The 72089-nt window shown below is 39.0% G+C and overlaps 1 long non-coding RNA gene across 1 annotated transcript; it reads left to right on the top strand.

Annotated features, from left to right (window-relative positions):
• The first annotated feature begins 14953 nt into the window (after positions 1–14953).
• LOC116596789 lies at positions 14954–55589 on the top strand. The gene is made up of 3 exons (XR_004288315.1): positions 14954–15201; positions 45566–45670; positions 55513–55589. It is a non-coding gene; the product is annotated as an uncharacterized LOC116596789 (long non-coding RNA).
• Positions 55590–72089: the final 16500 nt, after the last annotated feature.

The raw sequence follows: 72089 nt of genomic DNA, 5'->3' as shown, positions 1-72089 counted from the left end.
ACTGGCCCGGAAAGTGAGAGCATGGTAGAAATAGAGGAGTTTCTGGAAATGCACCTTTTGGGGAGGGTAAAATAACTTGAAAGTTCAAAGGACCTGATAACATGTGGAACAGGATCCAGCAGCCCTGTTATGGCTTCATTCAAGAGATGCCTAAACAGAAAGAGAGATTTTAAGGCATTGGCTTACATGATTGTGCGGGCTAGCAAGTCTAGAAGTCTTCAAGGCAGGATAGAAGAGTGGGGAATGAGGAAGAATTCATGTTGAAGTTTGAGTCTGAACCACTCAAGGAAAAATTGCTTCTTTTTAGGGCACCCTTTGTCTTTTCTCTTAAGTCCTTCAACTGACTGGATGAGGCCCACCCATATTACAGATGGTAATCCACTCTACTCAAAATCTACTGGTTTAAATGTTAATCATATCTGAAAAATACCTTCACAGCAACATCTAGACTGATTTCTGTCCAAACAAGTGGGCATCATAACCTGGTCATGTACATACATAATTAATCACAGCCTGATTCACCAAATAGAGCAGAAAAAAGGAGGGCCAAGACCATCCTTCAGGCAGACTCAAGGGTATCTGGGGCCATACATTCCACAGGTCTTGGCACTCCATGTGAACTGGGAGTCTGAAATTCCTGTGACTGGACCTCCCTCACATATACAATGATAAGCATTGGTGTAATGGACACTTCATTGCATGCCCCCCATTTTCCTACAGTAATTAGGGCCAGCAGTTCATTCTAGAGTTTGACTGAAGGTTTTGAAGAATCAACTTTAGCCAGTATAAGAGCAAGCAGACTTCTGACACTGGTTAATTTAATAAATACTTTTAACTTCTTTAGACACCTGTAGAGAATTTTATATTCCAGTAGAAATGAAATTTTTGATTATCCGGATAAACGTCTCCTCTCTTCACTTCGCTGAGCCTTTGTAGATACAGTCTGAGTAAGCTGTGGTTGTATTTTGGAACCATGAATGTGTCATCTAGCCGTCAGCACCTGAGCATAAGAACTACTGAGAGGTGTTCTATGGTTCTTAACATAAACGTTCGGTGACATTCAGTGTTTATTTAGATTAACACCTTCCTAACCAGGGCAACTTAGCTGAAAATCCAAAGAAAGAGGAAAAATAGAACTATGATTTAAAATATAAAATCTGTAGTTGAAGTTGGGCATTGGGTAGAAACTGGGAATGGTATGAGGTGGCATAAGAACTTTATGGGGCATTAGCAGTAATTTATCACCAGTATGAGAGTAGCAAGCATTGTAATTAACTCAGACTTAGAGGCGGTTCAAATGGACTATAGCAGTGGAATAAATATTATTGAAAATTGTTTTGTAATATTTAGGGCAACAAATAAGTTCAAAGTTCTTTTTGTATTCAAGTGTTCTGTCGGATAAATCCAACTTTCTGTTGCCCATGGATTTGCATTGGCCCGAAGAAAAAGAGCTATTTATTTTATTTATTTTGACTTATCCCGGAAGGTGAAAGGACTCTCAGTTGTTCTAATAGAAGAACCTAGAAAAAAGTTAGAGCTGCTGCCTATTTGTTCACAAATAAATATATTTTCTTAACAGTACCTCTGTTCATTATGTTCTTCTGACCTGGTCACGAGGCAAAAATATTCTCTCATTTTCTCATCCTTCTGAGGATGTGAATTTCAAAGCAGCATTTAAACTTTCTAAGGCTTCTTTATAAATACAATTATAAATTACACTTTTTATTAGCAAGACTAGTCCACAGAATTATTCCACTATATGAGGTATCATTTATTTATCAGTTCTGTCCCAGTTTGTTATCACATGGCATTAACTGGAATGTCATCTTTGATACTATATAACATTTAAACACTAAAAGGCAGGGCTTTGAAATTGGCTGGAATATATAGTGTTTAATATTTCTCTCTTTTGCTGGGTGATTATCTGGCACTAATTCAATTTAATCAGTTTGCAGCATTTCTAGAGAATCATAGTGGTTTATGTGATTTGAAATGAAGTTAAAGTTTTTTAACTTCTCCTTACGTTAATTTTAAATGCCAGCAGAGAACCAACTGCTGTGAAAATTAATGAATGAGCTACACCAGCCTGTCTTCACTTTGCACTTGAGTAATACTATACTCAGAGAACATGTGCGATAAACAAAATAAACCCAAATAATACAAATGATACAGAGAGATAGTAATCTATCTGCTTTTGGCTAAGAAGGCAGACTGACAATTCCATTCTCTCTCTCTTTTTTTCCATAGACAATTTTTGGTATGAAAATAAAGAAACGATTTTGTTGTTCTTATTGGGAATCTTAGTAATGTTTGGATATGTTGCCGTAAGATTCTATTGTATTACTTTTACTTAAAAAAGTGTTGTATTTATTATTCCTACTTCATTGTGTCACTCGTCACAGTGAGATTCATAGAAAGGAGTGAAATCCTCAGTTCTGAAACCCCACAGCCACACTACTTCACATGAGCAAAAGGGCGAATTCAGAGAAGGAGAGTTCCCTGTGCCTGGTGCAAGTCTGGGCCCTACCCTGCCATTTCTCAGCTTGAGAAGCTTCTCTAATGGCTCTGGTTTTCACTCTCCTCATTTGAAAATGGAAAATAAGGGCTCGAATCATATCAGATTCTGGTGAGGAATAGAAGTCAGTTGTGTTAAGGAACTCACTCATAGTAGACATTCAATCAATCATAGTTATAATAATAACACTCATCATCATCATCATTACAATTCCAGAGAAATTCTAATCCAAAGACAATCCTAGAGAAAACAATACACATTCTTCCTACCCTGTGCTAACACTCAGTACAATACATGTGCACATTTATAGATAGTGAACAGACTACCTCTAGATATCTCATTCAAATACTTCTGCAGCAAATGATCTCTGGTCCTAATGAAAACTAAACAAACAGGATATCTGACATGAGCACTGGGAAAACATCTTTTTATTCTAATATTTTGATCCCAGAATTGAATTGGGGGACTTAATAATACTGTGTTTCTTTTTCTTTACTGACCCAGAAAAAAAGGATTTTTCTTTTAAGAACAGGATGTGTGTTGGGGCGCCTGGGTGGCTCAGTGGGTTAAAGCCTCTGCCTTCAGCTTGGGTCATGATCCCAGGGTCCTGGGATCGAGCCCCACATCGGGCTCTCCTCTCACTGGGGAGCCTGCTTCTTCCTCTCTCTCTTTGCCTGCCTCTCTGCCTACTTATAATCTCTGTCTGTCAAATAAATAAATAAAATCTTAAAAAAAAAAAAAAAAAGAACAGGATGTGTGCAGGGGCACCCGAGTGGCTCAGTAAGTTAAGCATCTGCCTTCAGCTCAGGTCATGATCCCAGAGTCCTGGGATTAAGCCCTGCATTGGGCTCCCTGCTCAGCAGGAATGTGCTTCTCCCTCTACCCTTCTCCCTGCTCATACACACACTCTCTCTCAAATAAATAAATAAAAACCTTAAAAGAAAAAGAACAGAATTTGTGCAGAGTTAAAAAACATTTCAGAGGGGGCGCCTGGGTGGCTCAGTGGGTTAAAGCTTCTGCCTTGGGCTCAGGTCATGTTCTCAGGGTCCTGGGATCGAGCCCCACATCGGGTTCTCTGCTCAGCAGGGAGCCTGCTTCCTCTTCTCTCTCTCTCTGCCTGCCTCTCTGCTTACTTGTGATCTCTCTCTGTCAAATAAATTAAAAAAAAAAAAACATTTCGGAGGAATAAAATGTAAATTATAATTCACCAAGTGCCTTTTGGTACATTTTCTTTTTCTCTTCTTGCTAGCAGAAGTCACCCATGTTAGAGTGGATGACTCTGGAATGTATTACTAGATCAGTTACAAAACTGATTAAATAAAGGGCATCATTCACAATAAATCTGAATGGCACTTATGCGTGTGTGTGGCATGTAAGTGGCTATATTCACACTCTCTCCAGCCATGTAGTAGCCCTGCTATGTAACAAATCCACGTGCTTAATTAAAACACTGGCTTATCTTCACTTGAGGGAAATAATGAAAGGCTAATAATGGGATTTTTGAAGAAATAAGCAGATGTTTACTATGTTTAATCTTGAGTCTGTAGAATCTGAGTTCCCCAGAAGCCCTCCCCAAGCTCTTCACCGTGTGTGTGTGTGCATGTGTGTGTGTGTGTGTGTGTGCATCAGAGGACTACCGGTCAGCTCATGTTTGCCTTCACCTCCTGACAATTGGTGGGAGCTGGAAATGCTTGTTGCCATTTGCTTCATTTAACTTTCCCTTCCCGGTCTCACTGCATGTGCCAGAAGACATCAAACAAACCCTAGGACTGCATGGACATAGACTTCTACCTGTCCTCTGTCAGATGCTTATGGTTTCTAACTTCTGCTGTCTTGTGGTTTCTGGGAATAATTGGCATTATCTCATCTCATTTGCTGTTCTCTGGGGCTTCAGAGCTGGGGCTCAGTCTGGCCCTGCTTTCTAGCTATCCCGATCTCAGATTTCTAGGTATGGATTTATTTATTTCTCATGGAGATCATCACTCATCCAGCAGACCCTGAGATTTTTTTCTTCTTTTGCATTCTCATTGTGCATAATTCTGCTATTCTACTGCATCTGCCTCTGACTCATGAGGAGTTAAAGAACCGAAGAGTGGAAAACATGCTCCTATGTCCATAATTTTACAGAAATTTCTATCTTCTGTTTTAGTTTGTGATCACCCAAAGATCAACTAGAGATATCACTTCAGAGTATGAACAGAGCCATAATATAATATTATTCAGATCATGAAGCTACAGTGAATTAGAGTAAAATTCTACCTCAGTTGTTTATTAATTATTTGGCCTGAGACAACTCTCCAGGCTTGAGGAAAAATATCCTAATCTGTACAAGGGGGTAATAAGAATGTTAACCTTGTGGAGAAGTGAACATGAGTAGAAGAGATAATGCATATGAAGTTCTGGTTTCTTGGTCCCTGAGAAAGAGCTCAGCATATAATAACCATTATTTTAATCATCATTTTAGGGTTTTTAAAAAATTTGTTTTAATTTTAGCCCTACAGGGAATTCATAACACTTTGACAGAAATTTTAGCTTTAAGCATTTTTATCTATTGCTCTTTCTAATAGCCATTAAAGTAATGACCTCCCCTCACTGTCTCCAGTTCAGTCTTCCACTTACTTGTTTAAAAGGAAGAAAACCTAGACTTTATCCCTATACATTCTCCACAGGTCTCTCTATGGCAGAATCATCCCTTCTTAAGAAGAAGTCTTGTAGGGGCGCCTGGGTGGCTTAGTCAGTAGAGCACGAACATGTGTCTCTTGATCTCAGGGTCAAGATTTCAAGCCCCACGTTGGGCATAAAGATTACTTTAAAATAAAGTGTTCTTATATACCTACCGTACTACTATGTATTAAAGGAAAAGACTGTTTTCTTCTTCTTCTTTTTTCCCCCTTAAAAAATACTTTACATATCCACTCTCTAGTATTCTGTCTTCAACTAAATAAACTGGTACAATGTCTGTGGTGTCACCAAACATGCTCCATATCCAAAAGCCTTTGGTTTCAGTTTCTTTCACCTGCCCAGCGGCTATGGTTCTCATCATTGTCCTTATAGGTGTATGTTTCTAAGAGCAAAGTTATAATTCTTTGTCAGTGTCTGTCCCATAATACTGTAAAGTATAATGAAATTTATAAAGAATTATAAATATATAGTTTGAAGGATAAGGAATATCCTTTTCCAACTTTGAGTGCATTTCTATTAGTATAATAGTGTATTGAGTAGGTTTATGCAATTATTTATTTGGACCATGAAAAATGCCTCTGACTAAAGGGGTTAGAGAGAATTTCCTTTTCTGGGCATGGAAACTGAGACAACTGATTTTCTCCAAAGCAAAGTAAGGGCTGTAAGCAAACTAGAATCTAGGCTTTTGACGACAAATTCTAGGATGATTCTGCAGCTGTCATCTCTTACACGTGTTTTGATAACAGACCTTCTGTTGATCTTGGAATTGTTAGTGGATTCGTATCAAGGGTAAATTCTCGCAAGTGGCCTATTCCTTTCATAAGAAAAAGGGTTCAGTTGCCCCATCTTACACTTGTGAAAATCGCCACTCTATTATGCATGGATTTTGAACACTTTAGCTGACAATTGCTGTTTCTAGTAATACCTGGTTAACCTGTGTGATATAGTCATGTGTCTAAAGGGTATTGCAGCATAGAACCCATATAACTGAAATTTCTGAAGTAAATAATTAGAAGACAATAAGTAAAACAACATACAGATATACAATTGCATCCCTTCTGATTTGGTTTAGCTCAAAGTGTATTTTTTGAACTACAAATATGTATTCTAGCAAATCCAATATCTTAGTTTAATGCTAATGATTCCTTGAGCAGCTTCTGTTTTGAAAACTACACTATTGTGTTGTACTTCATATTCTAAACAAAAAGGTATTAGGAGGAGAATCGTTCTCCATGCTCTTGGTCAAGACTTGGATGGAAAATGAAAAAAAAAAAAAGTGTAATGCTTTGAGTTGTATTATAGCTCTACCCTGTTGTGGTAACAACTGGCATCCCTTTTATGAACCTCTTTGGCATCGCTTTGCAAAAAGTGCAATTTTAAATACTCAGTAATTCTTGCAATATGCTATTTTAATTGTGCAATTTACTAAAATCTTCGTTTACAAAGTGCAAACTGGGTGTGACATAGTTTCACTTCCAAGCCCATTGCACATAGGGATATTTAACAACTTGTGTGCGTCCTTCCTCTCCAGTTTTCCTTGTTATCGAGGACATGAAGAAAAGGGAACACTTGAGCACTGTTGGCAGAAATGTAAATTGGTGCAGTCATTACCAAAAATAGTATGCAGTTTCCTCAAAAAATTAGAAAGAGAATTACCACACAATCCAGTAATTTCATATCTGGGTATTTATCTGAGGGAATTGTTAGCACTAATCCAAAAGACATATGCACCCCTGTCATCTCTGTAGTGTTATTTACAATAACCATGACATGGAAGAAAGCTAAGTGTCCATTGATAGATAAATGGGTGAAGAAGATGTGTTATGTTTGCGCATGCACACATGCACACGCACACACACACACATATGTACAATGGAATATTAATCAGCCATAAAAAAGCCCCCAAACCTTGCTATTTATGACAAAGATGGCCCTGAAAGGCATTTTGCTAAGTGAAATAAGTCAGACAGAGAAAGACAATAATGTATGATTTTACTTTATAGACTCATATGCTTATAAACAAAACAAATGAATAAACAAGCAAGAAAGAAAACAAAAAGCAGAAATGGATTCTTAAATACAGAAAAAAAACTAGTGGTTGTCAGAAGGGGTAGGGAGGTGGGCATTAAGAGTGTCAAACTTCCAGTTATAAAATAAGTGAGTCAGAGTGACATAAAGTACAGCATAGGGAATGTGGTCAATAATATTGCAATAACTCATTATGGTGACAGATGATAACTACAGCTTATCATGCTGATCATACATAAATGTCTAGGTGCTATGTTGAACACCTGAAGCTAATGCAATATTATATGTAAACTCTTTGTCAATATAAATTAATCAATTAACTAAATTAACTTTGGCATGCTGAAAATTAATGAATAAATATGTGGACTACTTGATAACATGGCAGATGAAAGTTGCCGCTTTTTTTTGTACTATCCAAAACAAAAGAATGAAAAGAAAGGGAAAATAAAACCCTGTCTTCAAAGAAGCTGGAATATAACCTAATTTCAAAAATCCATCCCATAAAAAGAAGTCCCAAATACTATACAAATTTTACCATGTGTTCCTGCAGAGTGGCCATGATTGATTAAAAGGGCTAGTACACATGAATTAAAATCCCTGTTTCATCACTGAATAGGCATCTGAGTTTGGAAAAGTTACTTTGTCACTATCTGTACCTCAGTTTCCTTCTATGCAAACTGGGCATTTTTAAGGGATACCTCATGTGAGTGTCAAGAAGAGTAATTGAATCCTTACGTATACACTGTATCTGTCACATAGTAAGCCCTTGAAAGTTAATGATCTTTATTATTCTTTCCTGTAGAGCAGATGAAACGTGAAGTTTCCCCAGGAAGTCGTATAATTTAACAGGCAAAGCCAATGACTCTAGTTTAGAATAGCGAGCTTGGAGAGAGGAAGAAAGACACTAAAAAGAGTCTGATCACTGTTTAATGCCATAGGGTCAAGAAAGAACAGAATGAGGAAGTCTGCAGGTACATCATCTTTGTAAGAAGCGAGTTGCTGGAATAACAAAATAGAGGAGACATTTCGTGATTTATAATATAAGCCTTTGCTGTTCTTGATCAGCAGAGGGGGAAAAAAAAAGGCTTATGCACCACACAAAGTATTTGATGAAAAGAGGGTGAAATGTGGGAAAAAGCTTCATTTTGCGAATTGGGAGACTTCCCACCGGTGCAGAGTGGGCTCATAACTGCAAGGTTAAGTGTCGATGAGCAAATCAGCCATCCAGAGACCAAAATTTAAGTGCCTGGGACTAATGCTTTATTTAGCACTATTTTCTTAACTGTCAGGCATGGAAGATATCTTCAATTAATAACTTTAGTCACTAAAGTTATTTTAATGAAAGAATTTAAAATAAGCAGATCATAGTTTCTTCAAATATTCAGAATCTGTAAACAGCAGTTGGTTCCAATGGACAACAAAATGAATAAACACATTGTTGTATAATGACAAGCCAAATCAACTCAATAAAAACAATGAATTTTTAATGCATGAAATAAGGATGAACCAAAAAAAGAAAACAACAAACAAAAGGTTATTTTTTTATTAGTAATAACTAGCCCAAAGAGCTTTGGAATCACCCTTGTCTGGAGATGGATGAGAAGGGGAAGGGGGAGAGGGTTGGAGAAAGGAGCAAAGGAAGAGGAGAAGGAAAAGAAAAAGAAATGATGTTGAGTTGGGGAGAGTTGAAATAATGTGGTCTCTAAAATGAAAGGGAGAAAATATCAATGAGAAACATTAAAAAAAAAAGTCAATGAAATCGTGATGATATTTTCCCCTACTTTACAAATATGCTGTGTAAAGCCATGATCTCCACAGTGTGCTAAAAAAAAAAAAAAAAAAAAAAAAAAAAGGTCCTTCTTACCACGAATGATAGAGTACAACTCAAGGGAGGTAGAGCAGTCCCAAAGCAAGTAGAGCCAGCAAGGACTGGGGGAATAGCATGGCGGGGGACACCATTCTACCAACGAGGACCTCAGCCTCCCATCTTTCAGTGTCCTCCCATCTCAGTGTTCTGTGGGTTTGCACTTCAATGGCCCCTGGGGAAAAGTAGCTCAACAACACACTCTGTATTAGCGTTCCCCTCTTCTCCTTCTAACTCCCTCCTCTTCGTTACTTCTGCTTCCGGAGATCATCTATCTAGCAAGCTTCCAAGGCAAATCTTTGCTTCAGAGGAATTGAAACTAAAATAATGATTGTTGGGATCTATAGGGTTGGTGGTCCTGGGAGCAGTGAGTTAAAACCAGGAATGTAAAACTGGGTCTGAAAGTTTGGACCTATCAATGGGTCCTCAGTGACATGGATGATCCTAGTGAGACAACCACGCCCCTTGTATAGGTGAAGGCAATTTTCCAGCTTAAATAAAATATGAAATCACTCCTGAGTAGTTTTGCAAATGGAAGAAAATAAATGCCTTCGGTTTTCCAGGAAATGTAACAGCATGGTTAGAATGACAAGGCAAGGTATGACATCAGCCCGGGCTCCTTCCCATAAAAAGAGGGCAAAATAAATTGAATTGCACAAAACTTCTCTGCTATCTGAAGCAATGGAGGGATTGCTAATGGCCACTGCTTTCTGGAAAAAAAAAATTAATGAGATTCTCTTTAAAATCCTCCTCAAAATGCCTTCAGTTTATTTTCTCATTAAACAGAGGTCCCAGAGTGACAGCTGTGACTTTGTTGGGTTAATGATAGTTGAACACACACACACACACAAATATCCAGACTTTGAGGGGATGAAAGGATGGGCTCCTGGAAGATAAAATTGTAGACGAACAATAGTTTCTGATAATCCTTCCACCCCGGAAAGTTCAAAAATGATTTATTTCTGGCAAAATGGCTTTTAAACTTTCACTTTCTGTTCTTTCCAGCCCCCCCCCCCCCTTCATCTTTTCCTGATCTATACAGAGCTCACGCCCCCAGGGAAAGTTTAGTGGAAGCTTTCATATCTCTCTCTTTCATGGAGGAAGTGTGAAGGGTTTTCATTTAACTTTGAGGGCAGCCAAGTTCCCTCATTACCATGTTAGCAGGTCTCTGGAGAAGGGTAGGCAGCAGTGTGTCCTGGTTCTGGGGACTTTTCACATAAGCCTTTCTTAAAAACACCATGGAGCTTGCTGACTTCTCCTATCCATACCGCCAGGGTCACCAAGGGCACAGGAAAAGCAAATCAGCCCCAAGTGGAGAACAGCTATGAAAAATCTGAATTTTCATGAGATAGAGAGATCAGACATTTTCATGTTTACTGTGCAGAGACCTAACTTTGTATAACACCATAGTTAACAAAACACTTTCTCATCCATATAGGGTAGAAATAAAAATTAACTCTACCAAGGAAGACATGGAAGAGCAGAAGTTAAACATCAAGGATAAAATGTCAGCGTTAAAAGGGGAAAAGGCAGCCACATGATGTCATGTTTATAGGTCCTCAATATTGTATATTCCCAATCTCTTCTATGACTCAAAATTCTCTCAAGAAATTTATGAAAGGAGAAAGACTAGTTGGAAAAATGTCTTTGTACCAGAAGTAGCCTCTAGGTTTAAGAATCATAAAAATATAGTCAGTATTTCTAATGAAAATTTATTCAAATTGAACACTGTTGCAATTATTGATTGACGATATTAAGAGCAGGCAGGCCACCTATATCATGTTTCTTGTAAAGGGCTAAAATGTTTCAATGCCAACTACAACAGAACTTATATTAATATATTGAATAAACTACTACTTTTAACAAAGATATTTGGAGATTCCGGAAAACTTTGGTAAATGGGAAGGATGTCCCACTCTCCCACATACATCAGTAAGCTTGTTTTTACCTACGATAGACCTGGATATGAGATAATTATTTAATATATACTTGTTAATTGAGTTTAAATCATTGCAGAGTAAGAACAACGTTATGTGTAGTATGTGAACAGTTATATGTCAGGGAACTATACTCCTTGCTTTGGGCATAAATAACTGAATCTTAATTAAGTTTTTCACATATTAATGGTGTTTAGGAAGAAGGGACTGGCTGCTTTCCTTCTTTAATAATTAAAATACTTAAATGGCAACCACATGGATTAAGAAAATATTTAAAACCTTTCGTTGGAATACAGTGAAAAGTCATCAAACCCTTTTAATAGAAAATCAGAAGTGTATCTTTTTGAAATCATCTGTGGGGGGAAAAGTCCTGAACTTGATTTTACAATTCAGTAGAGTTTAGTGAGATATGGCCACTTAGTACCAATGTTAGTTCTTCCCATGATATAACTATTCAGGGATAATTCTGTCTGGCTTTCAGATGTACTCTATGCTGACCTTTCAACCTGGAGGAGGAAAAGCATGCCCAATCCAGGAAGGAAGGGTGTGGATCCGCAGAATCCTTGCCCTGGATCTTTCTGCCACACTGTGTCCTGTGACAATCTGTATCCTTGAACCTGGCTACAGTTACTGGTTTACATGAACCTGATTGGACCATCCCGTCCTTTGTGTCAACCCAGCTCTTCTGATTCCTGGTAAGTCTCCTTAACTAAACTCTTACCAAATACCCAGTTTGAATGTGCTACGGCTTTCCACCTGGGATCCAGACTGAAATTGTATCATTGTTTTTCTGTGTCGTTTTTATTGCTGTGGATTATTCCCTTTGTTTGTTTCTTTGCTTAAAGCGATGTAACATAGCTGCACAAGCACCTAACTTGTTCCAGGAGCAAGACAGCCAACCCACAGATAATTCATGTGTGATTTCAATGTGTTGGACTCTTTCCTGAATTCTGCGATAGCTAATAAAATGAATGGTGCATTGTTTCTGCCCTATTCAGGAAACAAGACAGACAGATTATATAAAAAGATAAGTAACAATGCAGAACCACACGCTGCAGTATAAAAGATCATGGGCTTTGGAGTCAAACATCAGAATGATCAAATCCCTGTAATGTGACCTTCTTGTGTAGCCCGAGGCTAGCTTCTTCCTTTTCTATGCCCTCAGTAGAAGTAATAATGTCGGTCTCACAGGACTGTAGTGGGAAATACATTCAATAATGTTCACGTGGGTGGCCAAAAGTGCTTGGCACTCACGGGGGAGTCTGAATGTTTGCTTTCCTCCTTGCTTCTTCCCTTTCTAGTGGAATTTACCCAAGGCAAAATATGTAACCCAGGCTTTGGCTTGGGTTGTTCAAGAACTCTCTTAGTTTTTCAGTATCTGTAAAATCAGGACATTTTACTGAAATGATGGTGGATGGCAGCTGTTATTCCCTTGGGAAGGAGTGACACATGTTTAAAAGAAGCCAGAATGCAAGTGAAAGGTAAGAAGGCGGGGTGGGGGGGGGGGTGTTCAGAGCTGTGGGAGCAGCTCTGTCAGGCAGATCCATGACAGCAGCTAGGGGGAGATGACAAGTACATTGAGAAGGCATAAGTCACAGTGACTGTGATGGTGAATGGAAACGATGGGAGCAATAGAAAATGGAGCTCATGGGGGGGGGTAGTTACCTACTCCCAGCTGTCACCAGGGACATCAACCAGGTCAAAGGACAGCTGAAAATGGAAAGGGGGCATGAGGCAGAGGAAAAAAAGAGAAAGCTAGAGGCCAAAGGGAAACCAAGAAAATGCTCCTGGCTTGCTATCTCCATAGGTTCCATGGCAGCTGATGTAGAAGAAAGAAATACAAATAAAAGCAAAGGAAAAATTAGAGAATTTCAGTAAATGGAACAGGGGAATTGACCTGACAGGGAACCGAGCCTGATGTCGAGCACAGGACCATGATGAGTAGCCAGGGAACATAATCTTCAGTAACCCAAATCCCACATGTTAAGGATTTGGTGTGACTCTCCAGATCAGCAGAGAGATTAGATAGATACTGGTGATTCTTTTGGGAGAAGTGGTATTATACCCGCATAGGACACATTATGGATGATGTTAGTGAGGGCATCATGATAATGCTTGAATGGTATACACGGTCAAAATATTGGAATGCGTGAATTATTGACACTAGCCATTTTCTACAGGATGGAAAATCAAGTGAATGGCAAGAAGACAGAGTGATAGAGTCTTGGCACTATTGGGGCTCAGAAAACTTTGTCAAAAGCCAGATAGTAAATATGTTTGGCTTTGTGAGTGTGATAGCTAATTTCATGTGTCAGCTTGACCAGACTAAGGGATGCCCAGATAGCTGGTGTGTTGTTGAGGGCTTTTCTGGAAGAGATTAGACTAAATAGAACAAACAAGCAGAGGAAGGGTGAATTCCCACTCTCTCTTCTTGAGCTGGGACATCTTCTTCTCCTGCCCTTGGACATCAAAGCTCCTGGGTCTCCAGACATGGGATTCCAGAACTGACACCAAGAGCCTCCTCACCCCTCTCCCCAGATTCCCAGGCCTTCCACCGCAGACATGGAGTTAGACCACTGGCTTTCCCACTTCTCAGGCCTTCAAGCTCAGACTGGATAACACAACCAGCTTTCTTGTTTCTCTAGTTCACAGGTGACAAATTATGGCACTTCTTGGCCTCAATTTCTGTCATGTCCTTTACAGGACGTTACCAGGCTGAGTCCCCAAACTGGTGCTTAGTGCACGATCTCCTTGCAGTGTCAGCCTCCTCCGGAAAGGTAGTCCCAACGTCTCAGGAATTTTTCCATCAGCACTAGTAAGTGTGCCGCATGGGCCCTCTCCCTCCCTCTCAAAAGGTGAGATAATCTGCGCTATAAAAGCACTTGCTTTTCTCCCCAAGGGAAAGATTGCGTAGAACAATCCCTTTCTTTTACTGTTAACTTTCTTGCCCCACTGTCCTTTTATAAAAACATTCCACTTTGTATAACTCATCAATGTTGCCCTCTACATGTTAGATGGGTTGCTGCTCTACTCATGAATTATTTAATAAAGCCAATTAGATCTTTACATTTACTCCACTGAATTTTTCCTTTTAATAATACTAAATCAATCTATCAATCTATCTGGCCTACTGGTCCTGTTTCTCTGGAGAACCCTGACTAATATCTTGAGCCATATGGTCTTTGTCACAACTGATTTTTGTTTTGTTTTGTTTTTAAGATTTTTACTTATTTATTTGAGAGAGAGCACGAGCAGGGGAGGGGCAGAGGGAGAAGCAGACCACCCCCCACCGAACAAGGAGCCTGATGTGGGACTCGATCCCAGGACCCCGGGATCATGACCTGAGCCAAAGGCAGATAGATGCTTAACTGACTGAGCCACCCAGGCACCCCACCACTGTTGTATTCTGCCATAGCTCAAAAGCAGCTATAAACAGCATGTAAATAAATAACCATGACTGTGTTCTGATAAATCTTTATTTACATAATATAAGAAGTGGGCCAGACTTGGCCTGTGGGGTCCCAGGTGCAGACTCCTGCATGGTATTCCTCGCTCTGATGGGGAAGTAGGAGTAGAGCCTCTAGAGAAAAGGACTAAAGAACATCATCAGACAGAAAAGCAGCACACACAGAGGTAAGGTGTATAGCTCGGGCAGATTTCAGAAACACCTCCAATCCATGTGATATCCCACCTCATTTATAGTAGAGGATTAAGGAAAGTTTCCTCGAACATCTCCTCCACCTTCATCCGCATCTAAGTTATGAAAGTTCCAGTGGATTTCTGGAACCAAGTCAAAGCTCCCTCTCAGTTAATTCTTAGGGAAACAGCCTGCCCGTGAGGACTCCAGGGCACAACACAAATTTGAAATGGGGAGGATACGGTTAACTATCTGCCACGTGTGAGTTTCTCATTTCAGGATTACTCATGCTGTCATTTTTACCAAGGAAGATAGGTGAGCTCCAGGGAGCATCTTAATAGAACATGCAGTCAGGAATGGTGTTCCCAGGGTGAAGAAACAAGAGCCTCGCCAGGACCTTTGCAGAAAGTGAATGGTGTGTCACTTTTGTAATGAGAAAGGCCATATATCTACGCACAACGCATGAAAGCCTGTCAGCTGGGGAAGAAGGCATCCCCACCAGCCAGCGGCACAGCCCGGAATGAAAGGGCACATGGAGGTGAGCTGGTCACACTTGCCCCAGTGAACATGATGTGGGGGGAGAGCGAGGCTTTGAAAGCCATTGCCAAGAAGACATGGGAAGAAAATAGAGAAGGTAGATTTGGGGTTGTAGGTGAAGAGATTGTTGAGTGAGAACATGAGTGGCCAGGGGAACAGTGCACAGAGCAAAGGAAGTCAGGGCAGCGGAAGAAGCGAGCGCCTGCTGAGGAAGGAGACAAGCAGGGCCCGTTTTAGTAAAAAGGGGCTTGTGTGAGAGCCACAGGAGAGGGGCACGCAGACGGGGGACACAGAGGGAAAACAAGGGAAGGCAAGGACAGAGGGAAGGGACTCCTTTTCTCTCCATGCCCAGAAGAGAGTGTGCCCGAGGAGAGCCACACCAGGAGCAAATAACAGAAAATCTGATCTCAGAGGAAATGCAACAAAGATATCAAAGGCAGAAACATAAAGGGGAGTTCAAAGCAAGACTCCAAAGAATATTTCAGTTGACAGGAAAATGTAGCAAAGCATCACTGAGAGTAGGAACGCATCCAACGGCTGCAGGAACAAAGAACTGTGAAGGAGGAAGGGAAGGCTGGGAGACCGGAAGGGAAGGAGCATGTGCTACCCGGGTTCGTGAAGAACCAGAATCAGAGGTAAGTTTTGAAAGGTTCGAGGGAGACTTCTTTGTAATGCTGGGGAGGAATGATGAAAAGCTTAGCATCAACTTCAACTCCAGCACGGTTCTCTTGAAAAAAAAAAACAAACAACAACAACAACAACAACAACAAAAACAGATTCTCTTGAAACTGGTTCCAGTTCTCCAGCTGGGAGATGTGGCTGTATGTTTGAATTCAGCACTCGTGGTTCTGAACAGTAGTTTGGTCAGTGGGGTAGAGAGGAGTAAGTACGTATAGAACTGCAGAGCAAATGTGTGTCTATGACATACTGATAACATATACACGTGGATAGGTGTACGAAGGTGCTTGTGTAACATCACACAAATTTAGAGAATGAATTAGCAATCATGAGTACCTATTACTGAGTTCATTTACTGAAAGAATTAAACAGGACAGTGAGGTAAGGAACAACGCAGCAACGCATCAGAATCATTTTTTCTGTGGCTTAGATGCTCATTTGTGGACATTTACAGGTGGGTAATAAAGTCATAGCGGTGAGATGGATGATTTGCCATTGATGGGAGTAAGAAACTGGGCTGTAGGCGTTATGACTACATATTGCTGTTTCCCAAGGTAACGGAGTGTCCTTCTCTTTGGGGAACCATCACCACTGAACCTTCTCTTTGAACACATTTCTATTGTTTTTTTTCCACTGGCTACCAGCCTTCTTCATAGTCAGAATCTGAATTTATCCTACTGTTCCCAGTACCATCAGTTTTCTGTTTTGTTTTGTTTTGTTTCCATCTGTCACTGATCCATCCACATCACCTTACAGAGGAGAAAGCTTGAACCAATCCTGGGGAACAGAGAGCTGCTAGGATATAAGAGGATAGGGCAAGAGCAGCAACTGCTCTCCTAATTGGCATCTCATGTAAATATCACAGAAATTGACTCTCTCTTGATTCTATCCCCATAGCAACCTGGTGAGACACTGTTGCTATTTTGTCTTTCTTTGCTTTTGCTGTGGGATTACTGGACATTATCATTTAGTTTAAGAGATTACCTTCAGTTTAATACTTAGGAACAATGTAACATACGGGGGAGGCATTCTTTCTTCTCAATAATTTGGGTACTGGGTGATCAATATTCCAATCTTTTTTGATTGATAAAGTAATTTACATTTTAATGCAGACTTCTTCATACTGTACTTCTACAGCTTCCTACTTTTTCTATTTCTGTTCAGCACCATGCAGACCAAAAATGGCAAAGCCAGAGCATCATCATGGCTCTCTTTAACTTAAAGAAGAGCGGTCATCGAGACTGATTGATCTTGAAACTCATCTCATCAATGAAGTAGTAACTAAACCCCCAGAAGATGACCTTCCCTTAGAAATAAGATTGGAAAAATATTGTAAAGAATTTCTAATGTATGGCAAATGTATGACATAATGTAAGAATTGCAAATAATGCCTAATTTCTGTAACTAGAGACCTGCTAACATAAATCTTTCTAAGAAAATTATGGGGTATTGAACAGATGGCTTGTGGACAAATGGAAAACATTCATTCATTCATTCAATATTTGTTGAACACCTACATTGTACCAGAAACTTTGGATTAACAAAACCTTACAGGGCAGTGTTTTTTCCATGATCTTTCTTTTAGAAATAAAAGTAATTCATAACTACAATATATAATTCATAACTATATATTCTATATAGTATATAGAATATATTCTATATAATATATTCTATATAATTATATAATTCATAACTATAATTAAATGTAGGCTTCGGGCACAGAAATAAGATTGGAAAAATATTGTAAAGAATTTCTAATGTATGGCAAATGTATGACATAATGTAAGAATTGCAAATAATGCCTAATTTCTGTAACTAGAGACCTGCTAACATAAATCTTTCTAAGAAAATTATGGGGTATTGAACAGATGGCTTGTGGACAAATGGAAAACATTCATTCATTCATTCAATATTTGTTGAACACCTACATTGTACCAGAAACTTTGGATTAACAAAACCTTACAGGGCAGTGTTTTTTCCATGATCTTTCTTTTAGAAATAAAAGTAATTCATAACTACAATATATAATTCATAACTATATATTCTATATAGTATATAGAATATATTCTATATAATATATTCTATATAATTATATAATTCATAACTATAATTAAATGTAGGCTTTTTAAAGAGTATTATTATGTGAACACAGAGAGGAAGCAGCAGAAGGAAAAAAAAATCCCTCAGTATAGTTTAGAAGAATCTGCCCAAAGTTAAGTTCATGTTAAAACATTATGGTAACTATAATGTTTGCTCTTAGCCTTTGATAGAAAGTAGGTTTATCTAAGTAGCTCCTTAGATCACCTGTTTTGCAGTTTAAAAACGTCTATGTAATTGAAAACATCATCTAGAAAGTTTAAAAGTGTATTTCTTTTACAATTTTTATATGAATTTCACATCCCTAAGAGGAAACATTTTCATAATGTAATTTTTCAAGACTTTTTCCTCAGAGTCTAAACTGCTCCAAGTTCAAGACAATTTTCTCCCTAATCATATGAATATTTTATGTAAGTTTAATATTCCATTGTATTAAGATAAATCAAGCTTGCCTCAAAAATTTAACTTTGGGCAGATTCTTCTTTGGACAATTTATCTGATATATTCTCCTAATTCTGAGGGAATATACTTTTCTTAGGGTTCAGAATTTCATTGAATTCCTGCAAATAAAAATGCAAGCAACTCATTATTCTTGCCTATAGGGAAAGGAGTGAGCAGGGATAAATGAAATCCAAGGGTAATCCCTAAAACTCATTTTAATGATTACTTTCAACTCCTTTCTTAAAGCCTCCGTGGCAAGGCTCATGATGGGCAGGAAGAGTGGTTGCCTGTGTCTGTCTTCACCCCTCTTCCTGTTTCTGGTCACACTGTGTCTGGTGAAAGGGAAGCAAGGCAGGCATCACAAGAGTTAGAAAGGAAAACCTTGGGATGGAGCACAAATATAAATTAAATCAGTCCTTCCCACACCTTGTTCTACTTTTATCATATCCCTTCCCACACTGCATTAGAGTTGGTTATGTGGGTGTTCGCTTAGATCCATTGTCATTGATTCGTTAAGAAAATGTTTATTAAGTGTTTTCTGTGTGCAAAGTACCGGGAACCCTGAGAGAATAATGGAGATTGTGCCTTACATGAGCATCTTATTTTGGTACCTTTAAGATACCCTAATAAGGGGCGAGAGCTTTTCTGGGTTTCCTGGGTTGTGTCCAGTGAGCCTGCCCACTAGAGCAGAAACCATGCAGAATTCTCTTCAAGGCCCCGGGCATGCACTTTTTTTCATTCCAATGGGACTATGTTTGTCTGTGAGCAAAATTTGGTTTCCTAGTTATTATTTCTGTTGCCTTCCACTTTTGTGATAAAAGAGTACTGATGTGACGTTTTATTTTAAAAGTACGTGGGATTTGTTTTAATCAGATATGATAGGACACAGACATGGACATGATTGTCTTGAAGGTAGAAGAATTTTATACTCACAAATCCCTAGAAACAGGAGTTGTGCCATAGCACACTGGGCTACACAGGGAAGCACGAGGGTCAGTCAAGACGCAGAAGGAATGAGGGAAAAATGTGGGCATAGCTTTTATGTGGTTTCTATAGGAAGAATGGGCCAGGTAGGGAAAGTAGATTTAAGATTGGCTAGTTTGCATAATTTCAGTGTGCTGTGGGGGTTAGGAGTTGTCCCTATTTTTCTCATACCCGGCCCTGAGTGATTAGGACAGGGTAATAATGGCCTTGAGAGTGAGTCCCATGCAAAACGGTGACTAGTATGGGCTCTATATTGTTGGTTAACCCATAAAAGACACACTCCCAGGGAAATTGTCTCTATCTTTAGGAACAAGCTCACCTTGGAAGGGGCAGCAAGTCCCCAAGATTTGGAAGCATCAGAAAATTAAAAAAAAAATTCACGATTAATATACCCTTTTAGATATATGATGTCTATTTCTAAATTTTCTCATTACCATGAACTTTCACCTCTAGCCAGGTCCTAGCTTTGGATCTATGAGTAGATCATAGATTTCTGTGTCCCAACTCAGTTGATTTCTTCCTACAATGATACCTCTTCATGCCAAGATTTGTTTAATGGCTCATGCTAACTTAATCATGCCCACTGACTCAGTCACACCCACACCCACACACATACACATGCAAGTATCCCCAGCACAGTACTATTAGTAAAGCCAAAATCTGGGATTAGCTTAAATATCATTCAAGACTAATTGGTTAAATAACGTATGATACATCCATATGATGGAATTCAGCACAAAAACTTTTGGGGGCACCTGGGTGGCTCAGTGGGTTAAAGCCTCTGCCTTCAGCTCAGGTCATGATCCCAGGGTGCTGGGATTGAGCCCCACATCGGGCTCTCTGCTCAGCATGGAGCCTGCTTCCCTTCCTCTCTCTCTGCCTGCCTCTCTGCCTACTTGTGATCTCTGTCTGTCAAATAAATAAATAAAGTATTTAAAAAAAAAATTTGGACATGTGTTTATTAATATTTGAATTATCTAAAAATATCCACAATAATGATAAAAATAAAACCATATCTTCACTGTTCAAGCAATCTAGTGGGCCATTCCAAAAGGACCTTGAGTTTCGTCAGGACAAGACAGACTGAAAAACCAAGCCATGATGAGATAAATGAAAGGCAGAAAGCATACAGTGTTGCACACTCATTTACTTATTTGTGGTACTGTTACATGTTTATGTCCTACAAAAGGAGAAAAGTTAGTATATTCTATTTCATGTCATTCCTATCAAATAAGAATAGTATAAGGTGTGTGAATAATTGTTCATGAAACACTGCCAAGTATTTTCTGGATAGGAGAAAGCTATTTTTTTCTAGGTATGAATGATCATTGAACTCTCTGAATGAAAGCTTATATAGCTCATGATTAAATATGTTTCCATGGTTCTAGTTCAATATATTTCAAATCCTCTATTTCTTCTGCTACTCAAAAACTCCTGGTGCCTGATACCACAAGGTATTTTTTTAAAGATTTTTATTTAATATTTATTTGACAGACAGAGATCCCAAGTAGGCAGAGAGGCAGGCAGAGAGAGAGAAAGGAGGAAGCCAGCTCCCCACTAAGCGGAGAGCCCAATGCAGGACTCGATCCCAGGACCCTGAGATCATGACCTGAGCCAAAGGCAGAGGCTTAACCCACTGAGCTACCCAGGAACCCACCACAAGATATTTTTATATAGTGATAGGACCTCTCCCTGTGCCCCTTAGGTCATGACACAGTGAGCAGTTTGAATATTCTCCAAAGAGGTTCCTATGCTGTGGTGGCTAGCAACAGCCTAACTACACGTGGAAGCGGGTGTAGCCACATTAAAAATATCCCACTGAACTAAAAACTGAGTATTTTTTGAGTTCAGTGTCATGTTGAACACAAGTTAACATTTCCCACTGTCACTCAATTATCAAGTGTAAGTAGAGTCAGAGAAGAGGGGGAAAAAGCCAGAAGTTTTCATCAGTTACAATTATTTTACAAGCTATTTTGTAAAATTTCTAAAAACATAAGGCTAAGGAGTGCATTGCTTGAACCTCTCTCCTGGAAAAGGCTCATACAAAGGAAGGCCTTGAAGTTTCCATTTGTTCCTCCATGCCATTGACTGGGTGACATAGGAGGCACTAAGACAGCGATGAAATACAGAGACAAAATATGGTTTATACTAAGTAGAAGGAGTATGGATTTTCTGTTTTGTTATTCCATAGAACTCGGCAACTTCTCAAGTTCTACTCATTTTCTACTGCTGCATAACGACTTACCACAAGCTCGACAGGTTAAAACAACATAGATTTATCATTTCACAGTTAATGTTGGTCAGAAGTCCTCCACAGTTCATTTGGGTTCCCTGCTTAGGGTGTCACAAGCCAAATCAAGGCGTTGGTCAACTGGGCTCTTAGCTGGGGAGTCTGGGTATGAACTTGCTTCCAGGCTCATTCAGGTTGTTGGCAGAATCCAATAATCAGCAGCTATAGGTCTGAGGCCCCCTTTCCCTGCTCGCTCTCAGCCCTGGGTTCACTTTTCTCGTAAGGGCCTCCTGCATACCGTCTCACGTGACCTTCTCCAGCTTCAGACCAACAGCACGCAACGTTCTTGTTCTTCAAGTATCTCTGACTTCTTTCTCAGCTCCTTCTGTCCCCAGCCATAGGAAACTCCCAGATGTGAAGGGCTCTATGATTAAATCAGCAATTCCAAGATAATTTCCCTACCTCAGAGTCAAATAAGTCTCACAACTCATAATTATGTGATAGATATTTAATTATGTTCACTGGTTCTGGTGACTTGGGGAGGGTCATCTGTGGAAGATCACTGTGGAAATTCTGTCTGCTCTGTGTACTCAATAGAAAACAAATTTACTCTCCTTCCTGAACATGGAGTTTTCACCCTGTGCCGGGTATTTGCATTTATTATTTCATTTACTCTTTCAAGCAAGGCTATGAAGTTATGTTAACCAATAAGGAGTCAAAAATGTATATACTAGCTTCAGAAATGTAGAAGAAATGTACACTTTTTCTCCTTGAGCTGATCTAATCTTCTGGTACAACTAGATTATTTTAGTATAGGTGAGTAACCTTCGTGTGAACCAATAACTTGAAAATTCTCATGAGGTAACATTTTTCAGTATCTTTTTAAATTATTATTATGGTTGACACACCATGTGACATTCGTGTCAGGCATGTGACTTTTTAATAAAATGCACTTTGGGGTTCCCCTCTTCCCCCTTCTCCTTTCCACGATGTCAACCAATGTTCCAGGGGAGAGTGTAGCTTGAACTCATGGAGTTCAGTGCCTGGTTGTTCTGCTAACCAGGATTGCTGAAACCCCGAGCTCTGGTGATGCCTCTCCTTCACCTTTCCCGCCCTCACCCTCCCTCTCTTCTGTCTTCCCTCTGCTGTCCCTCCTTTCCTCAGCCTTCTCCACTCCGGACTTAGCCTGCTTAAGCCCTTGCCGGTATGGTAGAACACCCAGATTTGTGTAGTAGCTTCTGGGACATTGAGGCTCCCCTGACCTGACCAAATGCACCATCCACCATGGGAATATATAGCTTGAGGGAGCGAGACTGAGACAACACTGGACTGCCCACTGCCTTGAGCCCTGGGTCCCCTGTTGTTGCACAACCTGAGCCTGAAGAGGAAACAGAATCTTTCACTTCCATTTGCTCTCTGTTTGAAATACCTCAAGGTACCTTCAGGCTGGAAGGAAGGGGCTCTGCTTTCTGTCCATCATATCCACTTTCCGTATGGTCAGGCTTTAGTGGGGATTGGGAGTCTGAGAAATCAGGGCAGAGATTCTCGGCAGCAGTACTGTTGATATTTGGGCTAGATAATGCTCTGTTGTGGGGCTGTCCTGTGCCCTGTAGGATAATCAGCAGCATCCCGGGCCTCTTCACAGCAGATGCCAGCAGCCCAACATTTCGATCCTAGTTGTAAGAACTACATCTATCTCTAAGGCATGGCCAGATGTCCCCTGTGGGACTAAATCATCCCCATTTCAAAACCACTGTTTTAAAGGTAAAGGTAACTAAAATGAGTGGACAACACTTGTTAGCTCCTCCGCAGCAACGACATGTCCAACAGATGCTCTCATTCTTTCAAAAAGCATTTTCTGAATTGATATTAGTCCCAGGAACCTGAAATGTGGCCTCACAGCAAGGGTATGACATTATCTCTCCTTCATTCCCAAAGCCCAGTACAGGACCTGGCAGACAGTAGGGAGGAATGACAAACTTTTATGGAATGAATTCCTCCTGGCCTGCTGTCAGCTCCTCTGACATTGTTAGTAGCCCCCCAGGACAGCCTGCAATAAGATGTTTTCCCTCCTTTTTTCACCTTTCTCCTTTTCAAAAAATGAAAGTGTCAGGTTTGGCCTATGGTGGCCATTGACCCAGAGGTGGATTGTCCCATCTGTGGGGAAGGAAACGTGTTCTCCCATGATTGACAAGATGGCAATGCTGTTTGAAGACCAAATGTGTGGGAAAGCCTGGGAGTTCACTGGCCAGCTGGATCTGTGGAGGAGAACCTGTGAATGAGAAACTTTTCCCTGAAATTATACAGACTTGGGCTTAAGGGACAGTTTCATGGTTCCCTGGCTGAGTCATTCACTTTCCTTCAGCATAGTTTCTTCTTTGCAAAATGGGTAGAGTCATCTTTAACTTCAAGTACTGTGGCAAAACACTTAAATTAGTGAACCCAAGGCCATTGGCACACTTTTAAGGTCTACACATTCTTCAGTCATTGACTTTCTTTTCAGAGTCCCCCACCCCCATCAATAAAGCATTTAAATCACCTAATTAAAGGTTTTGCTTGTGTCGTGATGAAAAGAAGACATTAAAGTTTCCTTGAGATAAATTTGGTATTTTATTATCCTTGGCGTGTCACATTCACTAATTAATTACTCTCTCACGCTGGCCTCGAAGCAAGCCGAATCAGAATTATGCCCCTGCGAAATAGCTGCTGGGCTTTGAAGTACATCAGGGAGAGTGGAAATGGACAGTGGCACTCCAGAGGCCAGAAAGAGTGTTTCCGTTGATGTCAGGCTCTACCACTAGCCCTGTGATCTTGGGCTACTTGCTCCCAATCTCTGGTTCAGGTTATCATCTCCAGGGGGATGATCGTCATGGTACTGACATCACTGAGAGTTGGCAAAGGCAAAACATGTTAATACAAGGGAAGCCTTTTAATAGTGACAGGGTTGTAAGAATACTCCTGAAATATCTGTTCTTCTCATTTGTGAATACTAAGGGATTACTCATTTTTCCTACTGTCATAGGAGTGAAAACCAGCTTTCTTTTCCATTTTCCCTGTTGCAGCTTGTACATGCAGCACATTCCCTCCAGGAGCATGGTGGCTTGAGTACCTAACAGGCACCAAGCCTTCCCCCATAGATCCTCGAAATAGACTTTCCTTGAGTGCCACATCACAGATTTAATTCAGGAATTCAAATAGTTTTCAACCCTCATGCCAATGCTGAATAATTGTCCTGAGTTCCCAGACTGCTGTTTTATGAGGTTTCTAAGACATGTTCCTGTTGACTGGACCAAGGTCCTCTGATGGACCAAGAATGTCCTCCATGAGCAAAATAAGAAGCAGTAAAGGCTATATAATTTTCCATCTATGAACTTGTCTATGACTGGGGCATGAGAGACAATGCTTCTTAAAATTTTACAGTTGGAAAGAGATCCTAAATGACGTCCCACATGAAACTATCTTTGCTAGACTTTGGAGTCTTTGCTAGACTTTGGAGCCTTCTGTGAGTCTCCCAGGGCAGGTGTGCAGACGCAGGGAACAAGGAGCAGTCCACCCAGATGCAGGTGATAATGGTGCATTTCATGATGAACAAGACATGGAATGATCTAAAAATTGGTCTATTTATTATTTTCACTATGCTCTGACAATTTTAAGCGATGTCAGTAAAAACCAACCAGCCAACCAACCAACCTTTCTTCCTGAAAAATATTTTGTTCTTCTAAATGCCAACAAGTACTATGGTCACTGTGAAGTTTTTCATAATATATACTTTTTAAAAAATATATTATTTATTTATTTATTTGGAGATAGAGATCACAAGTAGGCAGAGAAGCAGGCAGAGAGAGAGAGAGAGGAAAACAGGGTCCCTGCTGAGCAGAGAGCCTGATGTAGGGCTCGATCCCAGGACCCTGAGATCAGGACCTGAGCTGAAGACAGAGGCTTAACCCCCTGAGCCACCCAGGCACCCCTATACTTAAGCCCCAAATGAACATGCTGTTAATATCCACCCTTCAATAATCATTGTATTCCACCAGAATTTGGAATTTGGAAAATTCTGGAAAATTTGGAAAATCCCCAGTTATAAATTGGCCCCTGACACACAGGAACTCAGCGACACACGTTCATACTAAGCAGTAAGAGCCAGAAAGTAAGAAAACAGTTCAGAATTGGGCAGGCTTGTCTCCAGTGTGGGCAGGGCCTCCCACTGCTGCTGTACTTCTGTATTCAGAAAGCAAATTGGAAAAAAATCAATGATAACACACTGATTGTAAAGAAGAAATGGGTCTTGAGCCACTTCAATTCTGTCATTCTAGGTGCACATCATTCTGTGAACTGGGAGGAATTAACAGTTTGAGGAGCATTTTTCACAACCCTTTCCCCTCCATTTATGAAGAAATGTAATTAAAGTGATAAATCTAGTATTTTTCACAATATTATTATATTCTGCCCCGACTATGCAAGCAAATTCAATAAAAGTTTATTTTCTGATTATTATTTTTATTTACTAATTTTCATGACCACTACTGAAAATCACCTGGTCATGGAGAGGAGGAGAATGCCAGAAAATTCTACTTCAAATGTCAAGTACACTTGATGAGGTACAGCTTCTGGAATGTCCTTCTGCCCTTACTACCACACCAGACTGCCAGTTTATTGGGGAAAGACTATTTGGTAACTGCTGACTGTAACATTTTCCCCATCTATATTATTATGCCTTTAAGCAAGCCACTTTTCAGTTGTAAAAATGACCCTGAATTTTATAGAAATGAGCCCTATTTGCTTTTGACAGCCTTACCATCACTCTTTCATATTAAACTATAAAAGTAACTCCCATGTTAATTTGCACAGAAGTGAAGATACATTTTTGGCCAATATGTAATTTGTGTTATTAACCATAATAATCATCCATCAAAGACCACAATGTGCCAAGACTTAACATAATAAATTTTCCTTACATTCAAGAGTTTACATTTAAAATAGATATAATAGAGGGACACAGATGGTGAGGGGAATGGTACCAAATGTTGCTCTTTCATAGGGAAAATGACTTTCAAAAGATGGATGCAGAAAGAAACGCAAATATATAACATAACTATGAAGTCATGCTACTGATTATTTAATGTCATGGGACATAATTACCTAAATGGTGGTCTCATCAAAGCAGGATCTTTGGGGGACTGTGTACATATCACCATGACACTGCCTTTTCTCATATTATTTTTGGAACTCATCTTTGGAATGTGAAAAGTCTGCGCTTGATTAATTCTTGTATGTTTTGTTGTATATCCTTGTGATTTATCAGATGTGGTTCCATTCAGATGGATTTGTTCTCCCAACGAGGGTATAAGTTTTAAAGGCAGAATCTAAGTTCAATAAATTCATGGCACATTTTTGAACTAGTAAATGTTCAAAACTCATGATCGCGATGGGATATAGAACAAAATAGGTGACTTAGGTCAATAGTTTCTCAATTTCTGATGTCGTGATGGAATGACCATGTTGACAGTAAATGAATTTTCATGGCAACTAGTGCTAATACTTTATACCTAACTATAAGGCCATCCACTCTTTTGAACTCACCAGCAGTGAAAGCAGGATGCTCTGATTCCCCAGCAGAGAGACTCCCCTCTGCATTCCTGGAACCAGTGAGGACAAATTAGCTGGGATCTGAATAGTGAAGCTGGGGACACGAAGAAGCAGGGGCTCCACTGGTGACTGCCCCATGTTTTCTCAGTTTCACCAAAACCTTAATTTCTGATTTAAGGAGTTTCTACTTTACACCAGGGGTTGTACAGGGGGCTGCAGGCAATTGGTTCCACAAATGTTTATGAAGTGTGTAATCTGCAAGAGCGATCATCACTTTGCAGTAGGATTAGTGCATACGGCAAAGTACAATTTTACAAGGTATCCTTTTCCTAGACTTGACAGCCATGGTAAAGTAGGAGGGAGAGTGGAATTGAGGACCTGGGCAGGGGAAACACGCACATCCATGAGGCTGACGTTTGTGATCTGGCTCAGGAAGTAAATGTGGGGTCAGGCTCTTCCACCAGCTTGGTAACCAGACCTTGGAGAGGCTCTTAAGAAAAGTCAGACTTTGAGAAGACTGCATTCTGCCTGAGGTCGTGAAAAATACAGCTGTGTACACTGCTTCCTCATCACTGCTTTTCCACAGCACTGTGTGCCTGTATTGGTTTTTTGTTTGTTTGTTGGTTGGTTGGTTTTGTTTTTTTTTTAAGATTTTATTTATTTATTTGAGAGAGAGAGGACAACTGAGGTGAGGGGCAGAGGGAGAAGCAGACCCTGCTGAGAAGGGATCCCGATGTGGGGCTCAATCCCAGAACCCGGGGTTCATGAGCTGAGTGGAAGGCAGATGTTTAAACCCACTGAGCCACGCAGGCGCTCCTGTGTGCTTGTATGTTGTGTGTGGACGGGCTGCATGTGATCAGGTTTCCCTATAAACACAGCTCCTGGGTACCTTATTCCAAGCATGGCTGGGATTGAAAACCAGGAAGAGGTACTTTACAAAGCTCCCTGATGAGACTTATGAAAATTACGTTTTGCTTTGAAATATATTTTTAATGTATATACACACATCACTTGACACTAATGCATGACTGAAATCATCACAAGTGCTGTCCGCAGTCTTTACTATCTTTGTGTGTGTGTGTGTGTGTGTGTGCTTGCCTTTCTGCCCCCTCCTTATTTGGATAAGTTATATTAATCACCTTGGAGGTATTCTTCTATATTTTTCATCACTCTTGTTTATATACATCCTCACATAAACACAAATATACAAAGCACTAGCTTTAATACACTATGTGGTTATATATGCATTTAGGATGGTTGTAAGTCTTCTAAAAGGGAATCATATTATACGTAATTTTCTGTATCTTTCTACCCTTAGCCAACCATACTTCCTTGAAAACTCCAAGTTAACTGATAACTGTATAATAGCTACAGAATTTCATTGTGTAGATATAAAATAATTCCTTCAACTATTTCTTTAAAATGGGCATTTATTTGTTTTAGACTGCTTTGTATAATACCACAATAAATACTGCTATCTTATATATCATTTTTATGGACTCTTGATAAATTCCTTGAAGCAGAAGAGCTGAGTCAAATTATTTGTGCAATTTAATGTTAATAGCATCACCAATTTTTTTTTTAAAAATAAGTGTGGCCACTCACCTTTTAATCAGAAATGTTTAAATGTGAATTTTGGTAATTTCCCTAACAGAAATAGATCTTTAGTCTTTTAAACATTTTCTATTTCTGATACTAAAAATATGCAATATTATTTTACTTCTCTGATTTCTGACTACCATTGAGCTTAAGCAAATTTTTTCCTGTTTGGTAACCATTTGGATTTACTTTTCTGGGAAGTGTCCTCTTATATTCTTTGAAAAATTATTGGACACTTATGATCATTTTAGTTTGTTATTAGAAAAGTTTTATAATGAATAACTTACAAATTTTATTATAGGTTGTTATTGGTGGTGGTGATGTGTATTTTTTAACACAGATTTCTATTTTATTTTATTTATTTGTTTGACAGGGGAGGTGAGGAGAAAGCTCAAGCAGGGGGAGCAGCAGAGGGAGAGGGAGAAGCAGGCTCCCCACTGAGTAAAGAGCCTCATGTGGGACTTGATCCCAGGATCCTGGGATCAGGACCTGAGCTGAAGTAAGACACTTAGCCAACTGAGCCACCAGGCATCCTTCTAACAAAAATTTCTAAAAGCGCAATTGGTTGGTGAAAATAGATATATTTTTTAGGTCTTTTGACACATACAAAATTGTCCTATGGAATGGTGTCTTTAGTTTACACACATATTTACCATGCACAAGAAGGCTCATGTCTGTTCCCGTAATCTGTGCCAGTTTGATAGTTTAAAAATGGGACTTCATTTTTCTAGCTTATATTTCTTACTTTTAATTTACTAGTGATGTTCACAATTTTGTTTTATTTATTAGCTATCGATATTCTGTCTTAAGTCTACTTCATACATCAAAAATACTCACCAGTCCCCATATTAAATATAGTATCTATCTACATGGTAGAGAGACATAATAAATTGCAACTCTGAAATGTGATTGCCTACATATTATAAGTGTAACCACTTTAATTGTTCTGACAGTGAGAACACTAGTGAGTTCTTTTCTTTGTTCATTTGTTTGTTTGAAACTGAGCTAGAAGAGTGAAGCTCCAGACTTCTAGTGTGTTTCTAAAACATCACGGTGGCTCATTAGATTGTTTTTGCTCTTTAGCTTGTTAGCTTTTCCCTTTTGCCTCAATTGAGCTACATGTGAGGGGGTGGGGTGGGGTAGTCTAACTGTCCTCATTATGGAAGAACTTTAAAGATCCAAAAAATGAAATTACTTAGAGGGGTAACTTTCAAGCTGCAAGAGCTAAAAGGAAGGTTGAAGCTTTATGCATCAATTTCAAACTAAGTCCTGTTCGCTAATTCATCATCAGCTTAAATTTGGAGGCTGCAGAGGTAGTTGCCTTAGAATCTCGATTTTAGAAACAGGATGATTTACGCTAATCCCACCAGGTGAGCCCTTTAGGCAAACAATAATACACATAGTTATGTGTTGTTCTTGCCCCCAGGATTTGGCGGTGTTTTCACTATTTAACCACACATGTTCAGTGACCTTGCTGCGGAGAAGCCAACATTGTTCCTTATTAGATACAGACAAGAGGATCCCTCTGCAAAATCCGGGGAGCAGGGGGTGGGGAGGGGAGTGTCAATTCCACTCTGTGATGCTCTAATTTTAACCCAGACAGAACCAGGAAGTGAGACTCCAGGTGAGTCACAGATGGACAGCCCGAGGGGGCGGGCAGAACCTTCCCGGAATGTTGGTGCAGGGCCTTCCGTCTGACTGCATATGTAAGCATCAGCTCGGTTGTCGTAACCGCTGTTAGGAGTCTGTCCTCCTTCCCGACTGATTACCTCCCTCAGAGTGTGTCCAGCCAGAAGAGCATATGGCCTAAACTCCACTTGATACAACTGCTATCATTTCCAGATATGAATTTGACTCTCTCCCCAGAGAGGGGTGTCTCTCCTCAGTGTTCCCACGGCGCCCTGTGCCTAATTATATCACAATTTTTACCACCCTAAACAGTAGTATATGTCTGTCTTCCTGTCTGGGCTGTCAGCTACTTCAGTCCAGAACTTTCTTTCACCTCTACACTCTGTTGACCAAGAAGACATCAAGGTTGTCAAACAACCGAAAGCATTCATTTGGGGTCTTAGGGATTGCAACCTGGAAAGGACACAGGGTGGACAGACACCGAAACTGCATTCTGAATTTCAAGCAGAGAGTGCAGGCTTTTAAAGGCAAAATCCCCCAAGTTACATAACTTGTTTTGAAAGAGTTATGATTGGTTCTGACAGAGTTAGACTCTCAAATACACCACTGGCAATTTAGCTAACAGATGTTACGGGATCTCTAGTTCAGTCCAAAGTAGATAGAAAGATATATTCTAGGAAGTGGTGGAATTGCCATCGACAAGTTGCAATTGACAAATGCCAAAAAGTTCCTGGTGTTCCAGGAACAGAAAGAGGAGACCTGCATAGGTCCTGCTTGTTCAATATCCTCCTGACCCTATTTTCAATGACTCTCAGCAAAGCTTATGCGCTTTGGAATCTTCTTTCACAACCCTTCATGCCTAGCATGGTGTTTGCCCGCACAGTAAGCAATGTAATGAAATGTGTTTGAATTAATAAATGATTAAGATATACAAGAGCAAATGAATACACATTTTTATTTTACCAAATCTTATATAAGGCTCTGGGCTCCCACCCAGGAAACTGAGTTTTTTTTTTAGAAATAATATGCTGAGCTTTCAAGATCAGACTCCCTGGGAAGATGACTCTGAGGTGGAGATTAATGTGCAGAAAGTTTAAAGGAGAAAAGCCGTCACATTAACAGTTGGGGAAGAAGTGAACAAAGGAGCAAGGAGTGGGGGGAGAAAATCTATGTTACAGTCACAGAGACTGGGCCACTTCTTCAGCGATTTCTGCATCTTATGGCCCCACAGAGCTGTTCCCAGTTGGGCCATCCACCCAGGTCTGCGCACACACACAGAGACTAGCCCTTGGATGTCGGGCATATAATAAACTCTCAATAAGTGCTTATTGAACCATAAAATCCTAAAGAGAAAATAGAGTGACTAGCTTATCGATTTGGGAAATCCTCTTATATAAGGACTGTTCAAAGAATTGTTAACCAAGCTGAGACTCTTCCTTGGCTCAATTCAAGCCTGTCACATGCCGATCTGGGGTAGCATGTCATTGTCGCGGCCCTGGTAGCTGTGTCTCACCTGAGACCAGGATCAGGATGTCACAGCTGACATCCCTTGACATCCCCTCTAGCACACCGCAGCTCTGCTTCCTCATCTCACTTTTAAAAGGGAGCAGCTGCTTTGTCAAGCATCTGGCTTCTCCTACGTGCCTTTTGTCATCCTGTCGTGAGGCCCTGATCAGAAGAAGAGCCACTCAGCAAGAAAATTCACCGCATCGTAAATTCATAATCCATTTTTCTCCATATGCTCTGACCAACTCACGATGTTCGTAATTAAAACTTTATGCAGACTTACAGCTACCGAGACAGGTTGATTCAGTGCTGGTTGTAGAACGCCATAAATCACTGCAGCTTATTGTATAATTGGGCCCTAATAATTATTCCATCAACGTTAAGCAGGGCTGGCACTGGGCAAAAACACAAGGCAGACACACTCTTCTCTCCAGGCTCCTGCAACACTACACCATGCCCTTGTAACACCAGCCTTGGCCTGACTGCCATTACCTTGTTTTGTTCCTGGTTCCCCTGTCTTCTTTCATATGAAATTCTGCCCCATTTTTCCAGGCACCATTAAACGTCACTTCCGCTAAGAAAGCGGCTCAGCAGAGTCCGCCTTCCAGGAAACTGAGTCCCGCTCCCTCTGGGAACCGCAACATGCCCGTCTGTGAAGGCTTGTTTCTTACTGACTCCTCAGGGGTGCACTCTGTAGATGGTCTCTAGATGCCTGTATTTGTAAACAGCATCCCATGTCTTCAATCCCTGCTCTTCCTTGACCGTGCCTGAAATGGTCTGTTTACCATTTCTTCTGAAATAGGGAGCTCCATGTCTTGAAGAACACACGTGGACTGGGGCTTGACACTAGGTAATTCTTTGACTCATTAGCTGAGAAACTCTGGGTGTTCCTTAAAACCCCAATCACAGTGTTCTTTAGCTACACAACAGAGATTATGGAAATATGATAGATTTCCCTCTTGGCTTTTAGCTCTGTGAATTTGCACAAGTGATTTCAATTCTTTGAATCTCTCTTCTCTTAGCTATAAAAAGGAGACAAGAAAACATAACTTAAAGTCTTTCTGTCTTCCTAGTGGGAATTAGAACGAAGTAAGGCATGTAAAGTCCTTGTCATCAAGTATGGGTACAAAAAATGTCATAATTCCCTTTTTCCTCTTACCTGTTTAAATTTGAGTGAGTAATCATGGTTATTTATGTGAATTTAAGAGTGACCGATCCTGGAGGTTTCATGGCCCTGGAAAGGTCAAGAGGTGGCAAATATGTAAATGCTTTGGGGATCTCTTGTCTCTCTTCAGTTTGCTCAATATAGAATATTGTTACAGTGGAACACCAAAGCAAAATATTCTAAAGACAGTTTTAATATCCATCAAACCACTGGAGCACTGATACCTTCCAACTTTGTTGTTAAAGGATTTATAATCCACCATGACTAGATGGGATTTACCCATGGGATGCAAGGGTGGTTCAACATTCACAAATCAATCAATGTGATAGAACAAATCAATGAAAGAGAGAAGAACCACATGGTCCTCTCAATTGATTCAGAAAAAGCATTTGACAAGATACATCATCTGTTCCTGATTAAAACGATTTAAAATATAGGGTAGAGGGAACATTCCTCAACTTCATAAAATCTATCTATGAAAAACCCACGGCAAATATCATCCTCAATGGAGAAAAGCTGACAGCCTTTCGTCTGAGATCAGGAACACAAGGTTGTCCCCTCTCGCCGCTGTTATTCAACATAGTACTAGAAGTTCTAGCAACAGCAATCAGACAACTAAAAGAAATAAAAGGTATCGAAATTGACAAAGAAGAAGTCAAACTCTCTCTCCTCACAGATGATATGATACTTTATATGGAAAACCCAAAAGACTCCACCCCCAAACTACTAGAACTCATACAGCAATTCAGTAATGTGGCAGGATACAAAGTCAATGTACAGAAATCAGTTGCTTTCTTATACACTAACAATGAAAATACAGAAAGGGAAATTAGAGAATCGATTCCATTTACTATAGCACCAAGAGCCATAAGATGCCTGGGAATAAACCTAACCAAAGAGGTGAAGGATCTGTACTCAAGGAACTCAGAAAACTCATGAAAGAAATTGAAGAAGACACAAAAAGATGGAAGAGCATTCCATGCTCATGGATCAGAAGAATAAACATTGTTAAAATGTCTATACTTTCAATGCCATTCCAATCAAAATTCCGCAGGCATTTTTCAAAGAGCTAGAACAAACAATCCTAAAATTTGTGTGGAACCAGAAGAGACCCCGAATTGCTAAGGAAATGTTGAAAAAGAAAAACAAAACTGGGGACATCACATTGCCTGATTTCAAGCTTTACTACAAAGCTGTGATCACCAAGACAGCATGGTACTGGCATAAAAACAGACACATAGACCAGTGGAACAGAGTAGACAGCCCACATATGGACCCTCAACTCTATGATCAAATAATCTTCAACAAAGCAGGAAAAAATATATGGTGGAAAAAAGACAGTCACTTCAAATAATGGTGCTTGGAAAATTGGACAGCTGTGTGTAGAAGAATGAAACTCAAACATTCTCTTACACCATACACAAAGATAAACTAAAAATGGATAAAAGACCTCAACGTGAGGCAGGAATCTATCAAAATCCTAGAGGAGAACATAGGCAGTAACCTCTTCAACGTCAGCCACAGCAAATTCTTTCAAGATATATCTCCAAAGGCAAAGGAAACAAAAGTGAAAATGAACTTTTGGGACTTCATCAAGATCAAAAGCTTCTGCACAGCAATGGAAACAGTCAACAAAACAAAGAGGCAAGCCACAGAATGGGAGAAGATATTTGCAAATGACACTACAGACAAAGGGCTGACATCCAAGATCCAACTCAACACACACACAAAACAGATAATCATGTCAAAAAATGGGCAGAAGACATGAGCAAACACTTTTCCAAAGAAGACATGCAAATGGCTAACAGACAAACGAAGAAAGGGTCATCATCATTAGCCATTAGGGAGATTCAAATCAAAACCACGTTGACATACCTTACACCAGTTAGAATGGCCAAAATCAACAAGACAGTAAAGAATATGTGTTGGAGAGGATGTGGAGAAAGGGGAACCCTCTTACATTGCTGGTGGGAATGCAAGGTGGTGGTTGAGACACAGTGCCTCCTCAGTGTGGAGATTCCTCAAAAAATTAAAAATAGAACTTCCCTATGACCCTGCAATTGCACTCCTGGGTATTTACCCCAAAGATACAGATCTAGAGAAAAGAAGGGCCATTTGTACCCCAATGTTCATAGCAACAATGGCCACAATTGCCAAACTATAGAAAGAACCAAGATGCCCTTCAACAGAGGAATGGATAAAGAAGATGTGGTCCATATGTACAATGGAATATTATGCCTCCAACAGAAAGGATGAATACCCAACTTTTGTATCAACATGGATGGGACTGGAAGAGATTATGCTGAGTGAAATAAGTCAAACAGAAAGAGTCAATTATCATATGGTTTCACTTACTTGTGTATAAGGAATAACATGGAGGACATTGGGAGATGGAGAGGAGATGTGAGGGAAATCAGAGGGGGAGACATACCATGAGAGACTGTGGACTCTGAGAAACAAACTGAAGGGTTTGGAGGGGAGAGGGTAGGGGGTTGGGTGAGCCTGGTGGTGGATATTAAGAAGGGCATGTATTGCATGGAGCACTGGGTGTGGTGCATAAACAATGGATTTTGGAACACTGAAAGGAAATAAAACAAAATGGAAAAAAAAAGGATTTATATATAATTTGAATGGATTGGTTTTATAACTGAAGATAGGACTACATGTGGAGAGCATTTGAATCTTCAAGGGGACAGCCCCTTGTTATCCTTTTTGTAGCATTCAGACCCTGACTTCCACCTGCTGCTCTGTTAGCTGATGTGCACACTCACCTGTCTTGTTAGAAAGCAGAGTAGCAGCTTTGTTTATGGTTTTAAGTACTGGGACTGAATGTTCCTTAAGAAATCAGTCTTTGGGGCGCCTGCGTGGCTCAGTGGGTTAAGCCGCTGCCTTCGGCTCAGGTCATGATCTCAGGGTCCTGGGATTGAGTCCCATATCGGGCTCTCTGCTCAGCAGGGAGCCTGCTTCCCTCTCTCTCTCTCTGCCTGCCTCTCCATCTGCTTGTGATATCTCTCTGTCAAATAAATAAATAAAATCTTTAAAAAAAAAAAAAAAAGAAATCAGTCTTTAAATACCAATCATTAATGAGTATGCAGAACGACATTTAATGCCAAAATGAGTTCAGCAATTAAAAAACATTACTGAGTTTGTTAAATTTCAGATAATTATTAATTATCAACCAGAAAATGATGTACACTATTGTTAATAAAATAGTGGATCAGAGAACAAGCTTTAGATTAACGCAGACCTCAGTTCTATTTAAAAAATCCATTATTACTGTTATTAAATCTTTCATTATTATTTATAGAGGCTTGTACTTTCTTCATTCTGACATTTCACTTGTGTTCAGATTTTTATTATTTTAGCTAGGTTTTTGCTCAAATATCACTTTTTCAGTAAGGTCTGCCCTAAAGAAGCATATTTAGGGTTGGAAACCTCTGCCCTGATTCTGGTATTTCTCATCTTTTTCTTCTGCTTGATTTTTTAAAAAAAAGATATTATTTATTTATTTGATAGAGACACAGAGAGAAAGGGAATACAAGCAGAGGGAGTGGGAGAGGGAGAAGCAGGCTTTCCCAGAAGCAGAGAGCCTGACATGGGGCTTGATCCCAGGATGCTGGATCAGTGACTTGAGCCAAAGGCAGATGATTAATGACTGAGCCACCCAGGCGCCCCCTTCTGCTTGATTTTAATCTATAGCCTTTATTACCATCTAGAAAAATAAACCGCTATGTATTCTACTTATGTATTTGTGGTTTATCTCACCTAATTAGAATATAAACTTCTATCCTAGGGATTTTGGGTCTGCCTCATTCACTGCAATGCCTCAATAAGAGAACAGTACTAGGCAAAAATATAGTCAGTCAATTCATAATTAGATGATTTTTAAAACAATTTAATCTTTACTATGGAGCTAAATAAAGATGCCTTCTTCAGATACTTGGCCACATTGAGGCAGGCAGAATAGAGGAGTGCAGGATATTTGTAGGAGAAACGAAAAAGGGAGGAGCAGAGTCTAACACCAGGTGGAGTCCGTGGCCATTAACGAAACTTGCGATAGTTAGAGATACACGTGGCCACAGGCACCTTGTCACTGTTGCTCAAGCCCATGAAACGCATGCGCATAAAGCCCCAGTCTGCCTGAAATCAGACTGCCGACAGAGCATGTGTAATGACATGCAGCGTTCTTAGAACACCCCGGCTATTCCCCAGAACCTCACGTGACTATTTCAGAGCCAAGTTACGACTACCCTTAAAAAGCAGAATCCCAAGGAGGAGTCAAGATGGCGGAGAAGTAGCAGGCTGAGACTACTTCAGCTAGCCGGAGATCAGCTAGATAGCTTATCTAAAGATTGCAAACACCTGAAAATCCATCGGCAGATCGAAGAGAAGAAGAACAGCAATTCTGGAAACAGAAAAACAACCACTTTCTGAAAGGTAGGACCGGCTGAGAAGTGAATCCAAAGCGACGGGAAGATAGACCCCGGGGGGAGGGGCTGGCTCCCGGCAAGCGGCGGAGCAACAGCGCACAAAATCAGGACTTTTAAAAGTCTGTTCCACTGAGGGACATCGCTCCAGAGGCTAAACCGGGGCGAAGCCCACGCGGGGTCAGCGTGGCCTCAGGTCCCGCAGGGTCACAGAAGGATCGGGGGTGTCTGAGTGTCGCAGAGCTTGCGGGTATTGGAACGGGAAAGCCGGCTACAGAGACAGAGCCGACAGTAAGCTCACAGCTCGGTGTTACCTTGAACCGGTCGCAGGCTCGGTGAGCTCGGAGCGCTGCCGGAGGTCAGGCAGAGGGGAGTAACTGGGCGCTGTTCTCTGAGGGCGCACTGAGGAGTGCGGCCCTGGGCTCTCGGCTCCTCCGGGCCGGAGACCAGGAGGCCACCATTTGTATTCCCCGTCCTCCGGAACTCTACGGAAAGCGCTCAGGGAACAAAAGCTCCTGAAAGCAAACCCGAGCGGATTACTCACCCCGGCCCCTGATAAGGGCGGTGCAATTCCGCCTGGGGCAAAGACACTTGAGAATCACTACAACAGGCCCCTCCCCCAGAAGATCATCAAGAAATCCAGCCGAGACCAAGTTCACCTACCAAGGAGTGCAGTTTCAATACCAAGGAGAGCAGCAGAATTCCAGAGGAGGAGAAAGCCAAGCACGGAACTCATGGATTTTTCCCTGTGATTTTTTTTAGTCTTGCAGTTAATTTAATTTTTTTTCTTTTTCATTTTTGGTTTTTTTTCTCGCCTTCTGGTAAAATTTTTTTTTAACTTTTAGCTTTTTCTTTTTTAACGTTTTTTAACCAGTTTATCTAATATATATATTTTTTCTTTTTTTATATTTTTCTTATTTTTTTTTAAATTCTTTTCTTTTTTTTTTCTTTTTTCTTTTTTTTTCTTTCTTCCTTTTTGAACCTCTTTTTATCCCCTTTCTCCCCCCTCACGATTTGGGATCTCTTCTAATTTGGTTAAAGCATATTTTTCTGGGGTTGTTGCCACCCTTTTAGTATTTTACTTGCTCCTTCATATACTCTTATCTGGACAAAATGACAAGAAGGAAAAATTCAACACAAAAAAAAGAACAAGAGGCAGTACCGAAGGCTAGGGACCTAATCAATACAGACATTGGTAATATGTCAGATCTAGAGTTCAGAATGACAATTCTCAAGGTTCTAGCTGGGCTTGAAAAAGGCATGGAAGATATTAAACCCTCTCGAGCGATATAAAAGCCCTTTCTGGAGAAATAAAAGAACTAAAATCTAACCAAGTTGAAATAAAAAAAAGCTATTAATGAGGTGCAATCAAAAATGGAGGCTCTCACTGCTAGGATAAATGAGGCAGAAGAAAGAATTAGTGATATAGAAGACCAAATGACAGAGAATAAAGAAGCTGAGCAAAAGAGGGACAAACAGCTACTGGACCACGAGGGGAGAATTCGAGAGATAAGTGACACCATAAGACGAAACAACATTAGAATAATTGGGATTCCAGAAGAAGAAGAAAGAGAGAGGGGAGCAGAAGGTATACTGGAGTGAATTATTGGGGAGAATTTCCCCAATATGGCAAAGGGAACGAGCATCAAAATTCAGGAGGTTCAGAGAACGCCCCTCAAAATCAATAAGAATGGGCCCACACCCCATCACCTAATAGTAAAATTTACAAGTCTCAGTGACAAAGAGAAAATCCTGAAAGCAGCCCGGGAAAAGAAGTCTGTAACATACAATGGTAAAAATATTAGATTGGCAGCTGACTTATCCACAGAGACCTGGCAGGCTGGCATGATATTTTCAGAGCACTAAATGAGAAAAACATGCAGCCAAGAATACTATATCCAGCCAGGCTATCATTGAAAATAGAAGGAGAGATTAAAAGCTTCCAGGACAAACAAAAACTGAAAGAATTTGCAAACATCAAACCAGCTCTACAGGAAATATTGAAAGGGGTCCTCTAAGCAAAGAGAGAGCCTACAAGTGGTAGATCAGAAAGGAACAGAGACCATATTCAGTAACAGTCACCTTACAGGCAATACAATGGCACTAAATTCATATCTCTCAATAGTTACCCTGAATGTTAATGGGCTAAATGCCCCTGTCAAAAGACACAGGCTATCAGAATGGATAAAAAAACAAAACCCATCTATATGTTGCCTCCAAGAAACTCATTTTAAGCCCGAAGACACCTCCAGATTTAAAGTGAGGGGGTGGAAAAGAATTTACCATGCTAATGGACATCAGAAGAAAACAGGAGTGGCAATCCTTATATCAGATCAATTAGATTTTAAGCCAAAGACTATAATAAGAGATGAGGAAGGACACTATATCATACTCAAAGGGTCTGTCCAACAAGAAGATCTAACAATTTTAAATATCTATGCCCGCAACGTGGGAGCAGCCAACTATATAAACCAATTAATAACAAAATCAAAGAAACACATAAACAATAATACAATAATAGTAGGGGAATTTAACACTCCCCTCACTGAAATGGACAGGTCATCCAAGCAAAAGATCAGCAAGGAAATAAAGGCCTTAAACGACACACTGGACCAGATGGACATCACAGATATATTCAGAACATTTCATCCCAAAGCAACAGAATACACATTCTTCTCTAGTGCACATGGAACATTCTCCAGAATAGATCACATCCTCAGTCCTAAATCAGGACTCAACCGGTATCAAAAGATTGGGATCATTCCCTGCATATTTTCAGACCACAATGCTCTAAAGCTAGAACTCAACCACAAAAGGAAGTTTGAAAAGAACCCAAATACATGGAGACTAAACAGCATCCTTCTAAAGAATGAATGGGTCAACCGGGAAATTAAAGAAGAATTGAAAAAAATCATGGAAACAAATGATAATGAAAATACAATGGTTCAAAATCTGTGGGACACAACAAAGGCAGTCCTGAGAGGAAAATATATAGCGGTTCAAGCCTTTCTCAAGAAACAAGAAAGGTCTCAGGTACACAACCTAACTCTACACCTAAAGGAGCTGGAGAAAGAACAAGAAAGAAACCCTAAGCCCAGCAGGAGAAGAGAAATCATAAAGATCAGAGCAGAAATCAATGAAATAGAAACCAAAAAACAATAGAACAAATCAATGAAACTAGGAGCTGGTTCTTTGAAAGAATTAATAAAATTGATAAACCCCTGGCCAGACTTATCAAAAAGAAAAGAGAAAGGACCCAAATAAATAAAATCATGAATGAAAGAGGAGAGATCACAACTAACACCAAAGAAATACAAACTATTATAAGAACATACTATGAGCAACTCTACGCCAATAAATTTGACAATCTGGAAGAAATGGATGCATTCCTAGAAACATAAACTACCACAACTGAACCAGGAAGAAATAGAAAGCCTGAACAGACCCATAACCAGTAAGGAGATTGAAACAGTCATTAAAAATCTCCAAGCAAACAAAAGCCCTGGGCCAGACGGCTTCCCGGGGGAATTCTACCAAACATTTAAAGAAGAACTAATTCCTATTCTCCTGAAACTGTTCCAAAAAATAGAAATGGAAGGAAAACTTCCAAACTCATTTTATGAGGCCAGCATCACCTTGATCCCCAAACCAGACAAGGATCCCATCAAAAAAGAGAGCTATAGACCAATATCCTTGATGAACACAGATGCGAAAATACTCAACAAAATACTAGCCAATAGGATTCAACAGTACATTAAAAGGATTATTCACCACGACCAAGTGGGATTTATTCCAGGGATGCAAAGTTGGTTCAACATCCGCAAATCAGTCAATGTGATACAACACATCAATAAAAGAAAGAACAAGAACCATATGGTACTCTCAATAGATGCTGAAAAAGCATTTGACAAAGTACAGCATCCCTTCCTGATCAAAACTCTTCAAAGTGTAGGGATAGAGGGCACATACCTCAATATCATCAAAGCCACCTATGAAAAACCCACCGCAAATATCATTCTCAATGGAGAAAAACTGAAAGCTTTTCCGCTAAGGTCAGGAACACGGCAGGGATGTCCATTATCACCACTGCTATTCAACATAGTACTAGAGGTCCTAGCCTCAGCAATCAGACAACAAAAGGAAATTAAAGGCATCCAAATCGGCAAAGAAGAAGTCAAATTATCACTCTTTGCAGATGATATGATACTATATGTGGAAAACCCAAAAGACTCCACTCCAAAACTGCTAGAACTTGTACAGGAATTCAGTAAAGTGTCAGGATATAAAATCAATGCACAGAAATCAGTTGCATTTCTCTACACCAACAGCAAGACAGAAGAAAGAGAAATTAAGGAGTCCATCCCATTTACAATTGCACCCAAAACCATAAGAACCTAGGAATAAACCTAACCAAAGAGGCACAGAATCTATACTCAGAAAACTATAAAGTACTCATGAAAGAAATTGAGGAAGACACAAAGAAATGGAAAAATGTTCCATGCTCCTGGATTGGAAGAATAAATATTGTGAAAATGTCTATGCTACCTAAAGCAATCTACACATTTAATGCAATTCCTATCAAAGTACCATCCATCTTTTTCAAAGAAATGGAACAAATAATGCTAAAATTTATATGGAACCAGAAAAGACCTCGAATAGCCAAAGGGATATTGAAAAAGAAAGCCAACGTTAGTGGCATCACAATTCCGGACTTCAAGCTCTATTACAAAGCTGTCATCATCAAGACAGCATGGTACTGGCACAAAAACAGACACATAGATCAATGGAACAGAATAGAGAGCCCAGAAATAGACCCTCAACTCTACAGTCAACTAATCTTCGACAAAGCAGGAAAGAATGTCCAATGGAAAAAAGACAGCCTCTTCAATAAATGGTGCTGGGAAAATTGGACAGCCACATGCAGAAAAATGAAATTGGACCATTTCCTTACACCACACACAAAAATAGACTCAAAATGGATGAAGGACCTCAATGTGCGAAAGGAATCCATCAAAATCCTTGAGGAGAACACAGGCAGCAACCTCTTCAACCTCAGCCGCAGCAATATCTTCCTAGGAACAACGCCAAAGGCAATGGAATCAAGGGCAAAAATGAACTATTGGGATTTCATCAAGATCAAAAGCTTTAGAACAGCAAAGAAAACAGTTAACAAAATCAAAAGACAACCGACAGAATGGGAGAAGATATTTGCAAATGACATATCAGATAAAGGACTAGTGTCCAGAATCTATAAAGAATTTAGCAAACTCAACACCCAAAGAACAAATAATCCAATCAAGAAATGGGCAGAGGACATGAACAGACATTTCTGCAAAGAAGACATCCAGATGGCCAACAGACACATGATAAAGTGCTCCATATCACTCGGCATCAGGGAAATACAAATCAAAACCACAATGAGATATCACCTCACACCAGTCAGAATGGCTAAAATGAACAAGTCAGGAAATGACAGATGCTGGCGAGGATGCGGAGAAAGGGGAACCCTCCTACACTGTTGGTGGGAATGCAAGCTGGTGCAACCACTCTGGAAAACAGCATGGAGGTTCCTCAAAATGTTGAAAATAGAACTGCTCTATGACCCAGCAATTGCACTACTGGGTATTTACCCTAAAGATACAAACGTAGTGATCCAAAGGGGCACGTGCACCTGAATGTTTATAGCAGCAATGTCCACAATAGCCAAACTACGGAAAGAACCTAGATGTCCATCAACAGATGAATGGATCAAGAGGATGTGGTATATATACACAATGGAATACTATGCAGCCATCAGAAGAAATGAAATCTTGCCATTTGCGACAACATGGATGGAACTAGAGTGTATCATGCTTAGCGAAATAAGTCAAGCAGAGAAAGACAACTGTCATATGATCTCCCTGATATGAGGAAGTGGTGATGCAACATGGGGGCTTAAGTGGGTAGGAGAAGAATAAATGAAACAAGATGGGATTGGGAGGGAGACAAACCATAAGTGACTCTTAATCTCACAAAACAAACTGAGGGTTGCTGGGGGGAGGGGGTTTGGGAGAAGGGGGTGGGATTATGGACATTGGGGAGGGTATGTGCTTTGGTGAGTGCTGTGAAGTGTGTAAACCTGGTGATTCACAGACCTGTACCCCTGGGGATAAAAACATATGTTTATAAAAAATAAAAAATTAAAAAAAATGGGCAAAAGATATGAACAGACACTTCTCTAATCAAGACATACAAACGGCTATCAGACATATGAAAAAATGTTCATCATCACTAGCCCTCAGGGAGATTCAAATTAAAACCACACTGAGATATCACCTTACACCAGTTAGAATGGCCAAAATTAACAACACAGGAAACAACATGTGTTGGAGAGGATGTGGAGAAATGGGAACCCTCTTCCACTGTTGGTGGGAATGGCAAGTTGGTGCAGCCTCTTTGGAGAGCAGTGTGGAGATTCCTCAAGAAATTATGAATATAATTTCCCTATGACCCTGCCATTGCACTCCTGGGTATTTACCCCAAAGATACAGATGTCGTGAAAAGAAGGGCCACCTGTACCCCAATGTTTATAGCAGCAATGGCCACAGTCGCCAAACTGTGGAAGAAACCAAGATGCCCTTCAACGGACGAATGGATAAGGAAGATGTGGTCCATATACACTATGGAGTATTATGCCTCCATCAGAAAGGACAAATACCCAACTTTTGTAGCAACATGGACGGGACTGGAAGAGATTATGCTGAGTGAAATAAGTCAAGCAGAGAGAGTCAGTTATCATATGGTTTCACTTATTTGTGGAGCATAACAAATATCATGGAGGACAAGGGGTGTTAGAGAGGAGAAGGGAGTTGAGGTAAATTGGAAGGGGAGGTGAATCATGAGAGACTATGGACTCTGAGAAACAATCTGAGAGATTTGAAGTGGCAGGGGGTGGGAGGTTGGGGAACCAGGTGGTGGGTATTATAGAGGGCACGGATTGCATGGAGCACTGGGTGTGGTGAAAAAAATAATGAATACTGTTTTTCTGAAAATAAATCAATTTAAAAAAAAAAAAGCAGAATCCCACGTCTATCCTGCACGACTGGACTCGTCGTCGGAGCACTAGCTTGATTCAGATCCTCTGAGGGCACACACACTTCTTCTGAGGTGTGTAGTTTCCCTTTGCAATGAAGTTTCTTCTGCTACACTTGCCTCTGATTCCTTGAGTTCTTTCTCCAGCAGGGTCAAGAAACTTGCATTGCCTGGTGGTTGAGACCTCAGTGCCTGAGAACTCCCCCAGTCTCTGGTATCAAAAGGCGATGGTTTAGGCACTTAATAAAATGGATCTATAATAAATACCATTATTATTCACTCATGCATATCTATATTTGAAAGAAAATTTTTTTATTTGAAATATTTATTATTTATTTCTTCTCATCCTCTTACTAAAGAAGACATATTAAGTTCTTGCCCAGCTTGGGCAGGGAAGAGTGTGGATGAGTCAAGAATGATTCAAATGATGAACTTTAAAGAATTTCTGGATTGAGTCCTTCAGAGGTATTATGAGGTTTGAAAGATTTAGCTGAATTCTACTGGATATAGATAGTAACTTTTAGAGTCTAGAAGGAGAACCTCTCCCCCAGCCCAGGGGAAGAGAAGGTAATGACACCAGGTAGAGATTTTCCCTGATGTGAGCAAAACCTAAGGCTGTCTTTCATATGTAGGTGTTTTAACTTTTCTTTCTCTTGACTGCCTAATTTGTTCTTGGGTTTTTTTCTTTTTAAGATGTTTTAAATTATTATTTATTTTACAGAAAGAAAGAGAGAGAGAGAGAAGCAGGCAGAGTAGCAGGCAGAAGGAGAGAGGGAAGCAAGCCGACTCACCTCTGAGCAGAGAGCCCAACATGAGGCTGGACATGGTACTCAATTCCAGGAACCTGGGTTCGTGACTTGAGCCAAAAGCAGACACTTAATAAACTGAGCCACCAAGTTGCCCCTTGACGGCCTAATTTGAAGACCTCTTCTTTCCTTTCCTCCTCAAACAGCTGACACTGATGAAACAGACCTAGCTACACACACTGCCATCACACACTGCCTCTGAAAGGGACCATCAGTTTGAAAGACACCATGAGGAACATAACACATCCAAGGTGGGTAGTTGAAGATGACTTTTTTCCCAGTTACATGAATCCAGAAACCAGAGAGATCCTATCAAAGTAAGAGTAACAGCAGGGAAATGATAAAGCCTGTATCTGTTTGGGAATAAATGCTTTGCTTAGATGCTTCCTGATTCTTCTTCTTCGTCTTTCTTTCTTTTCTTTTCTTTTTTCTTTTTCTTTTTCTTTCTTCTTCTTCTTTTTTTTAATGCTGACTCTGCAAAGCACATTTTTGCACAGATGATCCCAGAAAGCTTTAAGAATTCGAGTGTGTAATCTCTGTTTGGCCAGATGAAAAGCTGTTTCCCTGGGAGGAAAATCATGAAAGCTTAGCAAATTCATCAAGATGCTCCAGGTTGCAACTAGAGGGACCAGAGAGGTCCTTACAGAGAGACCACAAATGTCCCCACTTAGCTCTCCAGCGTAGGAGACCACCAAGGTCCCGGGGGCCAAAGACCTGATGAAGTGATACTGTTGGTGGACCTGGAGAGTTCTCCAATATGCTTCACGAGCACCTGTAGTGTAGGTGGCCGCTCAAGGATTAGGGGATTTACAGCGCTAACACATTTCATAAAGCCAAGTTTCAAAAACAAATAAAATGAAATGTCAAGCCTTTTGAGTTATCTTCTGTTTTTATTTATCTATGTCTTATAGCTCTATTATTCCAGCTCTTTCATTTCTATGTGATTCAGTGATCTACTTTGATTCAGCTAGAATTTCCTGGGTGCCAGTGTGTTCAAGGAATAGCCCTAGCTGCCTTGGGCATGGTGGGGGTATATGTAAAATCCCAGGTGATCCCGACAGGACCCCAGAGGTGAGGACTGTGACAGCTAATCGAAGGTGACTCTAAGTAATACTGTGCTGTAATATAGTTCAACAAATGCTATAAAAAAAAGTAGAATAAGAAAAAAATTCTACTGTGTGAGTTGACAAAAAAAAAAAAAAAAACAGACAGGATTTTGACAGGTGGACTTGAGTTGAGAAAGAGACATTTCAAGGCATAGTCATTGGTTCTCTGCTTAAATGATATTAAAAACAATTATGGATGTGTTATGCTTTACATATCACTAGATCTGTGGTTCTTCTCCCCAAATTCTCTTTTCTACATCACTGATACAGTTTGTAATTACTTTCAGTGTTATTTTCTTTTTATCACAAGGCCTAGCTATAATGCTAGAAGCTGTATACTAGTAAAGCATTAATTCGTATTCCCCAAATACATTTTTCTCTTAACTAAAATGAGTAGGGGGAGCAACAATGAGCAAGTTGTACAAATTGATAAGAAATTATTATCAGGTGTTCTGTGACGACCAATAACTCTAAAAGTATCACTCTTTATTCTCCTTTAGCTAGTTACAGGTCTATAATTAGCACAGTATTTGTTCATCTCTCGTAATCACCTCCTTAAATCCTTCTTTAACTTAAGCTAATTGCTTTAATAATCTTTCGTTTCACATGATTTATTCTTTTACATTTAAATCACCTGCACACCAAAATGCTTTGGGTGTTTTTAAAATAACATGTTGATTATATATTTAAAGTTTATAATAAAAATGGCATCTGCATTTTTGAAATTAATTTGAAGAGCATTAATACAATGCCATTGGTGTTAGATTGTGTGATATATGATCAGATGGATGCCATGGAAACAAACATTTGCTTCATTAGATGCATATAAATGGGTCCTATGGAAATGCAACTGGTGTTGAAACTAAAATATTGATGAGTTTTTAGATAATTGTAATCGTCCTCATGTACTAAATGTTTGCTGTGTGTTACACATATCTTTAATCTTTATAATAGCTTGTTTGGTTATTTTTCTAATTGTATACAGGAAGCCTAAGAATCTAAGAGAAGTTATGAATTTTGCACAATGTCACCAATATAGAACATTAAATGAAAAGAGTAAAAATCCAAAAGCAGAACTATATGACTAGATATAGTCATATATAACTTTCCCTGCTTCCCCCAGTATATTACTATGGTAGGCAAAATAATAGTGCCAGAAGATGTCTATGTTCTAATCTCTGGAGTCTGTGACTATATTACATAGGCAGGAGGAATTATGGTTGCAGATAGAACTAACATTGTTAATCAACTGATGTTAAACTAAAGAGATTACCTTGGGCAAACTTGGTGGTCCCAATATAATCACAGGTGTCCCTTAAGTGGGGGGAAAGAAAGCAGAAGAATCAGCATCAGGCAGAGGGTATCATGTGAAAAACTCACCTGGTTATCACTGGCTTTGAATATGAAGCGGACCTTGAACCACAAGGAATGTGGGTAACCTTTAGAAGCTGGAAAAGGCAAGAAAAGGAATCCTTACCTAGAGTCTCCAGAAAGGAATCAAGCCCTGCCAACCCCTTGATTTTAGCCCAGTGAGACCCATTTCTGACTTTGGACCTCCAGAACTGTAAGATATGAAATTTGTGTTGTTTTAACCTACTAAGTATATGGTAGTTTGTTACAACAACAGGACCAACTAACATAATCCCTTTGCCTCTCCACTGATGTTGAGACATTGTATATGTGTTTCTGTGTGTGTGTGTGTGTGTGTGTGTGTGATAGAAAGCTATCATGTTTCAAAGGAGTACAGATGAAACTAAACTGGAATTCACCCAGAAGAAGATGGTGGGCCTAGTGAAAGCCAAGAGCAAGAGAAAGTCTGGAGTTGAAAGATGCAGTTTTAAGTCCAATGCCATGAGCCTTAATTATAGTAAGCAGTGAACAGATACTGCTTAATGGATAAATAAGATGATAAATGAATGGAAAACATGCAGACCAGTGCTGATTTATATTTCATCAACCTTACAGAAATATAATTGCAAATTTTTAAAGGTGGAGATGATGTCCCATTGTTTTAACTTGAATTTCTTTGATTATTAAGTTGAAAGTCTTTTGTGTGATTATTAGTTATTTGTCTATTCTCTTTTGTGAATTAACATTCAACTACTGGGAAATTAAGGTCTCTATTTAATTTTAATTTTGTTAGCTCTTTAGAAAGTATAGCTATTAACCTTCCATTTGGCAAAAAGTTTTTGCAAATATAATTTTCCAGTTTGGTGATTATCTTCTAAATATGCTTATAATACCTTGGAAGCACAGATTTACTAAATATTTTGCAATCAAATCTGTTGGATTTCACCCTGGTGACTTCTTCCATTATTTTAAGACCATAATTACTCTGGAATTTGTTTTAGAATAATATGTGAAGGTGAAAATTTATTACTTTTAAAAAATAATTGACAGTATCACTTATTAAATAATCTTCCCCTTCCCTGTTACTTTATTATAATGCTTTATTTAAAATCCTCCAATTCATTTGACATATACTTGTTTTTTTCTCTTTAAGCTAACTATTTTAGTTCATAGGCCTGTTTCTTCATTCTGTGTCATTTTACCATGCTTAAATGTATTACAGCTTTATAGCATGTTTTTTTTTTTTTAAAGATTTTTACTTATTTATTTGATGGACAGAGATCACAAGTAGGCAGAGAGGCAGGCAGAGAGGCAGGCAGAAAGAGAAGGGAGGAAGCAGGCTCTCTGCTCAGCAGAGATTCAGGGCTGGATCCCAGGACCCTGCAGGGCTCAATCCCAGGACCCTGGGATCATGACCCAAGCCAAAGTCAGAGGCTTTAGCCCACTGAGCCACCCAGGCGGCCTTTTATAGCATGTTTTAATGTTACTTATAGTTGCTAGTGGATCCTCACGCTCCGTCCTATCAACCTTGCTTTAAAAACACAATTTTAGCTGTTCAACTGGTTTAATCTTTTAATCTTTCACATAAACATGAGAGTTTGGGGGATTTGGGGGGTAATATTTAACCGAGATTAGTTTAAAAGTGTAGGTGAGCTTCTAAAGATTGGTGATAATTACATCCTTGTTCTTCTGCTCAAGAAAAATCGTATGACTTTTCATTTATTCAAGTTTTCTTATTTGGCTCTTTGTTAGGTATGTGTAATTAATATTTGCCCCTTCACCATCACCTCATGAAGTGGCTTAAAGTTAAGGTATTTCAATTTAAATGGCATCTTGGTTAGGTTTATTCCTAGGTATCTTATGGTTTTGGATGCAATTGTAAATGGGATTGACTCCTTAATTTCTCTTTCTTCTGTCTTGCTGTTGGTGTAGAGAAATGCAACTGATTTTTGTGCATTGATTTTATATCCTGACACTTTACTGAATTCCTGTACAAGTTCTAGCAGTTTTGGAGTGGAGTCTTTTGGGTTTTCCACATATAGTATCATATCATCTGCGAAGAGTGATAATTTGACTTCTTCTTTGCCGATTTGGATGCCTTTAATTTCCTTTTGTTGTCTGATTGCTGAGGCTAGGACCTCTAGTACTATGTTGAATAGCAGTGGTGATAATGGACATCCCTGCCGTGTTCCTGACCTTAGCGGAAAAGCTTTCAGTTTTTCTCCATTGAGAACGATATTTGCGGTGGGTTTTTCATAGATGGCTTTGATGATATTGAGGTATGTGCCCTCTATCCCTACACTTTGAAGAGTTTTGATCAGGAAGGGATGCTGTACTTTGTCAAATGCTTTTTCAGCATCTATTGAGAGTACCATATGGTTCTTGTTCTTTCTTTTATTGATGTGTTGTATCACATTGACTGATTTGTGGATGTTGAACCAACCTTGCAGCCCTGGAATAAATCCCACTTGGTCGTGGTGAATAATCTTTTTAATGTACTGTTGAATCCTATTGGCTAGTATTTTGTTGAGTATTTTCGCATCTGTGTTCATCAAGGATATTGGTCTATAGCTCTCTTTTTTGGTGGGATCCTTGTCTGGTTTTGGGATACCTAGGAATAAACCTAACCAAAGAGACACAGAATCTATACTCAGAAAACTATAAAGTACTCATGAAAGAAATTGAGGAAGACACAAAGAAATGGAAAAATGTTCCATGCTCCTGGATTGGAAGAATAAATATTGTGAAAATGTCTATGCTACCTAAAGCAATCTACACATTTAATGCAATTCCTATCAAAGTACCATCCATCTTTTTCAAAGAAATGGAACAAATAATTCTAAAATTTATATGGAACCAGAAAAGACCTCGAATAGCCAAAGGGATATTGAAAAAGAAAGCCAACGTTGGTGGCTTCACAATTCCGGACTTTAAGCTCTATTACAAAGCTGTCATCATCAAGACAGCATGGTACTGGCACAAAAACAGACACATAGATCAATGGAACAGAATAGAGAGCCCAGAAATAGACCCTCAACTCTACAGTCAACTAATCTTCGACAAAGCAGGAAAGAATGTCCAATGGAAAAAAGACAGCCTCTTCAATAAATGGTGCTGGGAAAATTGGACAGCCACATGCAGAAAAATGAAATTGGACCATTTCCTTACACCACACACAAAAATAGACTCAAAATGGATGAAGGACCTCAATGTGCGAAAAGAATCCATCAAAATCCTTGAGGAGAACACAGGCAGCAACCTCTTTGACCTCTGCCGCAGCAATATCTTCCTAGGAACAACGCCAAAGGCAAGGGAAGCAAGGGCAAAAATGAACTATTGGGATTTCATCAAGATCAAAAGCTTTTGCACAGCAAAGGAAACCGTTAACAAAATCAAAAGACAACTGACAGAATGGGAGAAGATATTTGCAAACGACATATCAGATAAAGGACTAGTGTCCAGAATCTATAAAGAACTTAGCAAACTCAACACCCAAAGAACAAATAATCCAATCAAGAAATGGGCAGAGGACATGAACAGACATTTCTGCAAAGAAGACATCCAGATGGCCAACAGACACATGATAAAGTGCTCCATATCACTCGGCATCAGGGAAATACAAATCAAAACCACAATGAGATATCACCTCACACCAGTCAGAATGGCTAAAATCAACAAGTCAGGAAATGACAGATGCTGGCGAGGATGCGGAGAAAGGGGAACCCTCCTACACTGTTGGTGGGAATGCAAGCTGGTGCAGCCACTCTGGAAAACAGCATGGAGGTTCCTCAAAATGTAGAAAATAGAACTGCCCTATGACCCAGCAATTGCACTATTGGGTATTTACCCTAAAGATACAAACGTAGTGATGCAAAGGGGCACGTGCACCCGAATGTTTATAGCAGCAATGTCCACAATAGCCAAACTATGGAAAGAACCTAGATGTCCATCAACAGATGAATGGATCAAGAGGATGTGGTATATATACACAATGGAATACTATGCAGCCATCAAAAGAAATGAAATCTTGCCATTTGCGACAACATGGATGGAACTAGAGCGTATCATGCTTAGCGAAATAAGTCAAGCAGAGAATGACAACTATCATATGATCTCCCTGATATGAGGAAGTGGTGATGCAACATGGGGGCTTAAGTGGGTAGGAGAAGAATCAATGAAACAAGATGGGATTGGGAGGGAGACAAACCATAAGTGACTCTTAATCTCACAAAACAAACTGAGGGTTGCTGGGGGGAGGGGGTTTAGGAGAAGGGGGTGGGATTATGGACATTGGGGAGGGTATGTGCTTTGGTGAGTGCTGTGAAGTGTGTAAACCTGGTGATTCACAGACCTGTCCCCCTGGGGATAAAAATATATGTTTATAAAAAATAAAAAAAAAAAAATGTCATCTTGGGAATTGTTTATTGCATCTTTTAATTAGTTATTGCTGTATGAATATATGAAATATATGAAATGTGAATTTCAAATATATGAAATATGAAATATGAATATATGAAAATTATCAACTTTTGAATATTTATCTTAGATGGCAGAGATGGGTTTTTAATTCTCATCATTCGTAAGATGACAATCTTGGATTGTTTACTTCTAAGAGTAAACTCTTTTTGTCTTTTTCAAAAACATATGTCTATTGTTTCTTTTTCATGATTTACTTCAGTGGCTAGTTTCTATATCAGTACTGAATGCCTATGAAAATAATGGCCATCTTTCTCTTACTGCTGAGTTTGATAAGAATGTTTTATTGTTGCATTATTGAATCTACTGTTTTCTGTTAACTAAAACTTTTTAAGTGATTCTTCTAACACTAATATATAAATAAGGTGATGTCATGAATAGACACTAAAATTATATTGAATTTTGTATCTGGTAAGTATCTGATAACTGCCAATTACCTGTTGATATGATATTTGATCAAAAGTTACTTAAGATTCTTTGCTCACTGCATTATTAATTATGATCTTACGAACATAGTTCTTTTTTTCCCCTAACAATTTGGGGTCTTCATTAGAAACTTCCATTGTTGCTTTCTAGGTGTGAATAATGGATCCTTCCAGAATGGATCATATATTCTTTTATTCTTTGAATTCTTTCATCTGCCATAAGTTGTTTGTATACCCATGATAGTTATTTTTCCACTTTTATTTTTTTAAAAGATTTATTTATTTATTTGAGAAAGAGAGAAAGAGAGCACATGAATCGGGAAGGGGCAGAGGGAGAGAGAGAGAATCCTCAAGCAGAGCCCCCTCCTCCCCACTGAGCATGAAGCCCAATGTGAAACTCAATCTTAGGACCCCAAGATCATGGCCTGAGCCAAAATCAAGAGCCTGACAATTGAGCCATACAGGTGCCTGTCTTTCTGTACTTTTAGAGAGCATTTTCTTTTTCCTGATACAAGCGTAAAAGTTTTCTTGTTCCATTTCTCAAACAAAAGCACAATGTTCTTTGATAGCAATTCTACCTCAAATTTAAAAGGTACGAAAGAGTGGAATGAAGGAAAGATGCAAATGAAAGCAGAAAGCAAGGAGACACAGAAGGGAGCAGGAAGGTAGAAATGCTATGAATGGACTTAAAAGCAATAGTCAGAATTAATTCATTAATTAATGAATTAATTAATTAGAAATTAATTCATTAATTCATGGTAGATGAATTAATTTTTATCATGTTCCATCTTTTCATATATTATCTTATTTATCTTAATATTAGTAAAGAAACAGAGGTTTAGTGAGGCTGAATAGCTTACCTAAAATTCATGTAGCTTGTATCTTAAGCTTTACCAGTGGGATACAAATAATATAAAATGATTTTCTATATCCACTCTGTCTTTTAAATAGCTCAGTGGAACAAGTGTTTCTCCTGCCCTGTTAGATGAATATTCAGAATCTCATGAATTTCTTGGTGACTCTCAGGGACTAGGAAACCCTGGGGTCAGGTTTAAATCATAAAACAATTTCAGATTACAAATTAGAATGTCCCATCCCCTATAACCATTAACGTTTCCCTCCCCTGACAGAGCCTTAGGCAGGTAGGAATGAACATCCAGAGGAGGACAGCCAAATTCTCTTTTGTTACAGCTCTACATCCTAACCCTTACCCATTACCTATTAGCTGTACACTCCATGTGCCTGGCAGAATGTTGAAGTTAACTCTTCCTTATTTAGGTGCTTCTCAAATTGGGATGTGGGTCTCTGATACTCCTCCCACCGCAGTGGCTGATGATTTCTCCTGGAGATTTTTTTTAAGCCTTGGAACATTGTTGATAATTTAGCAGGAGATTTGCAAGACTCTGGCAGTGACTGGAACTCAGGAACCTTGCCTCCACTTCTTCCTGCTGGGGTCCCCTCCACTTCTTCCTGTGAGGGCAGGCCCACCAGTTAGGTCCTAAACTGATCTCTTGCTACCTTTTTTTTCGGTGGGCGGGAGTCAATTCCACTTTCATCTCTCAACTGCGGAGCAGAATTATTAATGTAGAAAATTCGCTGATTAATCTTTTTGAGGATCCACTCACTGGGTTTGAGAGGAAGAACTTTTGCCTCCCAAAGTTCGCCCAATGGGATTACAGCACTGAGAGCAGCGTGTACTCCAGGCAAATCCACTCTTCCCCACCTCACCAATCCACTCTTTTCCTGATCTTGTAATGCTCCCAAGGGGTCTGGAGGTACTTCAGAGTCATATCACTTGGGTGGTCTGTTTCACAATGCACTTTCATATTTCACATCTGTCACATTAGGAGCTCAGCAGAAGTTTTCACTTCAACAAAGTCCAGTCCACATCTTCGAGGTGGACACAGGTCTCAAACTCAAGTTTCACCACCTCTCAAGACTTCTTTGGTTGTCTTAAATCATAATTATGAGTTTAAAACTCTTGCATGTGGAAGATATTTTCATAAATGTTTCTTTCTTGATACACTCATTGCAGTATTAAGGGAAGTTACAGAAAATTTGAGGCCTCGATGTATCCTCTGCTACAGATGTAGTAAGTCTAGTAATGTCTCTATGCCTGACACTTAGGAGAAAATATGTCAAGCTCCTTGCTAGACTCTGGGAAAATTCAAAATGGAAGAAAAGGCCATTATATTACTATTTGGGGGGGGCATTAATTATCCTTTTGCTAACTGAAAAAAAAAAATAAAAGAAACCAGCCCTTATTTGCAGCTAGCAAATCAATATGTATGAAATAGGTCGGACTGGAGGATAAAAGTGTTTTATGTCATATACGTTAAAAAATAAGTTCCTTCATTTATTTAAAGTTGAGGTCCATTTCTTAAAAAAAGTTATAATATTTATCTGCTTCAGGATTAGAATTAAAATTACAGAACATTTTCCCTCAAGACATTCTTCTTAGAAATTAAACTGCTTGAACTAAGTGAATTAATTTTCTCATCATATTTGTATTTCACTGAAATTCAATTGTCATTTCTCTCTCCCTCTTTGTAGAATATCTGCAAAGTCTCCTTTAGTCCATTTTTCCTCTCAACTGCATTGATTTTCACACTTGAGCCATATTTTTCTTTTTTAATAAATTTCTCTGCACTGCACTCACATATAGATCAATGACTTCCTCCTTCAGAAATCAATGGTACACATGGTTGAAAAATTAACTTTTTTTTTCATTGGCAGGTGTCATTGGCTTCACACGGAATCTGCTTTGGATGAAAATTTCCTTTAGGATCTGAGAAGGTAGAAATGAGTTCTAAGTAAAATAAAGCCCTGGACCTCTGGGAGCCAGGGACCTCATGCAAGGTAGATAGTGTTGCTGACTCTCTAAAGCTTTGTGCATGAAAGAAACAGGTCAGAGACATTGTCTGAAGGCTAGCCTACTGATCTCTTTCCAAGGGCTCAGGCTAAGGCAGTTTCTGCATCCCATAAACATGCAAATAATTCAAAAGAGACTCTTAACTATAGGAAACAAACTGAGGGCTGCTGGAGGGGAGATGAGTGGGGAATGGGGTAACTGGTTGATGGGCATTAAGGAGGGCACATGTAATGAGCACCGGGTGTTGAATGCAGCTGATAAAACTGAACTCCACATCTGAAAGTAATGATACACTATATATTAATCAGTTGAATTTAAATAAAATAAGATTTAGAAGTTCACATAATTCATTTGACTGGGGAATCTTAAGCATCGTTGGTCTCGATGAGATTCCCGTAGGCTTGAAGGAAAGGTCAGGTACTTTGTTTTGAACAAGAAGCCTGAATTCAGATATCTTGATTTGGATTCTTCTGCTCTTGCCTAAAGTTTTATTATTTATTTTCTGCTACTCTTCATTATGAATATTGATCCCTACTTTGTGAGAAAGAAAGGGCAGGTCCATGCAACATGGGGAAGGAGAGGCTGGGCCTGGGTTAAGGTCTCGTGCTTTGTGTGTCTGCAATCATTTTGCCCTCGGAGAGAGTTAATGTTCTGGAGAAATGAACAGGCTCATGAAAACTGGAAGTGAAGATGGTGCTAGAAATCTGGGAATATGAGAGACATTGGTGTTGAATCAACAAGTACGGATGAAATCATTCAGAGAAACTGTACATGGGAGAACAGATTAGAGAAAGGAAGGAAGGTGAAGGGTATGGAGAGATGCGTAATCTCTTGAATCTTACATACTGTGCTTCCGGCTTGATTTGGAACCCCCGCAACACCAGACTTCAAGGGTGTTCCTTCACATTCTAGGTGTGGTTCTTTGCCTGCTGTTCCTTTGTTCATGCTGTTCCCTTTCCTACGATGCTTCTCTCCTTCCTCTCTTGACTCATCTTAACAATATTTTTTATTCTTCCTTCAGGAAGTCTTCCATTAAGCTAGCCATTAAGCTTCCAGTTAAGCTAGCCATTTCTCCCTGAGGTTCCCAAAATATTCTTCTCTGTGATTGCCTCTGTGCCTCTTCTGCACAGTGCAGCTGCCCCTCGGTAGCTGTGGGATCCATGGGATCAGCAGAGAAAACTAAAAAAGCTAGGGGCTGGTGTTGGGAAAATTGGATATCCACAGGCAGGACCTTATCTCACACTTATACAAAAACCACTCAAAATGGACTTCGGACTTAACTGTAAGACCTGAAAGAGAAAAATTGTTAGAAAAAAAATGGAGGGAAAATGCTGCTTGACATGGGTTTGGGCAACGATGTTTTTGGATATGGCACCAAAAACACAAGCAATAAAACCAAAAATAAAGAAGTGGCATTGTATCAAGCCACAAAAGCTTCTTCACAGCTAAGGAAGCAATCAGAAGAATGAAAAAGCCACTTAGACAATGGGAGAAAATACTAGCAAAGTACATATCTGATAAAGGGTTAATATCCAAGATATATAAGAAACTCAACTCAATAACAAAAATTTAAAAAACCCCAAATATTAAGAAAATAAGTAAAAGTCCTGAATAAATAATTCTCTTTTTTAAAAGCTGTGTTTATTTATTTGGTACAGAGAGAGAGCACACACACATGCACACACACACACACACACACACTTGTTAGAACGGCTATTATTAAAAAAAATAGCAAGTGTTGGAGGGGATGTGGAAAAAAGGGACTCTTGCACTGTTGGTGAGAATGTAAATTTGTGCAGCTATTATGGAAAACTATATCGAGATTTCTTTAAAAATTGAAAACAGAACTAACATATAATTCAAGGATCCTGCTTCTGAGTATATATGCAAAGAAGATGAAATCAGCATCTCAAAGAGATCTCTGCATTCCCACATTCACCGCAGCATTACTCACAATATCCAAGACACGAAAACCACCAAAATGTCTGTCAGCGCATGAGTAGATAAAGAAGTTGTAGTATATATACAAAAGGCATACTATTCATTTCTAAAAAGAAGGAAATCCTGACATTTTTGACAATACAGGTGAACCTGGAGGACACTCTATTTTTTTATTTTAGCAAAATAACCCAGACACAGAAAGTAAATATTGTGTGACTTCAGTTAAATGTGTGATCTAAAATACACAAATGCACAGAAGCAAAGAGTAGAATGGTGGGTTCCAGGGGTTAGGGATGGAGAATGCAGGGAGATGTCGGTTAAAGGATTTCATCGAAGTGTTTCATGTTGGTCAAAATTTCAGTTATGCAAGACAAATACATTTGGAAATCTAATGTACAGCATGGTGACTATAATTAATAATATAGTGTTTTATGCTTGATGTATTTGCAAAAAAGAGAAGATCTTAAGTATTCCTAATACATACAAAGAGATAACTATGTGAAGTGATGGACATGTTTATTAGCTTGATTGTAGGGATTATTTCACTGTATACACACACACACACATATATATATGTACATATATATGAATAAATTTGTGTACCTTATATATGTAAAATTTTATTTTCCAATTATACTTCAATAAAACAAACAAAACAGTTATAATGAAATTATATATCCAGGAAATTAACATGGGTTTAGTACTACTAACATTACTATATATATCTATACCATATACACACACACACACACACACACACACACACTATACCATTACTATATATATATATATATATATATATATCTCACAAGGACTTCTTTATGTAATAGTAGGTCACTTGGATATTCTTTTTGTGAAAACTGCTCAGGTCATTAGCCAATTTTTCTATTGGGTTGTTGCTCTTTTCTTCTAATGAAATTTTTAGTTTCCTTGTAATCCTCATTCCTTGAGAATTTTTGTCAAAATATTTATGTGTTAAATTCATTTAAAATAACAATGATTAACCCATACATGTTAACACAATTGATAAATTTAATGAAAAATACCTGTAGTTTCAAATACAAAAACAAATGTAAAGCTCGACATTGTACATTTTTCGAGTGTCTTTAATATCTGGTTTAATGGGAGATGATTGAATTCACATACCCGCTTCTTGGTTCAATTTATTGGAGTATGTCTTGAATTTGTTAATTCGCAGTACACCAAAGTGGATTCAGCCATTACTGATCAATGTGCTTTAATTTTGTTTCCAGTTTTGTAGGGTTTTGTTCTGATTTGTTTTTGCCATCATGAATATGCTCAACAAACATTCTTGTACTTCTTAAACTTTTTTTTTTTTTTTTGAGAGAGAGAGAGAGAGAGGAAGGGCCTGTGCGTGCAGGAGAGGAGGGACAGAGAGAAAGGGAGAAAGAATCTTAAGCAGGCTCCACACCCAGTGCAGAGTCCAATGCAGGGCTCAGATTTCACAACCCTGAGATCGTGACCTGAGCTGAAACCAAGAGTCAGACACTTAACCCACTGAGCCACCCCGGTGCCCCTCTTGTTCTTTTTAAAAGGTTGGAGGAAGGGGGGAGAAGGAGGGGGAGGAGACGGAATCAAAGGCTGGTTGGCTTTCAATATTTAAAGCACATTATTAAAAAAAATAAAATAAAAACACATTATTGGCATCGCAATGCTACTTGGCATCATTAGAACTTACGCTACAATAACTGAAGCCCGCTCAAATATTATGCTTTTAGACAGCTTTATAAGTTACAACTTTCCCAGGTTCATCATCTCCCTAACAAGCCACTTCCCCAAATAATACATTGGGGACAACGGAGGAGGAAGAGAAAGTAAACACAATCACCTCAGTTACAGTCTCTCATCCCAGGGCCTGTCACCTCACGATCTTATTTCCTTCTTCTTCTTGCCTCTGGGCACCATATAACTTCGACTACCCACCTATTATCACGGGCACTTAAATTCCCTAGGCTTTTTGGCACAAAAGTATTAGTATTCCACATGAGGCAAACGCTGATAGTATTGAAATCCTGAGACTCCATTCTATCTGACCATATACTAATCATAAAAAGGAGCCTAAGGAGTAAAAATCATAGTGTGGGATAAAAGAAAGCCACAAAAGTGCTAAGTGGGAATAAAAAGGAAGAAGAATATGGCCCTCCAGCCTGTCACACCAGTTCCTAATATACACCCCCATCCATTCAGCGTTGTGTTAGACTCACTAAGTCTCTGTCTGTTTTGCCCATGAGACTGGGACTTCTTTTAGGTCAGACAGCACCTTTATTATTACTTCTTGTGTCCTTAGCATCTAGCAGTGAATGCGATTCAATATAACGTTTTTTTGTTTAGTGTGTTTGTTCGGAAACAAATAAATAAATTGTGTTCGTGTGTATTCACTGAACACATACATACTGAGCTGGGACAGTGTTTTATAAGTTTAGGCTACTTCAAAAAAAAATTCCCATCCCGTGGAGCTTGCATTCTCTCAGGAAGGAGATAGATACTAATTAAGAAACATAACTGTGAATAAATCATATGATACAGTAAAAAGTGGTTATTGTGGAAAAAAAGAAAAAGTACAGCAACATTAGCGGGATTGACAAGGGGCAGGGTCTGTAGCAGATTGCATGGTTGAAAAGGGAATTCAGGGTGGGGCTTGTTATATAGATGAGAGTTCACCAGAAATTGGAAGGGAGGCGTCGGGATGTGGAGGGCTCACTGTGGTCACAAAGGAGCAAGGAGGCTGGCGCTCTTGGAGAGGAGACAGCTGGGGGCGGGCACCAGGAGTGGTCAAATTGTAGGTCACATGGCAGCTCCTTGGCAAGTGGGGTGAGTTTTGAATGCAAGTATAAAGGGAAGAGTTGACAGGAACGACATTCTACGTTTTAAAAGGTTCTCACTTACATTGTGAAAGAACCCATCTGAATTCTGTGCGGTAGAGAGAGGAAAGCAGGGATCACCATTAGAAGGCTCATGACCTCATTCAGGTGGATGGCAGGTAGCTCAGACGAGGTGCTAGCAGTGGGAAGGATTCAAATGTAGATGGGGTTGATGGCAGAGCTGATCTGGTAGGATTCCCTGATGACGATTCTTTGCTTGACCAAATTTTAGTCAGGCCCCTGCACTTTCCTGAGGCCCAGCTGTGCACTTCCTTATAAAATCCAGTTTTAATATGAACCTTGCCAGATCACCCTTGATATCTGCTCAGTATTCCTCACTCCCCAGTCTTGGTGTCCTGTCAAACTGGTCTGCTTTCAGCAGAAATCCTATTAGGTTGATTCACGCAGAATTCTTCCTAGATTTCATGTCTCTTCTTGGTAATTTTTCTATTCACTGACTCCCACTCCGGGGTAGAAATCCCTTCTTGTCTCATGTATTTGAAATGGAGCACAGGTCTGTACTGGGGGTTCCTTCCCCCAATTGCAATAGTCCTGAATGAATTCTCCTTTACAATTTTAACTTCCGTTTGCCTCTGGCTTTCTTTGGCATCCCCAGTGGGCTGGATTTGGGGTGCATGAAGAGGAAAGGTCCAAGGTTTCTGGATTAAGTGAAGGGAAAAACGGAGTAGTTACCAAGTGAAAACAGAAACTTCAGGTGAACCAGGCGTAAGTTTAAGATAACTAAAGCACATAAAATTTTTCTTTTGTTTCTGGTAGATTTTATGCACTTCTCATCTCTTTCCTTTTCCAATTGCTACCCAGAAGGCTTCCCCATATGTCATTGTTATTTATCAGTTGTCCAAACAAAATGTGTTTTTAGATTTGAGGCTTTTTAAATATGTCTAGGAGGGATGTAATCAACTTACTCTGGCTGTAATTAGGAATGTCATCTGGAGAATCACATCCGGCTACATTTTTAGGTATATCTTAACTGGCCATCACCATTAACTATACACAAAAATAGTTATAAAAATTAAGATTAATGAATTGTTATTGCTAACACACAAGACACCATGATATATACTTATAGTAGATAGCAGCAACCCCGTACAATTACAACATTATTTTTTCAATATGAGAACGCAGAGAATCCTTGGGGCACAATAATTATTACCTCATTTTTTCTCCTGACAGTGGTTTTAGGACTACCTAGGTAAGAATACTGTTAAATAGAACAAATTCTATAATATGCTATTAACCAACTATCAAATATATGAGATCTGGATTCTCTAAGAGTTTATTCCTCTTATTACTTATGCCATCTCATGAACGTGCCAAATAGGAAGGAAATAAACTGCCTGTCTCTAACAAACTCACATGATATAAGGGAAGTGAGGGGGGGAAGAAAAGCTACCTGATTATTTTATCAGATTCTGAAATCCAGAGTATCAAGGTAGACTCTCCAATAAATCACTGGAATGAAATGAGATGCAGCTAGGATGGATGCTTTTTAAATTCGTTGCTTATAAATTTGAGCAGCCTGCAGAAGATGTGCGTGGGCGGTAACCATTGGAAAGTGACCTGGAGTAGCCGGGATTTGCTTGGCAGGAAAAAAAAAAATACATCAAGTGAATAAAGTAAATTGAGACCTATATAAAAATCTGTGATTTAAAAAGTGTGTTAAAAATCTGTGGTTACTCTCTCATTTTACAGTTGAGGAGATAACGATCAGCTGGTGGGGTCAAAACTGAGCTCACTCTCAGATACCTGGGTGGCTCAGGGAGTTAAGCGTCTGCCTTCAGCTTAGGTCATGATCCTAGGGTCCTGGGTCTGAGTCCTGCATCTAGGCTCCCTGTTCAGAAGGGAGACTGTTTTTCTCTCTGCTCCTCCCCCTGCTTGCACTCTCTCTCTGTCTCCCTCTCTGACAGATATATAAATAAAATCTTAAAAAAAACAAAACAGAACAAAACAAACAAAAAAACCCACAAAATCTGAGACTAACCAATCTTGCCTCCTGACATTAGGGACTAAATAACCATGATAACCTGGAGCACAACAGGTCCAAAGGAACATGAAGAACAGTGGATCGTGTAGAATGAAGTGTGCGAGTCATGGTATGTTAAGCCCTGAAACATCAATAACGAAGCAGCAGGTGTGCAAAGCATTTTCTCCTTTGAGAGAGGATGTCCCTGGGAAGGACAGAGCGTGACCCAGGCCGTCTCATCCTAAATCTGATAATGGCAGATGAACTGGCAAAAAGACTAAGATTTGTGAGAGGAGAGTCCTATCATGGAACGCTTTAATCAGGACAGTTCTGGTTCCCTAGGATTGGTCATAATAAACATCCTTGGGACTGATTTATTCCTAGACCATTGCTCCTTGGAAAGTGACACAAAAACTAGCAACAGAGCACAAAATTAAATATTTCATGATGAAGACGACTCTCTTTTCTGTACAAAAAATGGAGCTAGGGACGTTACCTAGAAACTTACTTTAGCTGGGGGATCTCATGTGCTAATCTGGCCCGACTATATCCAATGCAGCAAGACCTGTGACTTCTGCACGCCCTGTAGCATGATTAGTGGATGCTGGAAATTTTTACTATGGCTTGCTGGTAGATCAGTCTTCTAACTCACGGGTATCTGATTTGATGATCCCATCTCTTCCGTTGTCTCAGATGCTTCGTGGAATTTCATCGGGGCTATGGAGGAAATATCCATCCACAATGCAAAGAAAGTAGAACACAAAAAGGTAGCAGGCCAAGAAACCAAAGCAAAGGTAAATGGTACAGGAGTTCAGATCCTGAATTATTTTGATCCTTCCACGAAATTCAGAAGTTCTCAGTGTCCGCGCCATGGTGTAATGGGTCAGGGGCTTGAGAGTATAGGAAAAGATGCCCACTACTATCAAACATGATCAGTTAATGTTCAGTTTATTAATGACAAAGCCTGTTAAATGACATTCTCCTAAAAATTAGGAGATACTTCAGGACTTTTGAATTAATTAATTAAGAGAGTGGGAGCAGGGGAGGAGAGAGCAGAGGAAGAGAGAGAGAAATGTCTCTCTCCAACATGGGGCTCAATCTCACAACCCTGAGATCAGGACCTAAGCAGAAATCAATAGTTATTCACTTAACCCACTGAGGCACCTAGGTGCCCCCGGGAGTTACAAATTTAATAAAATAAATGTCTGTAGATATTTAAACATTGCTTATAAACCCTTTGGATCAAATGCACCAAATTATTTCATTATAATGACAGATTAAATACACTTTTTAAATTAAAAGGACATTAAACACATGTTAGTGCAATTTCATTTACAAGAATTGTACTAAACACAAATGGTTATAGAAGTGTCTAGACGGTAAGTCTAATATATCTCATTTTTTATGCTTTTTTTCTTATTTTTACTTTTATTTTTATATCTTATTCGAGTTACCTTTCTAAACTGCTTTTGATGCCTTCTTGACCAGCTTAAGTTATAGAATCTGAATTATCAACTTTTTTTTTAGTGAAAGAGAGAGCGAGAGAGAGTGAGCATGTGTATGTGTGTGAGTGGTGTGTGGGGAGGGGGTGCAGAGGGAGAGAGAAAGAGAGAGAAAATCTCAAGCAGACTCCCTGCTAAATGTGGAGGGCAGTGTGGGGCTCAATCCCATGACCTGAGCGCATGACCTGAGCCGAAGTCAAGAGTCAGCTGCTTAGCCTGCTGAGTTACCCAGGTGCCCCTGATTAACTTTCTGATGCTCAGAGCTGTCATAGAAATGTCTCTTTTGCTTTGTAAACTACGTGGCTCTTTTTCTAGCTGAACTTTGTTACCTCACCATTACTTTTACTTTTGATTAAAGTTTCTATTTTGAGATAACTGCATATTTACACACAGCTATAAAAAGTAATACAGGGGAATACCGTGTGTCCTTTACCAGTTTCTCTCAAGGTAACATCATTAGAAAACTACAGGAAAAAACTATAGGATATTGACAGATTGAGAACATTTCTGTAACACAAGAATCTCTCCTGTGGCCCTTTTAGAACCACTCCCAATTCTGCTCTGCCAGCACCTTCTACTTAAACCTTGGCAAACTCTAATCTATTTTGCATTCCTATAAATTCAATCATTTCAAATATCTTATATAAATTGAATCATATTGTATATTCTTTCGAGAATGCCTTTTTTCACTCATAATAATGTCCTTGAGATGCATTCAAATGTAATTGCTGAGTAGTATTATTACACTGTATGGATTTATTAGTTTGTTTAACCCTTCACCAGCTGGAAAATATCCAGATTTCCAGTTTCTGTTATCCTGAATACACCTGCTGTGAATATTTGCATACAGGTTTTTGTGTGAAAGTAAGTCTTGCTTTCTCCGGGACAAGTATTCAGGAGGGAAATTGTTAGTTTGCATGCTAGTTCATGTTAAGGTTTTTAGGAAACTGTCAAACTATTTTCCAGAGGGGCTGTACAATTTGTGTGCCCACAGCAACTTATGAATGATAAATTTTGATTGCCCACATGGCTAATGACTTAGCATATTTCATACTTTTACTCTTCATCTATTCTCTTCGATGAAATGCTTTCTCACGTTCTCTGCCAATTTTCTAATGGAATTGTTCGTTTGTTTTTACACTGAAGTTTTGAGAGTGTGTCATATATTCTAGGTGCTAGTGCTTTGTTAGATATGTGATTTATAAATGTTTTATCTCAGTATGTACCTTGTCTTTTCATCCTTTCATAGGGTTTTGCAGAACAAACATTTCTACTTGTGATAAAGTCTAAATTATAGGTTTTTCTTTTTATGAATTATGTTTCTGATAATATGTGCAAAACTTAATTGCCTAGCTTAAGATCCTGAAGATTTTTGGTCTAAAACCTTATAATTTTATGTCTAGCATTTGAATCTGAGATCCATATTGAGTTAACTTCTTAATAAGGTGTGAAACTTTGGTTGAAGTTCATTTTTTTCTGCCTATAGTCAATCAACTGCCATACGACCATTTGTTTAAAAAGCTGCCTTCATCCATTGAATTACTTTTGTACATCAGTCAAAAATCTGGTGGTTATATTTGTGTGGTTCTATTTCTGGTTCTTTGTTCTTTTCCATTGATCTATGAATGTATCTATCCCTCTGTCATGTTCCATAATAAGTCTTTGATGATCTATGAATGTATCTATCCCTCTGTCATGTTCCATAATAAGTCTTTGAAGTCAGGTAGACTGATTTCTCCCACTTCATTCTTCATTTTCAAAACTGTTTTAGCTATTCTAGTTTCTTTATCTTTCCATATAGATTCTATATCAACAAAATTTTTGTTGGCATTTTGATAGGAATTGTGTTAAACTATTTATTAGGGTAGAATAGCATATAATTGTTCAATCCATGAAAATGGTATGTCTTCTTTAATCTTATTTGTATCTTCTTTGACTACTTTTATCAGTGTTTTGTAACTTTGAGCATACTGTTCATTTTTTTTACTAGATTTACATCTAAGTGTTTCCTTTTCTGGAGAAATTTTAAATGCACTACATTCCTAATATCAATGGGTAATTGCTATTATGTCAAAATTCAATAGATTTTTATGTTAATCTTGCAACATTTGACCTTGCTCAACTGACTTAATAGTTCTAAAAGTTTATGTACAGATTTCTTGAGTTTCCTAAATAGACCATAATGTCATATGTAAGTAGGAACAATTTTATTTCTTTCTTTTCAATCTGAATGATTTTTAGTTCCTTTTCTTGTATTAATGCACTAAATAAAACTTGCTGCTCCCTGTTGAATAGCAGTGTGAAAGGACAACTTTGCTTTGTTTCTAATTTTAGGGGGAAAATGTTCAGTTTTTCCCCATGGAAAATCATCTTTTAAATTATGCTGTTGAGCCCACCCAGTGAAATTTTATTGTCTGTCTTTGTATTCTTCAGTTCCAAAATTTCCATTTGGTTCTTCTCTGTATTGTCTATATCTTTATTGAAACTAACTTCTTTCCCTACTTTCTTTTCTTTCTTTCCTCTTTCTTTCTCTCACTCCTTTCTTCTCCCCTTCCTCCCTTCCTTCCTTTCTTCCCTCTCTTTCTTTTTTCTATTTTTCAGTTATGTTTTTTTTTAAAGATTTTATTTATTTATTTGACAGGCAGAGATCACAAGTAGGCAGAGTGACAGGCAGAAAGAGGAGGAAGCAGGCTCCCCGCTGAGCAGAGAGCACGATGTTGGGCTCAATCCCAGGACACTGAGATCATGACCTGAGCTGAAGGCAGAGGCTTAACCCACTGAGCCACCCAGGTGCCCCTATTTTTCAGTTATGTTTATAATTACTATTGAATAGCTATTATGTTAATGACTACTTTAAAAAATGTCTAAAAATTCTAACCTCTTTAACATGTTAATATTGTCATTTATTGACTGTTTTCTTTTCATTTAATTTGAGATCTTCCTGGTTCTTGGTATGAATAATGATTTTTATCATTTTTGTTATTATTTAATAAGTCTCTGAATCTTACTTAAACTTTTTCTTATGGCTGGCTTCTTATGACACCACTCTGGCAGAAGAAGGAATATTTCCACCTAATTACTGCCACGTGTGATTAAAATTCCTCTTTTGGGGGCACCTGGGTGGCTCGGTGGGTTAAAGCCTCTGCCTTCGGCTCAGGTCATGATCCCAGGGTCCTGGGATCCAGCCCTGCATCGGGCTCTCTGCTCAGTGGGGAGCCTGCTTCCTCCTCTGTCTCTGCCTGCTTCTCTGCCTACTTGTGATCTCTGTCTGTCAAATAAATAAGCAAGTAAATAAAAATCTTAAAAAAAAAATTAAAAACCCTCAGGTTGTTTTTCAGAGTCCATAGTTGAAGGGGCGGGGGGTGGGAGGTTGGGGGAACCAGGTGGTGCGTATTAGGGAGGGCACATATTGCATGGAGCACGGGATGTGGTGCAAAAACAATGAGCACTGTTACTCTGAAAAGAAACAAAAAGAAAATAAAGATCACTGGGGTGGGGGGAGCTGGGTAGCTCAGTCGGTTAAGTCTCTGCTTTGGACTCAGGTCATGATCTCAGGGTCCTGGGATCGAGCCCTGCATCAGGCTCCCTGCTCAGCAGGGAGCCTGCCTCTCCCTCTCTCTGCCTACTTGTGATGTCTGTCAAATAAATAAATAAAATCTTAAAATAAAATAAAATAAAATAAAATAAAATTCCTCTTTCCCCACTTGGCTTTTATTGATGTCTGAGGGAAGAGACCTGCTCATTACTGCTGGGCAGGAGTGAGAGTTCTAGCTCCTCATGTGGCCTCCACTGGTACCTCCTTAACTGAGAAAGCTAGGAGTGCCTCATTATTGCTCCCCATATAGTCTCCATTGACAACACAGGTGGAAGGAGTGGCTGTAATACTGCTGGACTGTAGCATAAATCATGACTTTCAAACCTCTTATGACAGCACACAGTAGAGTGATGGAGGAATGCCTTGTTACTGCCAGGTAAAGGACTATGACCACATGAATACTCCCCATCTGCTCTCCACAGATACGGTGAGGCAGGAGGAGCTATCTTAAACTACCTGACAGAGATGAAAGTCCCTGCTAGGTCTCTGTCACTTCCTGGGGTTGGGGCAGCAGGGGCACGTGGCGGGAATAGAAGCCTAGGCTCTTCACTCAGCCTTTATTGACATGGTGGGATGTAGCCACAGCTTGTTTATTTGTTTTTCTGTCATGTTTGACTGGAGTAGGGCAATTATATTCTAAAAATTTTGTCTTGCTAGGCTGATCCTTTCCTGGTTCTTCGACCAAGGGGAGAGGGTTTTGTTGGGCCTTTTTGTTTATTTGTTGTTTTTGTCTGCACCTGTCAACATTTCCAAGTTGCTGGCTTCTTCAGCTCAAAATCTGGTATATAAGGAACAAAAGAAGGGAATGCACCACCATGTCATCTCACGGGTGCCAAGCTCCTTAGTTCATGTCCTTTCTTCTCTCCCTTTCAAAGTATTCTTATATGTATTTTACACATATTGTCCAAAGTTTTTGCTTGTACTTAGCAAGAGAAACAGGGAAAGTGGCAGACCACTCCTTTAGATTCATTCAGATAGTGTTATACAACCAGGTGTCCTGGCATTATGACACACTGATCTGACTTGATAAGTTATTTGATAGTATATTTAAACCTTAATAGTATCTTGTTGTAATTAATGGGATTGCATAGAAATTTTAAATTCTGAGGGCTGAATAATCTACTAGCACAACTAAAACCTTCCTTAGGATTCTAGCTAATTTGTCATCTGAAATATATGGCTGAAACGTCTTTCTGCTCATCACAGGATATGACCACCTGTGGTGAATAAATGTGGAATCCCTTTCTTCCTGTTTACTATGAGTAACCACTGACACTGTCACTTCCACATTTATTTTCACACTTATTTTAATTAAATGCAATAAAGAAGAGCTGGCTTCTTGCTTTTTCTCTGAACAATTCCATACATATTGCTGCTTTATGGTAGGATAAAGAGATTTCAGACCTATTATGATTTTCCTCAAGACACAGGGTCCACCAATCTCCAAAGAGCTTAGGAAACAATATTCCAAAGATCTCAGTAAACAATGCTAACAGATACCAAAATCTGAGCTATAACTGCGTGCAGGAGAATTGGTGGTGGGCCAAACTATGGCTGTGATGTTTGACTGCCAACAGTAATACAAAATACCTTTTAAGGAAGAGGATCATATGGTTTATTTCCAAATTAAACTGGACACAGATAAATCTTTGTACTTTGTTAAAATGTAACCCTGAGTTTTCTAGTTGACATGATCATTTCATGTTTTTATTAATTCCTCATCTAATTAGAATTATTCTTCTTTATCTTTTATAAACTACATTTATTACAGAAGAGTTTACCTATGTTCCCCATTGTTTATATGGGTTCTCCATTGTCTTGGCTACAAAATATTCCCTTCACCGATGTGGTTACTTTGTTTTTTTCCTGGATTTTCTAAAGCTCAAAATATTCCTATAGTTATAGGTTAAAAACCAAAGAATGGGTCTAGATCTCTACTTTTTGACCATAGGATAGGCAGTTATATATAGAATGATTTAGAAATAGTTGGTTCTAAAGATGTTTATTTTGGGTTACTCAAAAAAGCAAAATATAATAGAGGGACATAGCAACTTATTATCAGAGAAGTCTCAATTTTTAAGATCAAGGGACACTTATAAGCAATTCAAAGATAAAATATGTCATGTAAGCTAGCTCACCAGATGGTTTGGAGTATCCCAACCTAGGTATTGATTTCTGCTTGAGAAACTATGGTGAGTGTCAATTAATTGGAGATATCTTTTCTTTGGATATTTCATAGTATTTTGGACAGATGTTTTTAAAATGCACAATTCTCTTTGGAAAAGAGTTTGGGTAAGAAAAATAAGAGAAATCAAATTCTAATTGTAACTGGATTTGACTATTCTTTAAACATGACAATTTTTTCATGACTTTTACTTTTAAAGATTTAATATTTATTTATTTATTTATTTGAGAGAGAAAGAGAGGCACACAGCAGAGGAAGAGGCAGAGGGAGAGGGAGAAGTAGGCTCCCCATTGAGCAGGGAGCCCAATATTGGGGATTCATGCAAGGACACTGGGATTGTGACCTGGACATAAGGCAGATGTTTAACAGACTGACCACCTGAGCACCCCCATGAGCCTTACTTTTAAAAATACTGGATGGTATATGAGATGGATAGGAAATAAGCTGTTATTTTAGTTAGAAAATGTGGATTAGAACAGGACTGTTCTTTGGGTATGGAACTGTATTCTTCTAAGTCTGACTTTGCTTATTCATTAAATGGGGATAGTTATATAAATCTAGTAAAGTTATTGTAGGACTGACATAAAAACACGTACAAAATACTTTTTGTATAAATGAATTTTTCCCAATTGATGTTAAGCCTCATAACTACTTATCGTATTCACTTTCATTTTATTTATGCTTAACACCAGTGCCTAGTACATATTTGGTTCTTAATATTATAAGACAATTAATTGATTGTTAATTAAACACTGTTTGTTTTCTTCAACTCCTTTTCTTCATATTAATATTCCCCCACTCACTGTGGGGTCCACATAAAGAAAAACATTCCCAAATTTATGACAATCATATGACATAAAAACTAACCAATTGTTGTATCATCTATTGAAATATATTCACTTTTTTCATTTCTTTAATATCTTTTCAAATGTGATTTTTGATGACATATTATTCTCAATCATGTATTCTCATTGGTTAATAAGTTGGTTTTTATCCTCAGTATACTCAGACATGTTTTTCTTGAATGTACTATAACTATTATTTGGTACTATGTGTTGAAGACAGAGTTTGTATAAATATCAAGGAAGTTTATTTATTTAGGGTAACTTTTGAAATGCTAGAGTAAATAATAATTTTTTAGCATGATAACAAATGACCCATCATGCATATTTGAATATCAACAGGGCAAAAATTACATGAACATTCATAAATAAGATGAAAATAAATTCAGACACATATACACACATATATTGTATTTTTATATTATGGAAAGTTTAATGATGCCTATGTTTTAAAAAGGCAACTACAGCTGCCCTTTATTAAGAATATCTGTTAATTTTGAAAGGTATGTGGAGAAAATGGAGTGTTTTAATGATCTTCAAACTGCTCAGGGTTGCAAACTATAAACACTGTGGCAAAGATAGGGTATAGTGTTTACCTTGGAGAAGAGAGGACTCAGATGCTTGAGAAAACTTGTTTTCAAGACAGGTATCTTTTGTAAAAGATATGGGCTTTTTTGTTTGTTTGTTTGTTTTGTTTTTTTAAGATTCTATTTGTCAGGGAGAGAGAGCACAAGCAGTCAGAGGCAGGGAGAGAAGCAGGCTCCCTGCTGAACAAGGAGCCTGATGTGGGCCTCGATCCCAGGACCCAGAGATCATGACCTGAGCCAAAGGCAGTGGTGTAACCAACTGAGCCACCCAAGTGTCCATTGTAAAGGATATGAGCATGTTATTTCTATCTCTAGAAGATAGAACACAAGAAGATTGGCTTCAATTATGAATGGAAAGTTCTCTTAGACATCTGACAATAACTTCAATGAAGAAACAGACCAAACAAAGGAGATTTGAAGTTCATTCTCCAGAGAGATCCTTAAAAGAGGGGGAAAAAAAAACCTCCATTGTAAATGCCTTATCTGAAGGTTGGGTTAAAAACAGAAAAGGGAGTAAATTAGATCTTTCCAAATTTAGGATTAAAAAAATGCTAAGTGAAATATCCTCAGTGAACTCTTCTTCATGTTTATCTCATATATATTCTGATGACTTTTTTGGTCATATTAATATATTTACTACTCTTTATGGGTGTGTATGGGGTTCAAAAACTATCATTAGGAAAATAAAAATACAAGTCACAAACTGGAAGAAAATATTCAAATATTGTATATCTGATAAAGAGTTTATACATAAAGTATTAAAAACTCAAAACCCAGTAATAATGAAACATAAAAAACAATTAAAAATCAATACAAGATTTGAGTAGAAATACATTCAACAGCATGTCAATGGCTTATAACACAAAATAATAATAATAATAACACAGAATTCTGCTCCTAGGTTTGAGAAATTAGATGTCTAT

Source organism: Mustela erminea, chromosome 8 (assembly GCF_009829155.1).
Source record: "Mustela erminea isolate mMusErm1 chromosome 8, mMusErm1.Pri, whole genome shotgun sequence".
Taxonomy (NCBI): domain Eukaryota; kingdom Metazoa; phylum Chordata; class Mammalia; order Carnivora; family Mustelidae; genus Mustela; species Mustela erminea.
Note: the sequence above shows the minus strand (reverse complement) of the source record. Positions and strands in the feature narration are given on the sequence as shown.